The sequence below is a fragment of the Rosa rugosa genome, chromosome 2 (assembly GCF_958449725.1).
Source record: "Rosa rugosa chromosome 2, drRosRugo1.1, whole genome shotgun sequence".
NCBI classification, from domain to species: domain Eukaryota; kingdom Viridiplantae; phylum Streptophyta; class Magnoliopsida; order Rosales; family Rosaceae; genus Rosa; species Rosa rugosa.
In genome coordinates this window covers 23,281,805-23,353,511 of record NC_084821.1, presented here as the reverse complement: position 1 = coordinate 23,353,511, position 71,707 = coordinate 23,281,805, and the positions used below count along the sequence as shown (strand labels likewise).

The following is a 71,707-nucleotide window of genomic DNA, read 5'->3' as shown; positions in this document are numbered from 1 at the left end:
GAGTGGGAGTGAGAGAGAGAGAGAGTGCATGTATTTATACCAAAATCCGGAGACTTGCTGAGGAAGGTTTTGGCGTTTGAAAGACCAAGAAGAGAGAAATCGTTTTAAACTGTGACGGGTTTATATGACGATTTTGCCCTCGCCCACGATCGGACCGTACGGAAAATTCTGAGCTTTACAGACACACACCGTGCGATTAGGCAAACGCTTTGGGATTATGCCCACCGTAGTGGGTTTAGTGTGAGAGAGAGTGGGGGCTGGCGATGGGCAAATTGGTAATTACGGCAAACTGCCACGATAACGTGATTTGGAAGGGGTTCGGTAGAGGAAACGTTTGGGGTGCTTCTGGCTGTTAAATGTTAATGATTTAAATTTGCTTTGTCATTTAGTAATTTGACTACTTTTAATTGGTTGGAGATCAGACCAAAAAATAATTGGTTTAAATTTGTAATTTCTTAACTCTCTTAGTGTGCTAATTATTTGGGGGGCAGCTATGAATCAAGCTCTTGATAGGCTGATTTCGACATTTTCAAGCAACTTCAAAGGTTTATTCCGACAATTTTAAAAGAAAAAGTTTCATTTATCGTAAAATAATAATGAGAGGTTTGAATTAGAAATTACGTGTTTACCGAAACAACACTAAAATTCTATTTTAAGGTATGTGATAGACTAATTAAGAATAATATCATCATTCTGGTTTACGGTTTATGGTCAACCAATTAAGGTTTAAGATATTATCCAAAATTTAAAAGTTTAATATGGGAGTATTTTGCTGGTGAGAATTGAATTCTCTTATTGAATAACCACCGAAGATATTTACCGTTACATATGCCTTCGCACTTTAATTACAATCCAAATGTGAATTTTGCTTCTTTTTTTACCCATAATGTCTTTTAAAATGAAATCTGAGTACAAGATATTCTTAATAATTTTTTTTAACCATAATCACAATCCCACCGCATGACCTAAACATGTCAAACCGCAAGATACACTGACATGTGCAGTCTAACACAACATTTAAAAAATATTATTATTGTTTGACTGTTATTAACTATGTTATTGTTTTCTCTTCAACTATTTTATCGGTTTCTCTTTTGCTCTCCATACAATAAAACAAACAAGTAAAACTAATGAAAAGTACAGAAATCTAGATAACCTTACTAAATTTGTAATCACGCGTTTATATAAGCTATTACTTACATTTTATTACTGCCACTGTGTCATAGTTGCGGTGACACTTCAATTTCAATTCAAACATAGATTTTGCTTTTTGTAACAAAATTTGAATAGCAAATTACGTAAACAAGTCACTCCATGATCTAAACGTAACAAACCGCCAGATACACTGATGTGTGTAGTTTAACACATCATTTAAAAGACATTATTATTGTTTGACGGTCATTAATAAAAGTATTATTTTCTCGATTACTCTTTTCCTCTCCACCCAATAAAGCAAATAATAAAAATTAATAAAAAATATAAAAATCTTGATCCTTACTAAATTTGCAATGATGCATTTCTATAAACTTTTGCTTAAATTTTACTATAGCCACTGTGTCACAGTTGTGCTCACACTTTAATTTCAATTCAAATATAGGTTTTGCTTTTTCAAACAAAATTTGAGTACAAGATATCCTTAATAAATATTCTAAATGACGTGAACAATCAACTGCATAACGTGAACGTGTCAAACCGCGAGATACATTGACGTGTGCAGTCTAACACAACATTTAAAATACATTATTATGGTTTGAGGTCATTAACAAAGTTATTATTTTCTGTCAACAATTTTCTCATTTTCTCATTTCATCTCCATTCAATAAAGCAAATGAGAAAAGTTAATAAAAAGTACCAAAATCTAACTCGGTCAGAATATTGACTGGGTGTGTGTGTTACTAACTCACTAATATAATCGAGATGGCTTGCTACTTCACTCCCAATCAAAAAGAAAAAGTACCAAAATATAATCGATTAGATATCTTTTTTGCAATCTAAATGTAATTACCATAGAGTGTAGCTCTAGTAATCAAAGTAACCAAAACAATATTAGAGCTATAGACGGAAGTCCGCCCTAATTTATTCATAAAGAACCCAGGACCATCCCCACAAAGAGGGATCCCAAATACGAATTCAAAAATGAATAGGCCGCAGAACCACAGCAGCATAGGCCCGTACCCAGGCCCAAGAGAAATTGTTCTAGGCAACCACCAAGCAAGCCCATATTCTGGACATGCACCCATCGCCGCATCTAGCCACCTCTAATACAACTGCACAATCATGCACCCAAGTCGGCAACCACCTGGGAAAGCTTTGTTGTGCCATAGACCAAGACGCCCCACCACCGTACCTTTCATGAGCAAAGCCGCCCCGCCGCCGGTGAAATAGAAGAATACGCCGCCGAGCATGGAAACGGATCAGGGGCCCAACTCAAAAGATGTTCCAAAAATAATTCTGATTCAGACACTAAGGCCAATCTGAAAGCCGAATGAAACATCAACGCCATCGAAGTCAATGCATCCGTGGTGCTGCAACCAATCGACACCATGATAGAAGGATGACGGAACCTGGATCCCAGAGGCGAATAAAATCTCACCATTGCACCAAAGGTCGAAATCTATGGTCAGTTTTGTTTGGCTCCAATTTTGTTGCAGTTGGTCAATAATCTCTTTTCTGCGCAGGCGTGCCAGCACCGTTAGGGTGCGGTCGTCGGGGGTGTCCCTTGACTTGACTTCTAATCAGGCAATTGTGGGTTCGAGTCCCACTGGGCATGCCAAAATGTTTGGCTCCAGTTTTGTTGCAGCTGGTCAACAGTTTCTTTTCTGCGCGGGCATGCCAGCACCGTTCGGGTACAGTCGTCGGGGGTGTCCATTGACCTGACTTCTTTTGAGCGATTGTGGACAATGAGAGCACCAACCTCGTCGAGGGGTTCTTTGTGTCTCGTGGTGAGGACTTTTGCTAAGCTTCTTTAAAATCACACAATCGATACTCGACGTCGTAGATCGAGCAGAGCGAAAATCACTGGGAAGTGGGGAGAATTTGCTAAAGCGTGACTTTAGCTTGGTTGGTTCCGTAACCTTTGTGGTCGCGGTACTACAGTCGGCTCCTGAGGAGACTAGGACCGAAGCACGTTGACAGAGAGTTTGGTGGCACTCACAGTCGGCTCCTGAACATTATGGGACTGGAGTGTGGTCACCGGTAAGAGAAGGAGAGGGGTTGCTTTGGAAAGGCTTGGATGATCATAGAGATTAATTGATGAGTTATCTCTTGTTACTTCATCGTAGCCTCTATATATAGGCTACCAGGCCACAGTGGTTGGCCTTAAACAAATCATAATGGGTTTTTCAATTAAGCACTAATGGAATCATGATAGGTTTTCTAATTAAGCACTAATGGAATCATGATAGGTTTTCTAATTAAGCACTAATGGAATCATGATAGGTTTTCCAATTAAGCACTAATGAAATCATGATAGGTTTTCCAATTAAGCACTAATGGAATCATGATATGTAGTTGAATGCTTCCCCACGTGCATGTCATATTCCTTAATTGAATGGAGTATGAATATTCGCATGAGCGTACCTTTTCTTGCAGCTTGCATAATCTTCCATAATTCTGCAGGTAGGCTTTATTTAGCCTCTAAATAATATATTTCGAACTTGTTGACAATATATAGCTTGAGCCACTGACATTGACTCAATTTCTCCAAGACACGCCTTGTCAGGCCAAAATGCTCATTTTGGGTTCAAACAAGTTTCAACACTTACATCACTGCAAATCTTCTAAATGACATGTCGAAGCATGCCATATGCCACAACCTGTAAGTTAAACAAATGAGATATTGTGGCGCTCTTCTATTTGATTTGCGGGTTGTGGCATATGGCATGCTTCGGCATTAGGGTTTGCCGCCAGTAGGAAGGGAGAAAGAAGACAACTTTCACTCTCATTTTTTTTTATTTTTTAATTATATGGAAATATTGGACATCCTTGCTAAATTTTTAATGATGTGTTTATATAAAGTCTTAATTCATTTTATTACTGTTCACAGTTACGCTCACACTTTAATTTCAATTCAAATTCAAATGTGGATTTTGCTTTTTCTGAGTAGTAAGAGCAACTCTAACAGTTTCTCTATAATAATACGGGAAAAGTAAAAGTCAAAGCTTTAGACTCTTTTTCTTCTCCAACTCCAACATATTCCTTTTTTTTTTTTGAATCAATCCATCAATGATTGCATTACTCAAGCCAGAATGGTCATTACATACCCCTCCGCTACCATTCAAAGATAGATAAGAGGTTGTGGAGGTAACACACGGTACATAGTACTAGACCACTCATTAGACAACCAGTGCTCACTTATGAAAGCAAGCCTATTACTGCGATAACCTAGGACGTAGTAATAGACCAAGTAAAACTATACTCATTAGTGCTCGAAAGAAAACTAACAAGCATAAGTTCCGAATACAAGGAATTATTTTAATTTAGACAAAACTAAAACATAGTAAAGGCCTAGGGCAATAACCGTAGCCCAAAATAGCAGGCCCAACAGCATCCAAAAAAAAAGTCCAACTCCAGAGCCCATCAAGCTGGTCCGGCCCCAGCCCATATCCTCAACGACATGTCGTTTGCCACAATCCCAGCGTGCCTGACGCCATGCCGCGCGTCACAAACCCAGCAGCACTGCCCGACCCGCTCTGCTACGACCCGTGCCACGCCGATCTACGCCGCCGCGACTACTCACCGCTTCGGCCCAAACCCCCGCGCCTCACGCTGCCACAACTCATGCCTGAGACACGCCGCCACAGCTCATGCCGCACCGTACGCCGTTCGAAAACCCGTTGGTCTTGATCAGCACACCCCATCGCCGATTGAGATGCGGCCAGAACCCCAACCCCAAGCAGTCTGGAAACCCCGAAGCGCACCACCCATGGATGATTCGGCTAAATCGGATCGAAAGCCCGTCCGGCAGCAACCCCAAGACGATGGCAAGGCCCGGAGGCCAACACCGGTCGGGGAGCCGCCGGACGAGATCGAATATTGGTGTGGAAAAAACCCGACTTTTAGGGATTTTAGGGTTTTCTCTCTCAATGCTCTTAGACTTTTAGGGATTTTAGGGATTTCAATCGGACGGTTGACAGATAAGTGACAAGATTTGGGATGAGATTTGTCAACCCTCCGATTTCAATTGGACGGTGAGTGACCAAATCATCCCTGGTCAGCTACTGACCAGGGGAACGCGGCTGAATGAAACCATCAGTCCAAGTCATTCTGTAGTCAAGTTTGAGGTAATTAACAACTATCACTCCTAGAGTGGTGTGATCGGCTACCTGGACTCCTTATTTCCTTCATTGCTAAATTTATAATTATGCATAATTTCATAAATTGCATTAAATATTAAAAATTCTAGTTGAATAAGGAAAGTAAATCCTCAACTTTCAAAAAAGATACAATGGGTTTGTTTTCTCTCTGACCTAGCTCTACTAGGGTTTGTGAGCCGTCGTCCCTAGTGGACGTAGCTCTATACCTTCTCCTATCCATGGATAAATCTGCAGGTCTTGGCCTGATTTTTTTCTCTCTGTTTCCTCTTGTTGGGGCTGGTGTTTTGCTGTGCTCGTGGGGGGTGTGGACAGGTTTGTTTGTCGGTTCTGATCTGGTGGATGAACTGGTGTCTGTCGGCTGCTGGTGTCGATGTGAGGCTGATTGTGGTGGTGGTGTGATTGGCGGTAGCGACGTTCGTCGGGGGGCGCCAGATCTGCGGTTTTGGAAGGTTGGGAACGAGGTCCTTCCTTTGGATCTCAACTGCCTGGGTGTGCCTTGGTTGAGGCATAGTGGTCGTGGTGCAGATGGGACTGAGGCTGCTGTGGTACCGGGTTTGTCTTGCCGGCAATGGAATTGGGTGGTGCACCTCAAGTATCGGGTCTGGGACCGGGGCAAGAGAGTCCGGATTTGGGATCCGGGCGGGTCGGGGGTTGGGGTTCTGACCCATTCTCAATTTTGGGTTTGGCTTCCAACCCAATTTCGCAATTGGGCTTGGGTTCAGGCCCACCCTTTTCGTTGGGATTTTGTTCAACAGTTGGAATGACATGGGGCCCCTACTCGCTGGTACTGGATTTGGGACCCAATGCTATGGTATTTGTTCGTGAAAGATCGTCTGCCAACATGGCCATGTTCTGACACCCTTGACCGGCTTCGATCTTTAGGTGGGAGAGTGCCTTCATTCCGACGCCAAGTTGATTTTTGTCAATTTGTGCGTTGGGGTTCAATGGGTAGTCAAACCACCGACTACTCAATTCACTACACGGCTGCAATCCGTAGTGTAAAATCAGCGCTGCGTCTCGACGTTGCTGCTCTTGCATTTTTAATTCTTTGTATTTCAGATGTAATTTTTGCATCTTTTCCTTTCGCAATGTTTATTTTCTTTTTTATGCCTATTGGCATGGTATCGTTGTAACCTTTTAATTTCAATAAAGGGCTAACCTCATTTTACTAAAAAATAAATCCTCCTAAGCAACAATACGGAAGAGTTGCGAGAATTGTCCACTAAACTTGATAAAAGCATTGACAAAACAAACCGAAAAATAATTGCGAGCACTCGCTACATTTTTTCTGTCACTCAATTTGATATGGTCAACATGTTCCTAGTATTGCTTAGTTATCCAAAAATTAATAAATTTTATAAAATAAGAAAATGAAATCCTCAATATCACATTAATCATATTGGCTAATCATATTTTACAGTCGTCAATGAGGTGATTAAATATTTTCAATTCTATTTATTTTTTTTATCGTAAAAATAGTGTTTAAAACAATAATAACAAACATTTAACGCACTCCATCGTCAAATTACATTTAATCTGAAAACGAAAAATTTACAAAAGCTATTGTTCAAAAATGATTTATTTTTTATGTTATAGCTAATTCCTCAATCACAATTGATTAAATAATAATGGTCATTAGAGGGAAGAAAGTAAACCACGTTGGGTTAATTGGGACCATGTCACATGTTCAGGTCGTGACCCCATATGAGGTCTTACTACTAGTCTAGGCCTGTTGCAGAGAGCATTGATGATGAGGCCGACGTTTGAAAACCGAAGTGGTTCTATTGTCCGGTGATCGCGACCGAAACGACAACAGCTTTCAGTCCTCAGTCTTCAGTATGCAGCTGCCTTAGGCTCCGTGGTTTTGTGCCTTCCCAATAAAAAACCGAAACGACCGATCCCACAGAATTGATCATGCTGTCTCTCTCTGGACCCCACCCGCAGGGGACTATTTCATTCCTCTTCACATAGATAAGAGAAAATGCTTTTGTCCGTACACTCTGTTGTCGTTTAGTCTTCACCAGCCTCTTCGAGGAAGGAAGCTCAATGCGTGGGTCCTACGCGCTTGTGTGGGCAGGACAGTTCGTTAGGAGGGAGGGGGACTGGGTTTCAACAAAAGGATGGTGGGGAAAAGGTTTTACTATAAAAGTTGGAGGTAGAATTACCATAAAAGCCCTCAGAGATTGTGGGTGATGGGTGATGGCTGATTGGCTACGTCGGCAGGAAAGGCTCAGCATTTGCATTAAGCTTCATTCAAATTTCTTTTGTCTTTGTCCGTCGGCGATTGTAAATCGCCATAGTCGGTCACTATCATTCAATGTGTCAAACATTATTATTGTTGTTATTATTAATGTCTCAATCTATTATAGGGAGGTCATGGTCAAACTCAATTACTCATAAATTTTTTATAATACATTATTAATTAATAATGATTAGTGTTCATAAAAGAAATTACAATTAACGTATTAGCATGAATGCATTAAGTGGCAAAAAAATAGGGAATTGAGACAAAGTTACATTAATGAATTGATTTATATTCATTGGTAATTTTATTTTGCATGAATTAAAAAGTTGATGTCAAAAAAAGACAAAAGAACAAATTAATACCGTTCCACTGTAATTAAAAATTTTATAGAAAAATATGTGGGTTGGATAATACTTTAGGAAGATGGAGAAGTGATTTGATGTGAAGTTTTGGACTCTGTACTTCTGTAGTCTTAACCAAGCAGAGGCTTTTTGAACAATAGACTTACAGACTACATAGAGTCTAAGTCTAACTAACGCATCAAGGAGAAAGTTAAGAAGACGCGTAAAAAGTTGACACGATTTCAATTAGGACCCAAATGGGGGAGGGGTAGATTTGGAAATGAAATTGCAGGACAAAATGGCGGGAAGAGGGTAGACTCGTTTGAGGTGACACGTGAGAGGGAGAGGAGTTGGAAATGAAAGAGACAAAGAAGTATGGGGTATGGGGGGTGGCCCGACTGGCCGGAGTAGCAGAAGTATAGCAGAGGGCCAGAGGTGTGTCCTCGAGCCTCAAAACCCGGCTCTGCATTTCTGACCAATTGAGGCACAGATGAATGCGTCCCATTAATAGCTTGTACTGGTTCAATACTCGATTTTGATTTTAAATCCCAATTCAATTTTTCCATTTTTGCTACCTTAGCTTCCTCTACAAAATTTGAGCCACCAAAATTACGAAAAAGTAGCTGGTCCCTTCTTGGCCTGGTGGCCTTTGCTTTATTTGTGAAGACCACTAGCTCCAAGCATCGACCGGCATCACCAAACAACAAGAACCAAAACTATGAAAAAAAGTAATTATTATTATTATTATTATTATTATTTAATTTTTTTTTAAGAGCTGTGAGTGTGGAGAAGGAAGACTTCGATCATCAGGCTGAAAGCAGGTGAAAAAGTTGATATTAACCTTTTTTTTTTTTTTTTTTTATACTTTATATGTGCGACACGAGAATACGGAATCATATATAATATAGATGAATGCGTCTCATCTAATAGTTTATATTGGTTTAGAGCATTTTTAGCAATGCTAGACATTTTTGAGTCAGATTTTAGTCAAAATAGCTAAAAAGTCATTTTGGCTAACCCACTTTAGAAATATATCTGCACCAGTGTTTTTTTTTTTTTTTGACTTTGTCAAGGGGAACCCAAACGCTTCCTAGGCCCAAGATAAACCCCTTCGGCGCATGTGAAATGCTCCAACTGTGCATTGCAGCACAGTGCCTGACCACTTTGACAGCTTCGGGGTTCGAACCTAGGTTGGGGAGCACACCCAACTAGGCAAGAACCACTAGGCCACTTGTGGTGGTTTGCACCAGTGCTCTCTATTTTAACTAGTTTTGAATTTATATTATTTTCTAAATAAAAATTAAATAGTTTAAATGTACTTATATGTTACATAAAATAACTTAAAATGAATGTTTTAAATTATAAAGAATCTCATCTCGCTCGTTATATTTAAGAGCGAGATAGCTCAAAGTTATAATGGAGAGCCACTTAGGAGTCTAGTGCAGTTGCTAAAATATATAAAAAGCCAAAGACGCTCTCCAAAATGACTAAGGAGCCAAAATAGAGAGTCTGCTAAAGATGCTCTTAATTCTCGATTTTAAATCTCAATTCAATTTTTGTTTCTTTTTTGCTACCTTTCTCTACAAAATTCATCCACCAAACTATGAATAAGTGGTGTTGTTTTTTTCTTCAGCTAACAGCTGTGAGTGTGGAGGGAATGAAGACTTCGATTCATTTTGGGCTGAAAGCAGGTGAAACAGTTGATTTGATCTATATTCTTTTGCCTTACATGTGCTGACACGTGGTAAAAAATAACACCCGAAGAACAACGAATGAACAAATATATTATGTGTATATAAAATGTTAAGTTCAAATATTACACCGATAACTTTCAAATCAAATATCATTTTAAAATCTTACGTGAGTTGAGTGCCTGTCCGAGTATATTATTAAGTTATAGTCAATGATGACGTGTACATGACTTAGTGGTCCTAAAATCAGATTAATATTCCTATGAGAAGCCGCCAGAGCAAGTTATTCTCTACCTCGACCTTATAAAGTGTGGAAAGACGTATCAATACTTTATTATCTTGACTAAAACAAGGATAATGCTGTTTAACCTTACCATCCAAGTGATCCAATCCAACTTGGAAATCGATCTTCATCTTCTTTTTACTATTCCTTTTACTAACAAAATTACCAAAAACACCTTCCCGGCTTCAAGTTTACTGTAGGGGTCCAACTCGAACTACAAAAGGAGTTTCCATAAAGGGCTTATTGGGAATTTCAAAAAGCTGGGACCGAAAAGTCTGTTCAAAACAGTCCAAAAGCTGGGAGTTCAGCGCAAAGTGGCAAGAGCTTTGGCGTTTTGATGAACCAGAATGACGTGGACTCGGTGCCACGAAGCAACGAAGTGGGATGTCGATCCTTGTTTTAATCGAGACAAAAGCAAATGCCAGACCAAACCTCCCTCCCCCCATGGGCTGTTGTCCCTGCTCGCATATACTCTCAAACCGTAGAATACTTGAACGTATTGTACTCTTTCTCAGTATATTTCACCATGGACAAGGCTATGATTAGTTTCCAACGTATTTCGATCTGACGACCCAGCATTTCCGATTTATGTTTGAATTGCCGAAATCTAAGATCTACAGCCGTAAGTGAAGAGCCTTGGGTGGACCAAGGTCCACATGCACCATGAGTTAATTCTCGATACTGTTCATGGTGCATGTGGACCTTGGTCCATACTAGAATTTTCGCAGCCGTAAGTATCATTGATTGATCGAATAGATGAGGTATGTTTTTATGTTTAGTTGTGTATGTAACACTTTTTGGAGATCCATATGTGTTGACGCTAAGGCTAGTGGTCCATCATAGAAAAGTGAGAGAATGTGTCACAAGTCATAACATGATACCTTTGATTAGCTTTAATGATTCTTTGGATCAAAAAAGAAAAAGATAAAAAAAAAACATGTTCCTTATAGACGCTTAAGACCACCTCGATCACATGCATGCTGGTAAAGGAGATTTCACCTCTACTTTGCTTAGTAACAAAGTAAACAAGGAATACTGTAACCTGTGGTCCTGTACTGGCCTTGATTCTACTGCAAAAGGCAAAGAAAGATTAATTGCAGAAGTTTTTGTTTGAGCTAATTTTGTGATACTTTCATAGACAGCTTTCACATGGTGATGAGAGATTACTTCCTTTCTAAGCTTTGGCCTTGCTGTTGAATGTCTGCCTTCATGTACCTTACAATAACTAATAAGGATTATTTTTTTGTTGAAGAAAAACTCAAGGGAGTAAAGACCGATGCTCAAATCCTAAATAAGGATTATTATCATGGGTAGGGTCTAAACTTTCTTAACCCAGACAAAATAGTACCCATACTTTCAAAGTGATCAATTAAATATTTGAACTTACAGAAATGCATTACTTAGGTACTTACTTCAAATCTTCATCCACTCTCGGTTAAAATTGAGGGCAAAACAGACATTCCACATACTTTTGTTTATCTTTAAATCCTTTAAGCAAAAAAAAAAAAAAAAAAAGGAAAGAAAAAGTAAACCAAATTAGGAGCTCTCCATCAATCTCTCCTCGGCTCCGGTATTTAGGATTGGTCATGTTCCAATTCTAGAGGTTTTCAAATTTCATGATTTTTCGCTAATCATTGAGGATATAAATATCTTTTTGATATAAAAAGTGTGTTGAAATGTTGAATTCACCCCAAATTTTAACTGAGTTTGGATGGAAAGTTAACAGAAGTACCTAAATAATACGTTTTTGTAAGTTCAAGTACCTAATTGATTTTTTTGAAAGTCTGAGTACCATCTTGTCCGGTTCAAGAAAGTTTAGACCCCACCCATAATAAAAACCTGTAACTAACAAACTAGAGGCTTGAGGAAGCGTAATCAATGGGGGGTGACTTGGTATTTGGATTCCCCAATATGGAGGAATCAAATTTTTTTTCTCCCATTCCTATATGAGCAAGCATGGCCTAGATGTTCTTTTACAGAAAGAGAAGGATTTTTGTGAAACGGCCATTTTTGTGAAATGGTCAATTCTCATAATAAAGTAATTTCAACAACATCCAAAAAAAAAAAAAAAATTGCTGGAGTTTCTGTGTCTAAACGAAGAAGTAGATGCTATAATAATTTCAGCAGATAATAACAGTCCAGCATAGGAATGAATGCAGATATTACCAATAACATGTAAATGTTATACATTTGATTTTCGAGTTGAGCAAAAATGTACCAGAGAAAAGTAGAAGTTAACCTGAAAAGCCAAACCTCTGTGTATTTGTACTGAAACTAAACACAAAATACACAATGTGGCATTATGAGGTAAAATTGCTATAGTCTAGAATCCTTGAATTTGGAGCTTGTAATCCACTAAAGATATAGGTCAGGACATAAGATTCAACTGCCTTATTTCTCTTCCAAGAGTAGTGATGTGCAAGAGAGAAGGGATGACGACTCCTCTTCCGTAGCCACTCCGGAGCCTTGCCATCTTATTCTACCAAACTTATCGAGCAGGAATATGTACCTAGAGTGACAGAATTAACAAAGATGAAACTTGTCAAGAAATACTATAAGCCTATAACATAGCCCACATCATAACCATACAATTCAAAGATAAGGATAAAGCTTACATACCCTGTCAGAAGGTTCAAGATTTTAAGTTCTTTTCTGAAGTAATAATGGTCGCCGAATGAATATACGATCTGCCTTTTAACTGTATCCTTGTTTTCAACATGCTTAGGTTTCTTCATAATCCGAAGCAGAAGCTGCTTAATTGGTTTCCGACACAAGAACCACGAGTCTATAAATGACACCTGGAGAAATCTTCATTAATAAATTATGTGTGATATTTATAATGACAGATGATAAAGGAGAAAAAAAACAACAACAAAACAACAAGAGTTCATGTGCCTTAGATATTGATAAACAATTCTCCAATAACACGCAAAAAGAGGGTGCTATGTTTAAAAGCTACAATTAGTTGTCTATTAATGACACCTGGAGAAACCTTCAGTAATCAACTATATGTAATTGTTTGTGACAATGATTATAAATTCATGTGCCTTGGATTTGATCATCAATTCTCCGACAACACAAACAGTGGCAGTTGTGTGCATAAGTTACAATTAGTTGAGTCTATGAATGACATCTGGGGAAATCTTCATCAAATAAACTATGTGTAATCATGGGTGGACTTGTCTAGAGGGCACACAAAAAAGTTGAATGGCACAACAAAGTAAAAATGAACAAATGAGTGTACAATTGCAATCCTCGTAGGCGCACAGCTTTGGGATGAGGTAGGCACTGAATCTATTGATCTATGAGGTATTATGTCATATAGTTATGGCATTTCAATAATATTGAGCCCATTGACAGTAAAAAACTCAATGTTTCAATCTCTTTTTGGTAGTACTGAGGTCCGCAAGATGCATTATATTAGCCTAGGTCTGGCCTGTCTGGGAACCATATAGGAGATAGCCGATACTGGGCCTTAACTAGGTCAGCCTATGTATTTAGAAAACAATTAAACTAGAAAAAAAGAACACCATTCATGAGCCTTCTATCTCGAACACCAAGTCTCCCACACCACACGTTAAGAGGATGCTCTGTGCATAAGCTACAATTTAGTTGAGAGACCACTAGCAGAATTACCAGCCCAGACAAAGTACGCCATGGGACGTTTGCTTCTATTTGCCATCAAAAGAAGGAAAAGAACAAAAACAAATGGGATACAGACATTAATCCCTCGGGGAGTGCATGGCAGTCCCACATTTTCATCACATAACTATCAAGAAAATAAAAGCACCACAAATCTGGACAAGTTGTGAGAGACATCAAAGACATAAAACATGATCAGTAGCATTAAATGTGGCCACATATAACTACTTGAACCACAGATGGTATACATGTAATCACATACCTCAAATAATTGAATGTCTTTCGAACCACTGAAAGCATTGACAAAAGGGATGCTCCAAGAATCAATCATTCCCTGTGAAGGACAAAGAAGTTTAATTTGCAGCAACAATTACAGAAACCACAAATACCAATGCAGTAAAAGAACAAGTTTAACAAACAATCCACTGTACTAACCCCTACATAATATATCCATGGAAAAATATCTCCGCTAAAGTTACCGCCTATCTTGAATACGAACTAGATTGAAGACTAACATGCCATGGCACCCCTAAAGGCAGTTATGCCTCCCTCTAGAATATTAAGAGAAATGGTTTAATCATTTAAATGCATCTTTGGGCATATTCTATGGCTCCATGAAAGGAGTCTTGGGACTGGGTGGGCCATACTGCATTGGTGAACAAACTCCAGGTTTATTCTGCTCAGCAAGTTTTAGGATTACTCTAACTATCAATTGCATTTCACTCTCCAAACTAATCTAAAACAAACCTCCCCATCTTATCCTTCACCTTCAAGTAAACCAATGTTGCAAGCGTAACAAAGCAAAATCCAGCTTCTGAGCTTTACAGATACTAGTGTTCCATGGTATCCAACAATAGAGTGGAACTCATAATAGAAATTAATGCTTCAATTCCAGAATGCTTATTACTATCTTTATTATTATTAAAGAACTTCCTCAAAGAACATACAGATTTTCCTCATCATGTGAAAGAGCATAACTAAGTTAAACAAATTTATATCTTTCTTTTGCCCCTAAAATACATCTATCATCTTCTTTCCCTTTCCTCCCATCATAGTCATACTGGTTTTGTGTTCTATAATAGTAGATGTTATAAATTACAACTGAACACAAAGAGGGTATAACTCCTCTTTAAGAGTTCATCAAACTGAAAAACAAATCAAGACAATTAAATAACTAGTTTATAATGTAATACCTGGGAACTTGCTCGAAATGAAAGGCAGAGTAAAGATGCCTTAGGGAGAGCTGAGATGTTGGCATCAGCCACATTTTCATTTCCATTGGGTCTAAAGGGCAGCTTTAATATTTTGTCATCAGAGTAGTTTACTTCTAAGTCGGGGAACTTTACAGCTGCCATAGCAGGAAATAAGATTTTATTTGCCTCTGCAATCTGCATAAAATACTCAAACTAGTTTCAAACTTATAAAGAAGAAAAGGAATTTAAACAAAAGATGACTGACAATTGCTGTTACGAGTGGATAGTAAGATCATATACCAGTATGATCAAAGACATCATTATGATAAGAAACAACATGCATACTCCCTCTCAGAATATTAGTTAGCAGCATAAATCATCACATTCCATGCTTTTAAAAAGTCGGGAAACAATCAAAAGTTCACAACCCATTCAATAGATATGGAACTCGTCACCCGACAAAAATGTTTGACGTTCCTTGACAATTAACCAAACCATAGAATCCCAAAACTCCAATTCATCAACATTCAAAACATAATTCGAAAACAAGCACATAAAGATTAAACAAGTTCCACACAGTTGATCATAGTGCTGGCTTACCTTACCACCATGTTTCTTAAGCTCTGACAGGTCAGCAAAATAACCCCTATTCAGCTCATCTGCACTGCCCTAAATTACAGCAACAATGCATTAATATTAACACACGCCCAAACAAAGTGTTTGCCCCAAAACACACACACAAAAGAAGAACAAAAGTAAAAATAAAAGGTAGTACTTACAGCCGTGCCCGCTCTTTCTCTACCGCCGCTTTATTTCCAAGCTGCAACCAAATGGGTTTTACCCAATTTGGATTAGCAAAACTGGGTTTTGACTAATTTGGAAAAAAGATTGAAAATTTGATTCTGGGTACCTTGTAAAAGTCGAAGAAGCGATTGGAGGTTCTTTGAGCTAAGAAATGCTGGGTTGGTGGAAGAAGATAAAGCTTGTTGTTGTTCTCATTGGGCCTCAAGATTTGAGAAGCAGATATAGAAGATCGGGTAAATCGCTTCAAGCCCTGCATTCTGTCTCGCTGTGAAGAACCCTAATCAAGTTTAAGGGTTTGTAGGGTTTTAACTGGTTAAGAATTTGTGTATGCGAATTTGTTAGTTCACAAAGTGTGGATGAAGATGAAGGAGACTGGGGTTTTAGGCTTTTAGCAGTTCGAAGGACTGTGTGATGTAATGGGCTTGCTCAAAATGATGGTAACGGGTCGGGCATTCCCATGGTGATTAGGTCATTTATTTATTATGTATATCACTCGCTCGAATATTAAGACGTCATAAAACACACTTCAGACCGGATGGTTTCTTAATGTTACAATGAATAAGAATAGTCTAAGGAAAAAACAGAACGCGCTCCACCCGCTGAAAATCTAGAGAACGCCGTTATCTGCCTTTGTTCCTGTTTGGCTGCGCTACGGCGTTGGTGATGGCTTCTTTTTCGGTTGGAGGGAGTTGCAGCGTCGTGGCGGTGGGCTGGGATTAGAGTGAGATCGGATTATGAGCGGGTCAGATCGGCGTTTGGTGGCTGCTAGTGGTTGGCAGGGCGGGTTCTATGGCCGGCTGGAGTAGATCGAAGGCTGGTTGATAGGGATCGAAGGCTTGTTGGCCTGTTTGACGGTGGTGCTTGGACGCCGGATTCAGGGACAGATGGCAAGCTTCCTTTTTCCGGTTGGTGTTGGGTGGCGATCGTAATGGTTGGCGCGGCCCTCCGATGTCGGAGGACGACGGTGACCCGGCGCCAGTGGAGGGGAGGTAGGATTGGTGGCGGCATGATGCAACAGCTTTCTTGGGCCGGGAGGATTGGAAACGATCCATTTGCTGATTTGGTTTTTTGGGCTCAGATTCTGCCTTTGGGCCCGATCTGGGTTAGAGTTCTGGGTTGGGTTCACATAGTGGGTCTTATCTCAGATTTTATTTTATTTATAGTTATTTATTTTGTTTGCTTAGTTTGTTTTCGCTTGTTGCGAATAATAAGTCCCTACACTTTTTGTGTAGAACTAGTCGGGTTTTGTGCCTGTATATGCACTCAAAGTGCCTTGTCTGCTCTGGGTAGAAGGCGAGTTCCTTGCTTTATCAAGTGGTCGCTACAGCCTAGTGACAGGGAATAGATCCGGCGGCAACATAGTAGGAAAGCTGTGCTAAAGCTGGTAATTATGCTACGTTGTAATCGGGTTACACATTGAGTTATCTTTTTGTTATGTCACTGCTATGTCAAAGCAAATAGAGTCGTCAGTAGAGTGTTCTTTGCTAGTTGGTGCCTAATTGAATACAGTTATTTGGTAGAGACTCGTGATAATATTTCAGGATGTTCTCTAGATGCTTATTGTAATCAGGGGTTTAGGCTCAATGCCCCCCCTTGTATTCGACAGTTTCATTAATTAATGCTTGAGGGCAGGCGCACCAGTCCTTATTTCAAAAATATATATATATATATATATATATATATATATATATATATTCAGACTGGAGAATACATGTGATGTCGCCCTTGTTTTATGGAACAGCGATATGAGATATCGCCTAAGTAACTTTAGCAACTCTATAACACAATTTATACATAAAGGATAGACTTGAAAATCGACAATTCTATTTATCTATTTACTCTATCTATCTATCTATCTATAATGTCTCGCGTGGGGCGTTGCGGTTTAGGGCATGGCAGAGGGGACCGCTGGAACTACACCAAAGCTGTACTTGAGGCCAGTCAGTGAGGAAGATGAAGTCTTGGGCTTGAGTCATGCCATTCTCTGTTGGGTCTGAGTTTGGGCCTCTTTTTCTTGGGGCTATCCTCTTGGGCTGGAGTTTTTTCTGCCCTAGTCCTTTATTTTGTTTTGGGAAATTTTATTTGCTCATCGCTATATGTTAGATACACATATCCGCATTTTTCTTTGGCACTTCTACACATCAAATATCCTATTTTGCCCCATTCACTGTTCACCTTACTTCTACCATTCTACGGCAGCCCATTTTGGTGGTTGCACCACCTCAGGCGGTAACTCTTTGAACTACACATGCAATGGAATTGCATACTCTATAAGAAGAGGTCAGCAAACCATTTGGATATCCTATATCAGGTTCTTCTTTTTGAAGGAATGGTTTCTAATGCACACACGTATAATCCATTAGATGTAGGTGAGATCTGGTTGATGAAATGTTTGTCATTTGTGTAGGGATGGAAACAAATAAGAAAGAGAGGAGTTGAATGGATAGAAGTAAGAAAGATAGAGAGGAGGAGAAAATTAAACTAAAAGAAGAATAAATGAACGATGATTATCAACTCCTTCCAAATTCAGAAATAGAATTCCGTGCAGCTCTCTTGCTTGGGTTGCTTCACAAGATTCACTACTCCCCTTACTTCACATCAACCCAGATCGCAAGAATTCTATATTTCTTTTCTTTTCAGTTTGTTGTGAAGGGTGTTATGGGAATATATTTTTTTCAAAAACAATTAAAGAAATGGAGGTGTGTATAAAGAAAAAGGAGATGTGTTAATATAATTACTCTTTTGTTTTTAAGTTATTCTAATTACAATAAATTTCATTATATTAGGAAGCCATGCATTTCTATACACTTTATGTACCTCTAGCACCTCTGGAGTCTGGAGTAGTACTAAACGAAGATCCCCGCTATCTCTACGTATTTGATTGTATAATGGGTATGTCTATTTCTATGTACCACTGTGGCCCTGTGGGTAATACCACTATCTTCTTGTCTGTCTATGCCTTTAAATGGCAGTAAAAGGGTATGTAACAGCATATTCTGGCTTGTGATGAGTATAAATGACAATCATTGATCGATTGATTAAAAAATAATGTCATTCAAAACAAAAAATAAAAGCTCACAATTGAACCATCCGGAAATGGTGAAAACAAAAAAACATAAATACAAAAAATTTGAAGAAATTTTTTTTTGTTTTTTTTGTTTTCACCATTTCCGGATGGTTCAATTGTGAGCTTTTATTTTTATTTTTATTTTTTTTCTGATTCTGGACGACAATTTCTCCCATCCCACGGTAGGTAATTTCTCCCATCCCTACCGTGGAGATTTGAACTCATGACCTCTACGGTGTTAGTTATGCTAGATTGCCAACAGTTTACGGCACACGGAAATAATATAGTAACCCTTGCATATGATTTAGTTCAGGTAATCACATGTAGATAAAACAATATAAAGAAGTAGTAATCCCTGCAGATACTTTTTTTTTGAGTTGAATGGTGTTAGACTTTATTGATAACTAATAAACAGATTAAAGAATACATTTCTTAGATTCTATTACATCGATCTTGAATGAAGGAAGGAATATTAGACCAAAAGAAAGCTTGATCAAAATCTGCAGCATGAGCTGCCAATTTGTGCGTAGCCATGTTTGCCTCTCTTCTAGCATGAATAATTCTAACTTGGTTCACCTCTTTCAAATCTTGTCTGAGGTCCTCATATAACCTTCCAAGAATAGAATAATTTTGCAGCTCCTCCTGACACACTTGTTGCTTCAAAACCAAACAATCAGTCTCCAAAATTACTGGACATAGACCATGTTCCATCACATAACCAAATGCTTCCTTACAAGCCAAGAGCTCGACATGTTCAGCAGACTGAACTCGAGTAACTACCTTCCCCACTGCTCCCAAAAAATTCCCTTGAGAGTCACCGACTAAGAAACCAATTGCTGCTTTGCCAGAGCTCGGACTAAAAGGTCAATCAAAATTCACCTTCAACCAACCCACAGGAGGGCACTACCACTTCAAAATTTTCCTAGTTCCTTGAGAACCATGTAATTTTGTATTGTGAAAAATAAAGTTACTCAGTCTGACAGAAGACATGAGAGCTATATCACGAGCTAAAGTGATTTTGTTTTCCCATACCCTATCATTCCTTTCTTTCCAAATTCCCCAAATAAAATGCAAGAGTTGATCATAGTCTATTTTTGATAACTTCCTAACACACAAATTCAACCAATTAAGAGCATCCATCTGATCAGAATCCCCCCCAAAACAACTGCCAGCAATTTGCAAATTGGTAGACAACACTTCTCTAGTGAAAGCACAATCTCTGGTAAGATGAATAATTGTCTCCACCTCATTGCAAAAAACACAACTCTGAGATTCTAAAATAACATTCTTTGATGGCAATCTGTCTAGAGTAGGCAGAATATTATGACAAATCCTCCAAGCATTAACCTTTGCCGTGCTAGGGATCTTGGCATGCCAAATATTCTTCCACACTCTTTGATTACTCACAACAGAAAGAGAAAGAGTAGATGCATTTTTAGAGAAAGCATGACGATATGCAGATTTGACAGTAAACATACCTTGTTTCCCCAAATGCCAAGTCAATCTATCATCCGGACTTCTAGCACTCAAAGGAATTGCTAGAATAGCTTCTGCATCTGAGTGTATAAAAGTGGAACTGAGTGTATAAAAGTGGAACGAATTTTATACTCATCCCAAGAATTAGGAGGAATAATCAACTCACTCACCTTGGCCAAATTATCTTGCACCGGTCCCAACAGCTGTGGTTTATGAGTAATAGTATTAGGAATCCAAGAATCCCGCAACATGAGAACATTATTTCCATTCCCAATTTGCCAAGGAGCACCTTCAATCAATAAATTTCGAGTACAAAAAATGCTACGCCAAGAATAAGAAGGAGTAACATGTTCTTCTGCATTCCAAAAAGAACCATTAGGATAATATCTAGCTTTGTACAATTGTGCCACAAGAGTATCCGGGTTAGAGACAACCCGCCAAGCTTGCTTAGCCAACATCGAAGAATTAAATTATGATAAGCTCCGAAAACCCAAGCCACCCTCTTCCTTGGCATGACACAAATCATCCCATTTCTTCCAATGTATTTTACGTTTATCATCTGTACTCCCCCACCAAAATCTAGCACACATATGCTCAAGATCTTCACAAAAATTCTTTGTCAATTGAAACACACTCATAGCATAATTAGGGAGAGCTTGAGCCACCACCCTGATCAAAATATCCTTACCAGCACCACTCAACATCTTGCCTTGCCAATGCTTCAGTTTTTCAGCTAACCTCTCCTTTATATAAAGGAAGGTAGCTGTTTTCTTGCATCCTATGTAAGTAGGAAGACCTAAGTATCTCTCATGGGACTCCACCACTTCAACACCCAACAGATTAGCCACTCTATCTTGCTCACAATCTGCAACATTCTTACTAAACACAACAGAGCTTTTATGAAAGTTAACCACCTGACCTGAAGCCCTTCCATATGTCTGTATAACATCTTTGATCTGAAAACAAGCTTCCGGAGTAGCTTGAGCATATAGCATACTATCGTCTGCAAATAACAAATGATTGACAGATGGTGCTCCAGAGCAAATAGCAATACCAGGTAATAACCCCAACCGTTGCTTTTGTTGTAACAATGCCGAGAAGCTTTCTGCACCAATAAGAAACAGATAGGGTGATAATGGATCCCCTTGTCTCAAACCCCTAGTTGGAATAACCAGGCCTTTAGGCTTCCCTCTATCCAGAAAAGAGTACCTCACAGAGTAAACACATTGCATAACAACATCTATCCATGTAGAAGCAAAGCCAAATCTCTCCAAAACCTTGCGCAAAAATGCCCATTCCATACGATCATAGGCCTTGCTCAAATCTAACTTCAAAGCAATATACCCAACTTGACCTTCCCTTTTGTTATGGACAAAATGAGCTACTTCATTAGCCACTAGGATATTATCCGTGATCAGTCTCCCAGGCACAAATGCACTCTGAAAAGGAGAAATAATATATGGTAAGAAAACCTTCAGTCTGTTTGCAATTACTTTAGAACAAAGTTTGTAAATAACATTACAAAGTGCAATAGGTCGTAAGTCTGCCATATTCTCAGGATTCTGCACCTTTGGTATCAACAAAAATGTGAGTAAAATTTATATGTTTTAACAAAGAACTAGTGTGCAGAAAGCTTTGTACTGCCTCAGTAACATCTTTCCCAATATCCTCCCAATAATGCTGAAAAAACAATGGAGGCATACCATCAGGGCCAGGAGATTTCGTCGAGTACATCTGAAATAAAGCACACTTGACCTCTTCTTCTGAATACGGGGCACATAGCTTTTGATTCATATCACTAGTAACACACGGCTGAATTGCCGCTAAGGTCAGATTAATTGCGTCAACATCAAGATCAGTGGCAGTAAACATTTTTGAAAAATATGAAGTCACAATATTCTCCATACCTTCATCATCATCTTTCCATTGCCCCTCATGATCAAACAGTCCCAACAAAATATTTTTACGCTTCCGATTAGCTGCCTTCCTGTGAAAGAAACCCGGATTTCTATCACCCTCTTGCAACCAAGTAACCTTGGCCCATTGCTTCCAAAATGCCTATTCCTGCGACAGAATATCCTGTAAAGAAATCATTAAAACTTTCTTCTCATTGTAAACTGCCTCAGACATCAGCTCATTCTGTTATTCATAAGCACTTCCAATCTGCTCCGAATATCCACCATCTGATTTTGACGCAGTCTAAATGTATCATGCTGCCAAGATTCCAAGGCACATCTCGTGTTAATGATCTTTCTTGTTAGTACAAACATAGGAGCACCTCCATCTTCTGCTTTCCAATTAGATAACACAAGAGGATCACACTCTTGGTGCTGCAACCAAAAGGACTCGAATTTAAAACTGTGCCGCTTAGGACGCTTGGGCAGAGGTATAGAACTAGCTTGTAACAGAATGGGAACGTGGTCAGAATCACTGGGCGACAAGTGCTTCACCCTTGAATAACCAAAGATGTCACTCCATGTAGAGGTACCAACTGCTCGATCCAAACGTATTTGAGTCTCAGAATTCCACCAGGTCATCTTTGCACCCTGAAACCCTAGATCAGCAAGATCACCATATCCCAATGCATCACGAAAACCCCGCATCTGTCTTTCACTACGCAAAGGCCCTCCTAACTTCTCACTATTGTTCAGTATTTCATTAAAGTCGCCAATTATCACCCAAGGAAGAGAATCTAAATCAGCCAAATCACGGAGAAGTTGCCAATAATCCCCACGATCTCCTGTCCTTGCATGACCATAGAACCCTGTTATTCTCCACCACGGTTCACCAGGTGCACCCCTAATTTCTGCGTCGATGTGATGCGCAGAGACAATACGCACATGCATATCGACATCCTCTGTCCAGAATAACACCAGGCCTCCTGCCTGACCAACGCTCAAGACCTCCTTTGAGTGCGCAAACCCTAGATCCTTGTGCAACGCTTTGAAATCCCTCAAAGTATTGATTTTTGTTTCACAGAGAAAGACAATCTGAGGCTGATTCTATGTGATCAAATCCCTCAGCGCTCTTGTAGTAGTTGTGTTGCAGATTCCCCTGCAATTCCATCTCCATACATCCATGGAAGTGGACGGAAGATTAATCTCCCAAAGATTGAGAGTAAACCCTAGCGTGCGGCTAGGTCAGAGAGAAAAAGAAAAAGTAATTACATGGAGTTGTTTGTTTGTTTGTTTTATCCCTGCAGATACTTAGTTAAGAGATTACTTTAAAATCAATCAATTCAGAAAATAGTAATCCCTGCATATAATTTAGATCAGGTGATCACATGAAGATAAAATAATATAAAGAAGTAGTAATCCCTGCAGATACTTAGTTCAGGAAATTACTTTAAAATCAATCAATTAAGAAAATAAATTCCTGCATATAATTTAGTTCAGGAGATTACAAAAAAAAAACAATCAATTCAATACTAGAAATAAACTAGAAATCAATACACATTTGTCCATTTATAACTCTAATCACCACAACATCAAATCTCAACATTAACCACTCAACAACAATCCAATTCATTTACACAAAATCAACCACATCATTTACACAAAATCATCACACATATCATTTACACAAAATCATGACACATATCATTTCCACAAAATCAACCACATTATTTACACAAAATCATCACACAAATCACCAAACTAGTTATCACAAAATATTGTTTCCTCATCTCCAACAACCTCCAAAACAATAGCGAAACCAATTCCAAAGTAATATGTTCTCATCTCAAAACCATCATCAAAATCGTACACATTTCAATCAAAGCTCAAACCCACAAAAATTTCTTTTATTTCAAATTCTATTCATTTTCCACAATATCACATTGCACAACAAAAGTGAACAACACGCCCAATTCCACCAAATATATATTTCACGTAAATATATATGTATATACATAGTCATCCGCTCAGGGATACCATTAATACCAACTATGGTTTTACAAATTAGCTACTCGAAAATCATTTTATATCAGAACCATGTTTTAACTTACCCATGAACCGTGTCGATCATGTTCATATATTTTAAAACAAATAATTTATGTCGATAAATATGATTTTTCATGCTAACAATTAAATCTACTAAATTAAAACATAACTAATTTAATAACCAAAACATCATGAGATTGACTCACCTCAAAATCCCGTTGTGTCTTCTCTTACAGCCTAGATAAAGTATCGAATACGCTTCGTCAATCACCTAAGTAAAATAACGTCTCAACTTAGTACATGAATCAAAAATCGATTAGAGTTCGAACCCCTATTATAACTAACACGCTGAAAGTAATCCCAATCGAGGCGAAACTTCATCCGAGACCACCCGAAGTCTCCAGAACACTTTTACGATCAATACAACAAAACTACAAATCGATTGGATGGCCTGATCCTCACGGATATAAAACCGAGACGATCGAAACCGTAAGAACCCTAACATAATCATATAATCTCCAAAAATTATGTGTTGTATATCAAAATGCTCGTATCGACGTGTAGATCGTATACATAATCAGAAACTATCTCTGACATGGCCGAATCCGCTTCTAAGCACCGCCACATTGGGCAACGCCGCTGCTGGCCAACTTCAAAATTGAGCCACAATACCTGTGTCAAAATCTTCTTCACAACATGTACAACAACTTTCACAACTAACACTGGAGTCAAACTGTAAGCGAATTGGCCGGAATTTACCTTGGAAGGAAAAGGACCGGTTAAAACCCTAGAAAACAAATTTGTTTGATTCTCCTTCCACGCTGCAAATTGGTTCATGTAATACCCCGAAAATCCAAATTAAATTCCATGGATTTTTAGAAATGATTTCACGATAGTAGGAGCGAGTACGAAGCTTGGAGAAGTTGTGGAATTAGTTCGAACGATTTTATTTTCGAAAACGAACGTTTTTTAGGGGGGCCGAGAAAGTTGACTTTTTATACGTACGGAATTTGGGAAAACTTCCTTCATGAAAGTTGTAGAGTTCATCGATACGATCGCGTGCATATGTGGAACGCAATATTCGGAGTTCGTATGAATAAGTTATGAATATTTAAAAATTGGGATTTTTCTATAAATAGGTGGAAAATCTGATTTATTTCGGAAGGACGAAAGTTTCTCAAAATTGCATTTTGGTCCCTGAAACTCTCCGTTCTCTCTCCTCCCTACGCAGCCGACCCGACTGACCCGACCCGGATCCATCTCCCTCCTCCGGCGTTCTCCGGCCACGACCCGGCCATCCCTGGCTTCGCCGTGAGCCGTCCAGTCTCCTGGTGCCATCGCCTTGCATCGACGCTGCCCCCAGACGTGGATCGAAGCCCCCCAGAGCCTAGCATTCGACCCGACCGGATCTTGGCCGTGCCGGCGTTGCACGGGCCGATCCTCCCCATTTTCGTGATCTCCTCCTCCCCCTGATCATCCCCATATAAGCCTTGCATGACGATTTTGGGTGTAGAGCGCTTGATCAAGGTTTGACTTTTTCGACGGCTCTGATTCAATCTGGAATCAGATCAGACGCTCCGGATTAATCCAACTTCAAAGCTTGATCTAGGACGATCTAGGCCAAACCAGACTTAGCTCCAGGTATGGAAGTCGATCACCCTTTCATTTTGAACCAGTTTGTAGTTGGTCACTTTGCCATCGGAGGTGGTTGACCTCCGCGTTGACCGCCCACTGACCACCGCTTGTGGCGGCGTATCAGACCATATTTCGAGTTTTCATTATCTAGGCGATGATCTATGCATCCATACGAGCGTTTTGATATATAACTTGGTCATGTTAGAAAAAGTTGATAAATAGTGGATTTACGTTTTTACGTTACTATTTACGGTTTTTACGTTTTATCTTCGGTTTACGATCTGCGAAGATCAGACCATCGGTTTTACTTCAAATTTTAATATGTTGATCGTATGACTGTCCCGGTGACTTTGTGAGGTCACGGGCGAAGATCCGACCGTTGGATCTTCGTATAATTGAGAAATAGTAATTCGGAAGGCGATTCGTGAGAATCCGACCGTCGGATTTTCGTATAATTTTGTGGAGATGTTAGTAAAGGCGATTCAAGAAGATCTGACCGTTGGATCTTCGTGATAATTTTGGAGGATGATCCTAAAGGCGATCCGTGAGGATCCGACCGTTGGATCATCGTTTAATTTGAATCTGAGCGTTGGATCGTCGTTTAATTACATTTATGAGTTGTTGGCTAAGTTAAGATCATTATTGGATTAGGTTATCGACGGATTGATTTGGCGGACAATTCGGGAAAATTGTTGTTTTAGCTGTTAAGAAGACGCAGCTGGATTAGAGGTGAGTAAACCTCACGTGGTTCATATTACGAACCGAATAAATTTAATTACTTTATTTTTATCGCAATTGTGTGAAAATATTTGTGGAATAAATATTTGTTTTAAATCGTATGGACTTGATCAACTACGGTCCATAGGTAAGTAAAATGATTTTATTGTACAAATGAATTTCACGGCTTTTATGCTTGAACTATAGTTGGTATTAGTGGTCATCCCTGAACGGATGATTACGTATATATATATTTACGTGGAATATATATATTGGTTGATGTGTGATTGGTGTGATGAAATGATTGAGAATGGATTGGATATTATTCAAGCTATTAATCTCGCATTTTAATTGTTGAATAATGAAATGTTGATCATGTGGTGTGAAAGCTATTTTATATGCCCACTTGTGATTATGTGGAAATCATTTTAAGAAATAAAGATTTATCTTGAAATAATATGTCTCTTTATGTGGGTGTACATATACATATATACGATCTATAAATCATAAAGATTGTATTTTGTGAATTTGATTATGTCTGAGAAGTACAGTTGTGAAGCCGGGTGATTTCTACAACCCCGTGCTTAAATGAATTACTGATAAATATGTTTTGGTGTTATGAGACGTTAAGCCTGGGCCCTAGTCCCTACAGATAGTGCACTATTATACTCTTAGGAAGGTTGCTTACTTTGAGTATACATACTTGGGTATAGTACGTTGGACCCTAGTATGCTGCGGCTTTCCCGTACTTTGGGTATAGTACGTTGGACCCTAGTACGTGGATTTGTGATTTGTTACCAGTCAACCTGGCTTACTCGTGCTTTGGGTATAGTACGTTGGACCCTAGCACTTGTATTTATGATTTGTTACCAGTTAATCCGAAAATTCACTAAAAAGAAAAGTGTACTTATATTATTTTGATCAAATATCTATTTGTGATATATTGTTAATATGTGAAGGTGTTAGTGGAAAGAGAATCAAGCATGCTTTGCTTTAATGTTATTTCACATATTAATGTTGCAATATTTGTTGGTGGTGATCAGTCAAATGCTGAGTTTTAAAAGAAGTATCGAGAATAAATATGCTTATATATGTTTCTGTGATTTTTGGAATTACATTGTGAGTGCGTCGATTGTTTACTTGAGTTATAATAAATATAATTGAATAAATCAACAGTTCTTTCTTGTTTACTCATACGGGCTGTCAAAAGCTCACCGGGTTTTGTGTTGTTGCAACTCCCGGTACACTATTCAAATTGTGTAGCGGGTAGTCTTACAGGTCAGGAGAATCAGGGCAGTGATCGTGCGGTTTAGAGTATTAGTATTAGATTTATAGCATTTGTTTTGTGAGGAGAATTGTGCTCTCTTGAGCTTTATAATTTGTTTTGGTGAGAGTGTACTGTAATAAGTAGCTTGAGGATTTGGTTTATGTAATTATTGAGAGGTGTAATGTGCTGTTGATTTTGAGAAAAAAATTCTGAGATTATAAACAGGGTATTTGAGGTTCATGCTTCGAATATGAATTACTTAAATTCAGAATTCGGGGTGTGACAGATTGGTATCAGAGCGTGAGGTGCATACTTAATGATTTGTCAATACTTTCCGAGTGATGGCCCGTCTGCAGCGGATCCCCATCGTGTGCTCTTCAGTATTGATCAAGTCATTGGTATGTGAGAGTGTTAGAAGTCATCTAGGACGTTTGGTCGTATTAGGAGTTATGAAATACCCTTGGTGTGTTAGTATATTGGTTATTAGGTACTTGTATTGACTGATGTTATGTTTGAGTGTTATACAAGTTTTAAACAATTTTTGCTATGCTTCTGAAGTAATGGACAAATTGGGAAGCATAACTAAGGATTGAAGTAGACCCTTTGGTAGAGGCCTAGTCTGGTGTAGGAACGTGATCTTTCTATGGAGACAATTGAGGATGAGGTGTAGGCATTAGAGGTTGAGCTGCCTGTTCCATTAGTGGTTGATGTGATGAATTCTATTCTTAGGTTGAAATGGTGAAAAATGTTGAGGATTTAGGAGTTAGGAGTAGTTGGAAAGGGAATTGATCTTACAACTCAATATGATAGGAGTGTGAGAGATTATGAGACAAATGGATGCTAATTTTAGCAAGGTGTGAGGAATAAAGGTGCCTTATTAGCCTTAAGACTTTTCTTACTAAAGAGAAGTGTGATACGGGAGAACCTAATTCCTTGGTGTGTTGTGACAGGCTGTGCTTGATGTCTATAGTAGACTTTTGCGTGTGACTTCTTTTGAAAAAGTGTTGTTCTATGTAGTACGTTGCATGATGCATCTTTTATTGTTTCACAAATGAATCTTTTATAACTTTGTTTGTGTGTGCAATACTACCTTGTTGTGTTCGAAATTATTTGAGTGTTTGTTGTGATTTTGGAAAAGTATCAACATACATTCAATCTTATTAATTTTAGGATGAGTCTTTTACCACTTTAATTAGTGCTGGGGCAATAGAGTTAATACTCTAAGCTCTTCATAGGAGGATGCCAATTATGAAAGATGTGTGCAGCATAATTGGCTAATGTTTTGAAAGAGCAATGGGTGACCAAGGTCCGATCCATGGTGTCGTTGTTGGTCTGTTTTTAAAGAAAAGACTACCACATTCAATCAGTCTTATTACAAACCAGAAGCAAAATAAAGTTATTGTCCAACGAAAGTTAAAATGCAGACAAAGAAATACAATAACTAGAAGATGAATTGTTTTTACTTCTTCCCCTTTGATTGGGAAAGCTCAGCAATCTCCTCCATGAGTTTGGTGATCTGATCATTGACCTCTTCACTGTCCTGCGAGTCACTACTGGTTGAGTCAAGAGCTTCCCAAGGAACATGAGGAGCGGTGCGCGAGCAAGTAGTAGCCCTCTTGCTGGTTTCAGCCTCAGGAGTAGTGTCCTTGTGGAGTGACGCAGCAACGTCCTTGCAAGGAAACCCAGGAGGATGACACTGCATGTTGTTGACTTCCTGAGCAAGCTTGTCCATTGCGGTGTGACAGCGAATCAAAGAGATGTTCATGTCAGAGATGTAATCGATCATGCATGTGACTCGCCAATCCGTCACCATAATATCATCACGGAGAGAGGAGCGCAGAGCATCAATCGAGTCAGACAAGCTCTCCAGGGTGGCCACAGGCCGAGGAGCACGAGCAGCTCGGGAGGAAGAGGACTCGCTAGGATGCAGTCTAGGAGAGCGTCGAGGTAGAGGAGGGGGACTGCGGCTACGCTCACGTGTAGGACGATGGTCCCCAGGACGAGTGAGGCCAGCGCGAGTGGCCGCTTGACGACCTTCTTCTTCCAGAGAGAGAATGCGGCGTTGATTGACGCCCATGCGAGCGGTAACCTTGGTTCGAACCATGATGAAGGAGAAGAAATTTGAAACTACACGCTTAGACAAAACCGAGTAAAATCTGAAGGAGACAAAATGAGGTTTATATAAAGCACAAGATAGGGTTGAGAGAATGTGACAATTGAAGAACGATGATGATGAGTGTTTGAAAGAGATTGTTGTTTGATGGATTGAAGTTGATGAATTGGTGTTGGGGATTTGAGTTTATCAGATGGAAGAAGAGATTTGAGTTTATCGGATAGAAGAAGAGAATTGAGAGAGAATGGCTAAAACTCTGAAGAAAATTTCTTTTCCTTTGGAGTGAACAGTCGCGTCTCCAGAATGCACCTATTTATAGAACAAGGTGAGCAGATCTCCACCGTTGGATGAACGATCTCAGAATTTGAATCCACGCGTTGGATTAAAGTCGCCCCGAAACCCGGAAAAGCTGTTGGCGCGTGTTGAGCGTGTAAGGGGACATGCCGAATTTCGAGGCGCTGTGGCAGACAGATTTAGCCGAAAGTGATTCTGATTGCCTTAAATCACGGAAGGGATAAGCCGTGGCAGGTGGGCCGTACGTGGGCTTGTCTCGGATCAAGGCCCTCACTGTAGTTGTGGGTGGAGGCCCAATGGGCTGAACTTCTGAAATAGTTTTGGGTGAAATCCATGGGCCAAATTTCTGAATAGTTTTGGGATGAAATTCATGGGCCGGATTTCTGCAACAGTTTTGGATGTTTTGGGCCGGATTGTTGAAACAATTTGAAACAGCTTGGTTTAAATAAAAGGAATGGTATAGTTATCATCGAGAGCAGCTTGTGCTCCAGTGGTTGGGGGGCAAAGCCTTTGTGCAGCAGGTTAAGGTTTCGAACCTTGCCACCCCTTTTATTTTATTTATGTCGCTTATGACATAATAAATATAACACGTGAGCATATATTATTGGAATCTGCTCTTGCTTCAGTGGTTGGGAGCAAAACTTTTGTGTTCGAGGTCGGGAGTTCGACCCTTGCCTCTTACATTTATTTTTGGATCTTGTATACGCTCAGTATACGGACGTATTTTTATACGTAGAACCGTAGCTTTGTATATTTCTACGGTATGGTATCTGTAGATTTCTACAGTATTGGTAAAGTTGGAGATAGTATAGTCAAGCGTGGTAGTTGAAGTAAGAATTGTGGTGATCAAGTTGATGCTTGGTTAGTGTTCTGAAAACTTTAATCGGGAGAAATGGACTCACGATTAAATTTCGGGACGAAATTCCTTTAAGGAGGGTAGACTGTAATACCCCGAAAATCCAAATTAAATTCCATGGATTTTTAGAAATGATTTCACGATAGTAGGAGCGAGTACGAAGCTTGGAGAAGTTGTGGAATTAGTTCGAACGATTTTATTTTCGAAAACGAACGTTTTTTAGGGGGGCCGAGAAAGTTGACTTTTTATACGTACGGAATTTGGGAAAACTTCCTTCATGAAAGTTGTAGAGCTCATCGATACGATCGCGTGCATATGTGGAACGCAATATTCGGAGTTCGTATGAATAAGTTATGAATATTTAAAAATTGGGATTTTTCTATAAATAGGTGGAAAATCTGATTTATTTCGGAAGGACGAAAGTTTCTCAAAATTGCATTTTGGTCCCTGAAACTCTCCGTTCTCTCTCCTCCCTACGCAGCCGACCCGACTGACCCGACCCGGACCCATCTCCCTCCTCCGGCGTTCTCCGGCCACGACCCGGCCATCCCTGGCTTCGCCGTGAGCCGTCCAGTCTCCTGGTGCCATCGCCTTGCATCGACGCTGCCCCCAGACGTGGATCGAAGCCCCCCAGAGCCTAGCATTCGACCCGACCGGATCTTGGCCGTGCCGGCGTTGCACGGGCCGATCCTCCCCATTTTCGTGATCTCCTCCTCCCCCTGATCATCCCCATATAAGCCTTGCATGACGATTTTGGGTGTAGAGCGCTTGATCAAGGTTTGACTTTTTCGACGGCTCTGATTCAATCTGGAATCAGATCAGACGCTCCGGATTAATCCAACTTCAAAGCTTGATCTAGGACGATCTAGGCCAAACCAGACTTAGCTCCAGGTATGGAAGTCGATCACCCTTTCATTTTGAACCAGTTTGTAGTTGGTCACTTTGCCATCGGAGGTGGTTGACCTCCGCGTTGACCGCCCACTGACCACCGCTTGTGGCGGCGTATCAGACCATATTTCGAGTTTTCATTATCTAGGCGATGATCTATGCATCCATACGAGCGTTTTGATATATAACTTGGTCATGTTAGAAAAAGTTGATAAATAGTGGATTTACGTTTTTACGTTACTATTTACGGTTTTTACGTTTTATCTTCGGTTTACGATCTGCGAAGATCAGACCATCGGTTTTACTTCAAATTTTAATATGTTGATCGTATGACTGTCCCGGTGACTTTGTGAGGTCACGGGCGAAGATCCGACCGTTGGATCTTCGTATAATTGAGAAATAGTAATTCGGAAGGCGATTCGTGAGAATCCGACCGTCGGATTTTCGTATAATTTTGTGGAGATGTTAGTAAAGGCGATTCAAGAAGATCTGACCGTTGGATCTTCGTGATAATTTTGGAGGATGATCCTAAAGGCGATCCGTGAGGATCCGACCGTTGGATCATCGTTTAATTTGAATCTGAGCGTTGGATCGTCGTTTAATTACATTTATGAGTTGTTGGCTAAGTTAAGATCATTATTGGATTAGGTTATCGACGGATTGATTTGGCGGACAATTCGGGAAAATTGTTGTTTTAGCTGTTAAGAAGACGCAGCTGGATTAGAGGTGAGTAAACCTCACGTGGTTCATATTACGAACCGAATAAATTTAATTACTTTATTTTTATCGCAATTGTGTGAAAATATTTGTGGAATAAATATTTGTTTTAAATCGTATGGACTTGATCAACTACGGTCCATAGGTAAGTAAAATGATTTTATTGTACAAATGAATTTCACGGCTTTTATGCTTGAACTATAGTTGGTATTAGTGGTCATCCCTGAACGGATGATTACGTATATATATATTTACGTGGAATATATATATTGGTTGATGTGTGATTGGTGTGATGAAATGATTGAGAATGGATTGGATATTATTCAAGCTATTAATCTCGCATTTTAATTGTTGAATAATGAAATGTTGATCATGTGGTGTGAAAGCTATTTTATATGCCCACTTGTGATTATGTGGAAATCATTTTAAGAAATAAAGATTTATCTTGAAATAATATGTCTCTTTATGTGGGTGTACATATACATATATACGATCTATAAATCATAAAGATTGTATTTTGTGAATTTGATTATGTCTGAGAAGTACAGTTGTGAAGCCGGGTGATTTCTACAACCCCGTGCTTAAATGAATTACTGATAAATATGTTTTGGTGTTATGAGACGTTAAGCCTGGGCCCTAGTCCCTACAGATAGTGCACTATTATACTCTTAGGAAGGTTGCTTACTTTGAGTATACATACTTGGGTATAGTACGTTGGACCCTAGTATGCTGCGGCTTTCCCGTACTTTGGGTATAGTACGTTGGACCCTAGTACGTGGATTTGTGATTTGTTACCAGTCAACCTGGCTTACTCGTGCTTTGGGTATAGTACGTTGGACCCTAGCACTTGTATTTATGATTTGTTACCAGTTAATCCGAAAATTCACTAAAAAGAAAAGTGTACTTATATTATTTTGATCAAATATCTATTTGTGATATATTGTTAATATGTGAAGGTGTTAGTGGAAAGAGAATCAAGCATGCTTTGCTTTAATGTTATTTCACATATTAATGTTGCAATATTTGTTGGTGGTGATCAGTCAAATGCTGAGTTTTAAAAGAAGTATCGAGAATAAATATGCTTATATATGTTTCTGTGATTTTTGGAATTACATTGTGAGTGCGTCGATTGTTTACTTGAGTTATAATAAATATAATTGAATAAATCAACAGTTCTTTCTTGTTTACTCATACGGGCTGTCAAAAGCTCACCGGGTTTTGTGTTGTTGCAACTCCCGGTACACTATTCAAATTGTGTAGCGGGTAGTCTTACAGGTCAGGAGAATCAGGGCAGTGATCGTGCGGTTTAGAGTATTAGTATTAGATTTATAGCATTTGTTTTGTGAGGAGAATTGTGCTCTCTTGAGCTTTATAATTTGTTTTGGTGAGAGTGTACTGTAATAAGTAGCTTGAGGATTTGGTTTATGTAATTATCGAGAGGTGTAATGTGCTGTTGATTTTGAGAAAAAAATTCTGAGATTATAAACAGGGTATTTGAGGTTCATGCTTCGAATATGAATTACTTAAATTCAGAATTCGGGGTGTGACAGTTCAAGAGGCTTGGGGAGACATGAACGGCTTCTCATGGGCTTGAAAATCCCTCAAGAAATTGCATTGGAGGTGGCCGGAAAAGGAAGAAATCGGGAAGCCCAAAATCGCGTCTCCGCCACCACTATTTGAGTTGCAGCGTCGTCCCACTGGCAAATCACCGTGTACCACCACCATAGAAAGACGGAGGAGGAAGAGGCGAAGCTATTGAGACAAGTGGCCCAGAGAACGGTGGCCAGACGACTGAGAATCGAAGGAAAAACGAAAGTCGGTGATTTCCGACGTCGGGAGGAAGAGAGAGAAAATCGGGTCTGGGTTTCCAAAAACGGAAATCTGTCCTTTTTTGCAATTTTCACAATATTTCGTCCTTTATACAAAAAAGAAAACTTTTTCCGAAATCTATAACTTCTTCATACAAACTCCAATTTTCACGTTCCACATATCCACGAGCTCGTATCGATGCGCTCTACGATTTCTGTGAAGAAAGTTTTCACAGAATCCTAACATATAAAAATCAATTCTTGAATCGAAGCGTTTCAAGCAAATAATTATCCGAAATACTTTCACATCAACCTCGAACTACGTATTCGTACCAACGATCATCAAATAAATTCTGAGAAATCTGTGGAAAATAATAATTAATTTCTGGAGTATTACAGTAGCTTTCTCCTTCCAACAGTCAATCTTGTAATGTCAATTTTAATGTCTTCAGTAAAATCCTCCAATTCAGCACGCTTTTTTTCTAAAATGTATAAAAATAAAGGATTAAATTCAGTTTTGTCCCTCAAACTTTAGGCCAAACATCAGTTTGGTCCCTCATCTTTTTTTTTAATCAAACTCATCCCTGATCTCTCAAATTGCATCAATCTCGTCCAAAATTTGAATTTGGCTCGAAAGATGACGTCATGTGCTGAGTTGGAACCGACACAGGGACCCACTTTTCAGATTTTAGAAGGGCAAAATGGACATTTCCAAATTAATCTAATTTCTACTTTTTTTTCTCTAATTTTCTTTATTTTCCTCTCTCTCTCTCTCTCTCTCTCTCTCTCTCTCTCTTCTTCCTCTCTAGATCGACGACCACGAAACCTTGGAAACCCTAAGAGCCTTCTTCAGCTCCCTCACTTGCTCAGCCGCAAATCTCAGCCGCCCATTCCTCACCGCCTCTCTAGCAGCCTTTATTTTTTCGCTCATTTCCAGAATTGCCCTCACCAGCTCCAACAGCTCCCGCTTCTCCCTCGCCTCCTTCGTGGCGGCGCTCATCTGCTTCGTAATCTGGCCGATCACCGGGCGGTCGGAGAGTGAGGAGGTGAGAAGCTGAACGACGTCGTTGGAGATTTTACGGGAGTGGGAAACGGCGTCGTTGCAGAGGGAGAAGAGGTCGGCGAAGTCGTGGCGGTGAGAGAGGAGGTAGGATTGGATTTTGAACATGATTCTGAGGGAGTGGGCGTCGAGGCGTTGGATGAGGAGGCGGAGATCCAGTGTGGTGGGGTCGCTGAGGTCCTGGGCCACCGAGAGGAGGACGGCCGGGAATGGCCTGTCGGAGAGTCTCGGAGGAGCGGTTCTAAAACTCCGCAGCGAGTAATGGCAAAATTTCACCGAAGAGAGAGGGTTTGGGGTATGATGGAGGTGGTGGTATTCTGTGGGCGAGGACCGAATCGGAGCTGGAGGCCGACGGGCCAGCGAGCCCTAGCAGCAGCGGTTATGCCTGCAGGTGGGGTACCCCTGACCTCCGATCGCCGCTGCAGATCTCTGGTCCATCCTCAGGTAAACAATCACAGATACGTGCTGGGTTGGTTTTGTTATCTATTGGGAACTCTATTGTTTTGGGAGGCCTGTGATTTGGATGTGCCCAGAAAGAAGAGGTTTTGGGTGTAGAGAGAAGATTTGGGGGCCGGCCATTTCGGTTTGGGAGTGCTGCTGGTGAAGCTCCAGTCGAGATGTTCGACGATAGAGGATGTAGCGAACGAAATCGTTGCAGGCGGTGCGATTCCAGCTTTGGTGAAACATCTGCAAGCGCCGCCATCGACCGGAGTTTGATGGAGAATTTCAGTGGATAGTGGGAGCGTGTGAGGTGTGAACCCGAGAGAGAGAGAGAGAGAGAGAGAGAGAGAGACAGAGAAGAAAATAGAGAAAATTAGAGAAAAAAAATTAGAAATTAGATTAATTTGGAAATGTCCATTTTGCCCTTCTAAAATCTGAAAAGTGGGTCCCTGTGTCGGCTCCAACTTAGCACATGATGTCATCTTTCGAGCCAAATTCAAATTTTGGACGAGATTGATGCAATTTGAGAGATCAAGGATGAGTTTGATTAAAAAAAAAGATGAGGGACCAAACTGATGTTTGGCCTAAAGTTTGAGGGACTAAACTGAATTTAATCCAAAAATAAATAAAAAGACAAAAGTTACAATGACATCAAGATTGATGATATGATGAGAATGAAACCAATTCTTTTTAGTTTACCTTTATTGCCAAAAAATACAATGTCGAGTGCATTGCAAAGCTTGAATTGTGTTGGATAATAATGAACTGCGAAAATATGTAAGTGTAGGAAAAATATAGAAAAGTACATCTATACTCTATAATTCCCTCATACTCAACAAAAGCTGAAAAACAAATCATGTCTAACAATTGCTTCAATCAACAACTCACAAAATATTTCTTATTTAAACTTAGAAAGAGCGTGTGAAAGATTTAGTGAGACAACACTACTATCAGGCGAAATGTAACCAGAATTATGGTGACGTAACATATAACTTGTTCATATTACCAAATAGCAATTAAGCACGACTTCACATCTTTTGCATTTGACACGTTCTATCAAATCGTCACCTAAACAAATTTTCTCAAATGATAGCTAGCATTTTAAACTCTTGTTGCGGGGGCGGGGGCGGGGTATCCCCATTTGAAAATATCCCCAGATGGGGAATGGGGAAGAGGGGGAAACTTGAGGCGGGGGCGGGGGAATCCCCCGTTTGCTCATTCTTACATGCTGGTATGGATCCAAGTTTTCTCTCAATCCGTAAGGCTATTACTACAAAGGAGTTGACTTAAACTAATAAAATTTGCTTCTAAAATTGTAGAGTCACACGTACCTAAACTTTAAGGCACGTTTGATGTATCTAGATCCAGATCCGCATGTTGCGTAATGAACACGCTTGTACTTAATGGGGCCCTTCTCGTGAGCATTAACGAGAAATATCTTGTGTCCCTGGACCACAATAAAGTCATGCTATTAAATTTGGGTTAATTATTGTTCAATATAATTCAACAATATAATTTCAATCAAGCAAAGTTAACCATTTGTACTTAAAAAAATTTCTTTATGATTGCAACGTTCCTGTTTTTTATTATCAAATCACATGATTGAAGTTACAAGCATGATCGATATACATAATAGACCAAGAAACAATCAATTCCAGGTGAATTTGTCATGCTTAAGTTAAATCTAGCTCTATTTGCATGTCAATAGGTCCAACAAGCTGGGTAATAAATGAGTTAGCTAGTTGATTTTCATGTCTTAATTATTACTCATACTATTTCTCTCAAATATCAAAGTAACTTATGAAACCTATTTAATCAAATTGGATACCTCTTTGTCAATAGTGGCTAGGATAGTTGATGCTCTTAAGAATTTTTCCTTTGTATCTTTGTCAGCCTTTGCATCATTCGCTTTTGCCTTTAAAAAGTCAAACGCGAATTCTGCTACAGCTTCAATTGATGCACTTCCAGTACCGTCAAACTTCTCATGAATTGCTGTCTCCAAATCTTGAGATGCCCCGACATTCCCACACCTAGTCCCAACTATGTTGGGCAAAATGCCCCCAAAGTCCATATACTTGAAGGCTAGCTCTGTCGCGATCTGAAACATGAAATCATAATATTTCATGGTAAATGAACCCCATGGTTAGGATATAACAAACAATGAGAAACTTACATTGTACAGGATCTTTCTCGGATGTCCGCCTAGAATCAACATAAACAAATGTGCAAACACCATTGCTATACGCCAGGTTGGTAGTACCACGTATTCATCGTCTAAATCCTGCAATGATAAGGGAAAAAAAAAATGACTTAAAAATTATTAAATTATAGAGCTGTAAAACACACTCTTCGACTAAGTAACGTCTTTCTAAATGCCATAAGGGATCACTATCGACATAGGCAAGAGTAATATAAAGTAAAAGGCCAAAGCTGATGCTTGAAAACGAAAATACAAAAACCAACGTTGGGCTATTGGCATCATCATTTGTACTAAAGACATATTTTAGAGGCAACACAAACAGTAGAAGACTTAAACTTCAGTTCAATCATTTCATTGTAACCACAAAATAAAACGACTACAAATTAGTAATAATCTGAATAACGTACACCCAATGGCGGAGCTAGGATTTTAGAATGGGGTGGGCTAAAAATTGTTTTTTTTAAAAGTTTACTAATTCTTTTTACTTTTTTAAGTTTTACAAACCACATCTTATATTAAAGACATCAAACGATCAAATAGCTAACTGATTAAAAAAATGAACATTATAACGACGTTTGATAGAAAATTGATAACGGAAGTCTAAGACAAAAGAACGTACCTACTCATTTGCAAAAAAAATCAATATGAAATTGAATTCATTCTTCTTGGTTACTGTCTGGATCTTCCTCGTCTGAATCTTCCTCATTTGAATCTTCCTTGTCTGAATCTTTGTCTGAGTCTTGCATATTCTTATTCCCTAAACACACAATTAATTAAGATGAAAGTATTAGAAACTATGATCAGTGCTATGTGGCAGGATAATTATGGGACATTGCTATTCCTACTCCAGTTGCAATAACGTAGCAAATAGGTCATAGAATCATATAATATAATTTGGATTAGTTATGAACATCAATGCCAAGTAGTTTGAGCACTATGCCAAAAATGTCATCAGACGACAGAGGAGATCTGTCGTCTGATAAAAAAAAATTCTGTTGTCTAGTACGGTGCCGTCTCTTGGGCTATCAGACGACAGACTTCCTCTGTCGTCTAATTTATCATCAGACGACAGAAGGTTTTCAAGTCGTCTGTTGTCTGATTAAACCCAAGACATGTGTTCGATGAGTTCAGATGACAGTTATCTGTTGTTTGTAATGACTTACAATAACAGTTTTCTGTTGTTTGTTTTGTATTATAATAACAGTTAACTGTTATTTAAACTATCAACACAAGGCAATTATTTGTCGTTGTACATTCATTTAAGATACAATTATATGTTGTTGTTTTTGTTTTGAGTCAACAAAAGTTTATATATTTTTGTCTTTGTTTTTATTGTAAGGCCACAATTTTCTGTTGTTTGAGGGGAAAATAACTAATAGTTAACTGTTAGTTAAACTGCTAACACAAGACAATTATTTGTTGTTGTACATTCATTTAAGATACAATTATATGTCCTTGTTTTCGTTTCGAGTCAACAAAAGTTTATATATTTTTGTCTTTGTTTTTATTTTAAGGCCACAATTTTCTGTTGTTTGAGTGAGAAAATAACAACAGATTTTTTCTGAATTTGTTGTTCTTAAGTAGCTCCAACAACATATTTTGGCTTTAATTTAGTGTTTGCATGGTATTTCAGATGTCACATTTGTATTCCTATAATGATGTAAGCTGAAAACTACACAAATGGCATATATCATTGAATTATTCAATCTGTCATTACAGCCAACAGATACATCCACAATTGTTTCATACATAGACCTAATGAGCATCAGCTCAATAAACTCATAAGGCAAAAAACCACCATCGATCTAGAGCAACTATACTAATCTAGAGTGACCAAGTTGCAGAAGCTTTAATTTAGCCAATTATGTAACAGCTCTAATTCTTCAAGCAGATAATCCTCTAGAGATATCAGCTAATTGAGGCATCAAAGTTTTGAAGAGAAGAAAGCCATTGTTCCATATAATTCTTGCAATCTGCAGACAACACAAACACAGAAATTTAGCAAAGATGATATATTTCAAGAGCGAAACTTAGTACAGACACAATCGACCAGCTTCCTTTTTCCTTTTCCCTGCTCTTAATTCAAGAAGCAAGACACTTTCCTTACATCTGGCATTCTTTAAAAGACAATTACTTACTCCGGCAATGAAAGTTGGAAAATTAAACTAGACTTCAAGTACCATAACTTCCATACATAATTTTAATACAAAAAGAAGACCTAGAGGGCGACCCTACACAAGAGTAAGGATATATAGAAAGAACAAAGGAATTGAAGAGAAAGCACAATGGGGGTTTATACAAAATGCAACTTCAAAAACAAGTAACGTAAAAGCAAGACCCACATATAAGCATCAAACACAAAGCATAATCCAAATAGATGTTAAACAGAGATATACCCAATTTAATCAACCACACCTTAAATTCAAACTGAATTTACATTAAGAGTTAAATTGCACCACAAAAACAGCTCAGAATAATTTAAAAGATAATAAAACAGCAGCAAAAAATAAAAAAAGAGAGATAGATAAGATTACAAAGCTACTCAACCAATAATAAGTCAAGTTTTCATTCACTATCTTTTTATCCCTACTTATCCCTCTACCTCTCACTTCTCAGATTTTTGTCCCTAGACCCAGAGCATGAGAACTAGATTAGAAGAAATGTTTGTGTCCAGGTCGTGCTTCAAACCTTCAAGTACGTACATGTTTAAGTTCATTGCAGTAGGTTAGCATATAAGCCATTAGTCAGGAGGTACGTAATAAAGCGAAACCTCTCTACATCTACCATCCACAATATCATGCACTGAGGAACTACCTATAGTCCATTAGAGAAGTATGAACATCCTATTGGACATCTCCAATACTCCTCAGCAATGAAAATCAGCGTACGAGAGAGAGAGAGAGACAGCGAGAGAATGCTCATGAAGGTTACCTCCAGCAATGTTTCTTCCAATAGGCATATTCACAATAGCAGCAAGCAGAAGCAAAGACTGGTAATTCCGTTATTTCTGTATCAAGTGACCAACCACCAACTACTTACATAGAGATATAAAACAATAAAAGAACATCATTAAATCCAGAACACTAACATAGTGACTAAAACCAGAACTTTTTGTTTTTCATATCACTAACACATCAACTTGACATTAACATATATTGAAAGCTATCATTTGGGCAAGCAAAGAACTAAGTTGACAATAAACTACTAATCTGCACGCACACAACACAAACCAGCCAGGTACACATGCATTACATAACTGTGCTCTAATCAACCATTTCATCTATATGTATTGGCTTAAAGGAAGAGAGCCTTACCAAAAGTAGATGGGGACTTGGGTTTCGAGTTTAGACATGAAAGTGGACTGTTGGATGTAGATGATCAAGTAACCAACAAAATTAATAAAAATCAAATCTACATCACAAGAAACGAAAAAAGAGTCAATCAGCTTCATAAAGGACAATATAACAAAAACCACTATTTGGTACTTGTATAGATCACAAGGCAATAACAATATTTACCAAGTAGAGAATCTTTATTGGTCAAGATCACTGCTTCCCTATTATCAATCATGCATTATTATCAAAACCAAAATAAAAAGCACCCATAATCATTTGTATGATAATAAAAACTACCTAAAAACATTTAGCTTGCTTTTGTTTTCTAACAGCAGATGCTAATACTAAAGAAGAACTCATCAGCAGTCCTTTATCACGAAGAATGCCCACAATATGTGGACGAAATGGCTAGCCAAAACCACCTGAAACATATACCACTCAAAGAGTCAAAAAAATTACATGATTAAAATGAGTACACAGGGTATTCACAGTTTCTCAACCATGTCAATACTACAGTTTTCCAATTTGTTGCCTTTTGGATATTGCAATCTTGAATCATGAACCATAAACAATTGCAGCACAATAGAACCAACAAATTCACAATTCATATACCTACTAATTTTACAACTAACAGAAACTTGAAACCCTCACCCTTGACTCAGTACCTGAGCTTCTTAATACCCAATCTAGAATCAAACTTAGTTTGCACCCTCTTTCACAACCCATATGTCTAAATTCTTCTCCTTGTTCTCTCTTCAATCTCTGGTCTCAAAGAAAAGAAATAAAGCTATGTACCATTCCTAGATAAGTTTCTCGATGGGAAATAATAAAAAAAGTGAAAGGCAAAATGGTGGAAGAGATACTACATATATGTACTGAAGTAAACACATGGTCTCTAAAGAAAAACTAAATTCAAAACCATACTACATATATGAAAGTTTCCAGAAACATTTCTGTTAAAAAAACAATGACAAAAGACATGTCCAGAAGCTTGAAAGCAAAGGCAATGACTGAATGTTCTCAAAGTTTCAATATACACAATGATCTCCAAAATATGCCTCCCTTGTACCTTCTTAAAGATTAAGAATTACAATGCATGCATATGTATTTTAACAAAACAAATAACTCATACTATCATAAAAAGGGGTTTCCTACAACAGTAATGTAAAGAATTTCTGTTGAGTTGTTTTCAAATCTTTCCTCTTAAACATTATAAATTCCTTTATGTTTCCCTCTGATTGATGCAAATGAGCTTCAGCAAATGCAAAGAGAAGATTGTCATGGTGAAGTAAAAAAGGCAGTGTTCTTTATTAAAGGTCCAAAAGCCCCAGGCGCAGACAGTTTTCCACCTATTTATAGCATAAGCACTGAAACCTGCTTACTCTAGAGTTGATAACAATTTGGAAGAATGCACTACACCATCAAAAACTTGGTACCCAAAACTGCTATCCTGAGAGAATGTCCTTTCTAGACCCATCAGCTTATGTGAGACTTACTACAAGGTGATTTGGAATTGTTGGTGGCTAGATTTAAGACTACGTCAGGAAATTCATCAGCCCAATCAAGGGAGCTTTGTCCCTGGAAAAAATATTGCTGACAATATCATGGTTGCTCAAGAGTTGTGGCACAAGTGCAGGAATTCCAGTGGCTTCAAAGGTTTCTTTGCATGAGAATTGATCTCTCTAAGTCCTAAGATATGCTCTGCTGTTCTTTTGTTAAAATAGTAGTCAAGCTAATCATGCATTGTGTCACTTTAACTAGTTTTCAAAATTACAGAAATGGGGAGTTAACTAAATCTTTCAGAGCTGGTACAGGGACAGACCACGTGACCAGATATCACCTTATATGTTTGTCATTTGTATAGAAGATCTGTCTCACCTAATTACTTCTGCAGAGGAGAGTAGTCAATAGAAGACCAATGACCCTTACAAAAGACAGAACAATCAGAAAACTAAAGTTAAAAGGCATACAATCCACTCCAACCAAGACATAATCCTTACAAGAGACCACATTCAAAACCATACTCCCTCCTATAAGCTTGAATCCATTAAACAAAAAACAACTTAGATTCTTACAATTTAGAAACTTCTGAGATTATGAACAATTGGCGCAAAAGATGCCTAAAAAAAAATTGAATCACAAACCGAGCAGTTGAAGATCAATGCAAGGCAAAAGCTTGCATCCAATATGAATAAACTTGATACAAGGCATATAAACAATGACAACATTCAAATTCAGCTTATAGACATTTCACCAAGCAAGAACCACACATTAGATACACATTCCAAGAAATTTTGATACCTTATAAAAGTTCATAGATTGACTCGTTAGTCCCAAAAATCATGTACATTCACATCTCTAACCAAACTGATCAAAACTCGATCAATAAAATTCGGGTTTGCGAAAAAGCTAAAAAGAGCTAGAGGTCATGTACCTGCTCTTCTGCTTGTTGTTGAGTAGTCGTGTCATCAATGTCACCAACACCATCACCATCAACAAAATTCGTAAACTCCCTCTGCCAAAACACGTCAGAAAGTCTTGATATGAAGTCTCCATTCAACTGTCTTTCCTTGAAGAACGTCTGCAGCACGTCCTCTTCTGCAAGCTCACTCACTGGAACAGTGGAGTAGAACCCAGAAATGCAAAATGTTAAACAAAATAAACACAAGAAGCGTTTGAAGAGGTTTTATCTATGGAATCAAGGGGTCTTACCAGGAGATGGGCCTGTTTTGAGGGCCGAGAGAGATGGGTTTCTAGTGGAAAGTGAGCGATGAGGGATTGGAGGAGTTGCTGGGAATGAGGAGCACACAACCCTGAAAAGGGTCTCCATATTTCAGTGGCGAATGAACTATGAACAACAGCTTGGGAAACCAAACTCTCAATACCAGATAGGTTCTCCAGTGATAGAGAAAATCCAACGAAATATTGAACGAATCGGAATCCATCCAAGATTCTTCAATATAAGCTTTGTAATCTGCAGATGAAGAAATTTTCCACAAAATTTAACTTTACGGCTTTCGTTGATTGAGATCTTCCAGAAAAACCCCAAAACCAGAAGAACCCTAAAAGCCCAAATTAAAAAAAAACATTGTCTTTGAGAGAAAAGCCTTCCGGGGACTAGATCTGAACGGAGGGTTAAGCAGGAAGAGGAAGAGGTGGAGGCGATGTAGAGGTAAGGCCGTCCATGGCCTGGACGGTGTTCTCTTTCATGGCGTCACCATGGTACTTGACTACACTGGTCTTGGCCCTAAACTTCTGGATGAAGGGTAGGGATTCTGAGAGAATCTGGGGAGGCTGCAGGGTTTTGAGAAAGAAATTTATGGGAGAGATGGAGACAAAGAGAAAGGGGATTTTGTTGGTAAAGGAGAGAAAGAGAATGGGAGAGCGAACGAGCAGAGATGGGAAAAGAGAAAGAGAAGAGCCGTGGAAAAAACGCGAAGTCTTTCGCAACTAAGCCAAAAAGAAAAGGAAAAAAAATATAACTTACCTTATTCAGACAACACAATTTCTTAACTGTGTTGTTTGAATATCACTCTATTGACTATTCAGCTATAGGGTTTGGGCATTTGAGAGGGAAAAGCCTAAAATTTGTTGGAGGGAAGTCTGAAATTTCTGCTAGGGTTCAATATAGAAAATTTTCATCTTTTCAGACGACATTTAAGTGTCGTCTGAGTCTGACCATATCTTCAAAATGAAACAAGCATGGTTTCTCATTGTATTCAGACAACACATTTAATTTATGTGTCGTCTGAGCTTAGTCTGAAACACTCAGACGATAGAAAATGACCATTCTGTCGTCTGAACTCTGTTGTCTGATAGCTTTTTTGGCATAGTGGAGTAATGTCTCTGCATCTTTTAAACATTGATCACCAATGCCAAAACCAGGCCTTGTAAAAGTTAAATTAGCCCCTTGTTGGGAAGCAAATAGTTTTCTATATCAGAAAGTTTAGAGTTATAAGTTCCTTTTCCTTTTTTTTTTTTTACAAGGGATGAATTCATTAAAAATCAAGAAACGTACATAACAAACTGAAAAGCAAAGATACAAAAGCAAGAAATCTGCTTAAGAAACAAAGTTATAACTAATCTAAGTAGGAGCAGGAATAACGTCATAAAGGAGAATATGAGACAAAGTTTGGAATGCTTCAAAATTTTCAACCCTGAGGTAGAAGATTTGCCAAAAGAAAGAAAGAAAGAAAAAAAGCTATGAAAAGAATGCCAGATGCAAGTTTGGTTAGCAAGACTAGTATAGGTAATTGAATACCATAAACCTCACAACCAATTCTAGGTCTAAACCCCAAATTTAGTTGTTTTTATGTCAACAAACGAACAAGATAAATACGTACCTGTGTTCTTGTTGTAAGTATTGTTTAATTCCAATTAGCAAAGTAATTGGGAGGATGAAGATGAGAAGACGATGTTCTTTTTGGCTTTTGGTGTTTCACGTTTGGCGTGTTCTTGTGCTATTTTTTTTTTTAAATCTTTTGATCGTGTACGGTACTCCTTATTCTGCTATTCTTCTTCCTCTTTTATTTCTTTTTAGTAATTTTATTTTTTCTTTTAATGAAGAAAAGTTTAATCTTAGATTTGAAAATATAATGTCATGTCATTTGCCACGTCACTTTGTTGTTGTTGACATCATTCAAACAATAAATCTGAACCATTGAACATTTTAAAATCTAGTGGCTCACAAGGTATGTCAAAATTTGTGTAAAAAAATGTGTCCCTTGATCCGGACCCAATATATATATATATATATATATATTTATGTGTGTGTGTGTCCTTCTATTAGATGACATGTTGTATAAATTGTACATCTCACTCTCACTATTTGATTAGCAATCTTAAACAATATAGAAATATCTATACGAAGCCTAGTGCCGCAAGACCATTAGTCACAAAACTCACCTAAAGTACCCTTCCCGAGGTTCCCAGATAACATCTCACTTTTACAAAAATAGGAAAACCCATCGTTTGTATTTATGTAAGGCAGAGTCTTCTTATCATTGCTGACTATGTTGCTTCCACTGTAAAGTTACTTATTTTCGGTGACTGTCCATTCTTATCATTGCTTACTATGTTGCTTCCATTGTAAAGTAAACTTATTTTCAGTGACTGTCCATGCGGAATATCCTACCTCCACCACAATGGCTGGCACCTTTATTCTTTATAGAAAACACGGGTGTACGTTATTCAGATTATTACTAACTTGTAATCGTTTTATTTTGTAGTTACAATGAAATGATTGAACTGAAGTTTAAGTCTTCTACTGTTTGTGTTGCCTCTAAAATATGTCTTTAGTACAAATGATGATGCTTATAGCCCAACGTTGGTTTTTGTATTTTCGTTTTCAAGCATCAACTTTGGCCTTTTACTTTATATTACTCTTTCCTATGTCGATAGTGATCCCTTATGGCATTTAGAAAGACGTTACTTAGTCGAAGAGTGTGTTTTACAGCTCTATAATTTAATAACTTTCAAGTCATTTTCCCCCCTTATTATCGCAGGATTTAGACGATGAATATGTGGTACTACCAACCTGGCGTATAGCAATGGTGTTTGCACATTTGTTTATGTTGATTCTAGGCGGACATCCGAGAAAGATTCTATACAATGTAAGTTTCTCATTGTTTGTTATATCCTAACCATGGGGTTCATTTACCATGAAATATTATGATTTCATGTTTCAGATCGCGACAGAGCTAGCCTTCAAGTATATGGACTTTGGGGGCATTTTGCCCAACATAGTTGGGACTAGGTGTGGGAATGTCGGGGCATCTCGAGATTTGGAGACAGTAATTCATGAGAAGTTTGACGGTACTGGAAGTGCTTCAATTGAAGCTGTAGCAGAATTCGCGTTTGACTTTTTAAAGGCAAAAGCGAATGATGCAAAGGCTGACAAAGATACAAAGGAAAAATTCTTAAGAGCATTAACTATGCTAGCCATTATTGACAAAGAGGTATCCAATTTGATTAAATAGGTTTCATAAGTTACTTTGATATTTGAGAGAAATAGTATGAGTAATAATTAAGACATGAAAATCAACTAGCTAACTCATTTATTACCCAGCTTGTTGGACCTATCACTACTACACAAAGTGAATCACACGACATGTAACAGACGACATACGACATTTTGGTGTTGTCTGAGTTAGTCAGACGACATATTTGTTATATATGTCGTTTCTTCTCAAACTCAGCCAACACATTGTAATCAATTGGAGTTTGGTAAAATTGATAACTTTAAGACAATAGTTATTAGGACATGTGTTGTCTGAGAAATCAGAAAAAACAAAAAAGTTTAATTTATATTTATTTTTGTAGCCAAAACACAAATCCCTATCTAGCTCAATTCCCTCCCTTGGTCGTATCGAAACCAAACACTTCCCTCCCTTTCTTGAAAAAAATTAGGTCATTCTCCCTCCCTTTCGCTCTCACCATCTCACCATCTCAGCAGCCTATCGAAACCAGAAATCGATACACTCTCGCTCTCACTCTCACTCTCAGTCTTACTCTCTCTCGCTCTCGCTCTCGCCTCACTCTCTCTCTCCGCCTCTCACTCTCACTCTCTCTCCGCTCGAAGTCGCTACCTAGTCAGGTGGTTTACTCTCTCCGCTGCCTCAGCTCGAAGTCGCCGAAGCTTAAGGCCGCATCAACTCTGGTCGAGCTAGAGAATTGATTAGTCTACAGGTACTATATCCCTCTTTAATAGGGCCTTTGTTTGATTAGGGTTTGGAAATTTTCAATCTGGGTTTGTTGGGTATGATTGGGTTTGGGTTCTGACTCTCTCCAATATTGCTTCGTCCTCTCTCTCAATCATCACCCTCCATCTCTGTCTCTTTGATTTGATTTATTGACTGGGTTTTCTGATATTATTCAGTTCTCAATCATATTGACAGATTTAGTTCTTCAGCTTTTGATTTGATTTATTGACTGGGTTTTCTGAAATTTGTTTTTTTTTTTTTCTGGGTATATGAATGTTTGGGTTTATTGATTGGATGGTTGCTGCAAATCTGCAATTGCAAATGAAACTGGGTTTTATGTTTTCTGTGTTGTATTGGTTTGAGTTCAGATAGTGGAAAATCAACCTCTTGAGGTATTTAGAAAGCTCAATTTTAGTGGGTACCAAATGATGGAAATTGAAAACATTGGATGGTCTGATGCTGATACCGCTACCACATATTCTTAGCTGACTATGTAAAAGTGATGGGTTTTATTGCATTGTTGGTTTTGTTCTTTGTGTTTTCAATTGACGACTTATAAATTGGTCAAATTTCTAATGCGAAAATGAGTGATGGGAATGGCGTTGATGCTGCTATGTACTTATGCAGCTTTTCATGATTGTGCAGATATTGTATCTGATTGGATCATAATAATCACTTGCTACAAGTAAATGAGAGTGATGGTTGTTTAATGTTTAATCAAACAATTGCTGATTGTTCGTTTGATTTTTTGGAACATTGGATTATACCTGCGAGTTTGGGAAAAAAAAGAAGAGCAGCTGCAGCTTTGTTTTTAGATGAAAAGCAAGCAACTTTGTTTTATGTCAAGTCACTATTAGTGTTGTACTCGTGTAAAAAATAATAAAGAATGCTCTTTTAGTAGACTACTAGACTAGCAGTATGCCTTCTATAATTGTCATGAACTACATGATAGCAGTATAAATCATGAATATTCAAGATTCAATTATATTACTCTTTATATATTCTATAATTGTCATGAACTACATGATGGGAAACTGCCACTTGTAGACCTTGTAGTGTGAAGAGAGTAACATGCTTGGTTTGTCTTATCTTCTAATAGGTCGGGCTTCCCTTTGTATTTTTTGCTATGCTTGTCCTTCATCTTGTCAAGACTATTTGCCACACGTTTTGTTGAGTTGTGAGCATGGTCTGAAATAAAATAACTTGTATACCAAAGGACCTCTCCTTGTTATCTAACTTAAAAAAATGCAACTAATATAAACATGATACTTTATCAAAATAGAGATATACAGTGAATTCAATGGTTGCTTAATACTTTGCAGTAAGTGAATTGTGTGATTACTAGCATTAATTTGTTGCGCTGGAGCAAAGATGTGGTTATGATATTGATCTTGAAATTTGTTACCATGTTAGGTAGATTTGCCTAAAGTTCAAAGGGTTGAAGAAGGTCAGCTGGTGTTGGTTGGACTAAATTAAGCTTGCCATCCTTAAGGTATATCACTTATTTTCTTCTTTGGACATGAATGTATAAAAGGCCTCATGACTGTGGTTTGCTGCTTGTGGTTGTCAGTTATGTAATGTATATATATGCTTTATAATATGGCTTAATTATCCTTAGTCTATAAATATGGTAATGGCCGGTTTGGAAATTAAAAGAGAATATGTAGCAGTCTTCTAATATGCGACGTTTTATGTTTTGGTGGAATATGGAAACATTTGAATTGAATTGGCTTCTTCTGTTTTTTGGTTTTCTTCTTCTTTTAAAGTAGCTGCATTATGTTGATACATATATAAGATAATGCTTTTCGAACTTGGCAGATGTGAAGTTTTTTTTTTCTTTTTAATATGGATAAGTACTCGTGTATATATTGTGTTGATACATTAGAGAATGCTTTTTTAAGTTGTCTGAACTTAAGTTTGTTTTCTTTTTAAGATGGATAAGTCTTGGATGCATGCTGATAGGAGATCACATACATATAAGCTAGGTGTTCAGGAATTCCTTAAGTTTGCTGTAGAGAATGCAAGCGATATAGATCATATCTGCTGTCCCTGCGCTAAATGTGGGGGTACAGATGGGTTCTTATCAGCTAGGATGATAAAAGATCATCTATATTGGAATGGTATAGATGAGAGTTACAAAGATTGGGTATGGCACGGAGAACCTTCTAGGGCAACGATGAATGTCATTGAAGGGATATCTGAAGCTACTGTTGATATGGTAGAAGATGGAGATGGGGCAGATAATATAGGGCTGGAAAATCAGGGAGAAAATAGGGCTGGTGAGGATGAGCAGTTTATCGATAATGGTGAGGAAGAGCAGTTTGTTGATAATGGTGAGGATGAGCAGTTTTCAGCAGAATCGAATGACTTCATGAAGCTAGTTGAGGATGGAGATAAAGCTTTGTACCCTGGTTGTACGAAGCACACAAAATTAAATGCACTTATACAGACCTATAACCTTAAAGCAAAACATGGCATGTCTAATGTGTGCTATTCTGACATGTTGATCATGATCGCCATGTTTCTTCCTGAAGGTAATGAGATACCAAGTTCACATTATGAGGCCAAAAAGACTTTGGTTTCATTAGGAATGGACTACAAAAAGATACATGCATGTCCTAATGACTGCATTTTGTATAGAGGACAGCATACTGATGCAACTAGTTGTCCTACATGTGGGGAGTCAAGGTGGAAATTAGGGAAAGATAATATTGTGAAGCAAGGGGTACCCGGGAAGGTATTGTGGTACTTTCCCCCAATCCCAAGGTTTAAGCGCATGTTTCAGTCCACAAAAACTTCCAAAAGCCTAACTTGGCATGAGTATGAGAGGAGTAAGGATGAGTTTATGCGTCATCCGGCAGATTCCCCCACTTGGAAGTTAGTGGACCAAAAATGGCCAGACTTTGGCAATGACCCTAGGAACCTCAGACTCGCACTTTCATCCGATGGTTTCAATCCCCACAGCTCTTTGAGCAGTAGATATTCTTGCTGGCCAGTTATACTAGTTACGTATAACCTCCCACCATGGCTGTGCATGAAAAGGAAGTTCATGATGCTAACTATGCTGATTTCCGGACCTAAACAACCCGGAAATGACATTGATGTGTACTTGCAGCCCTTAGTTGATGATTTAAAAGCTTTGTGGGATGGGATAGATGGAGTGTATGATGCATTTAGAGGAGAATACTTCAAACTGAAAGCTGTTCTCTTTTGGACAATTAATGACTTTCCCGCTTATGGGAACTTGTCGGGTAGTGTCACTAAGGGATACAATGGCTGCCCTATATGTTGTGAGAACACAAAACCTCATCGGTTGTCTCATGGACAAAAGATGAGCCATATTGTTCACCGGAGATGGTTACCGCGCCATCATCCTTATAGAAGGCAAACTAAGGAGTTCAATAACCTACCGGAATATGAAACTGCCCCTGAACCTTTAAGTGGAGAAGAGGTCTTGCAAAGGGTTGAGGGGATGAACCGGCCATTCGGTAAAAAGAACCCTTCTCCAACATATAAGGGTCTAGAAGATGGAAGCAGACCTTGTTGGAAGAAGAAGTCCATATTCTTTGATCTTGAGTATTGGAAATTTCTTCCGGTTCGACATAATCTCGATGTCATGCACATTGAGAAGAATGTATGTGATAGCATTATCGGTACATTATTCAACATTCCTGGAAAAACAAAGGATGGAGTCGCTGCTAGGTTGGATATGGTAGATATGGGCATAAGGACTGGTTTGGCACCAGAACCTGGGAAAAAAAAAGACAAGCTGCCTTTGGCAACTTGGAATCTGCTGGTAGAAGAGAAAAGAGCAATGTGCATGTCTTTTTTCAGCATGAAGGGTCCTTACAGAATTTCCTCAAATATAAGGAATCTTGTTTCCTTGGATGACCTAAGGCTGGTGGGGCTCAAATCACATGATTGTCATATGGTCATGCAACATCTACTTCCTATTGCTATATGTTCAAGTTTAGAGAAGCCAGTCCGGTATGCAATCATTCGGTTTTGTTTGTTCTTTAAGGCTATATGCAGTAAAGTAATAGATGTTAGAGAGCTAAAAAAAATGCAAGAAGACCTAGTTCTGACAGTTTGTGAGCTTGAAAAGTATTTTCCACCTTCGTTTTTCGACATCATGATTCATCTCACAGTTCATCTTGTCAGAGAAGTTGAGCTTTGTGGACCAGTATTCTTTAGGTGGATGTACCCTTTTGAAAGGTACATGAAAACCCTCAAAGGCTATGTTAGAAATCGAAACCATCCAGAGGGTTGCATTGCTGAGTCCTATATTGCTGAAGAAGCCGTGGAATTTTGCTCAGAACGTGCACTTTCTGAGGATACAGTTGGCATCCCATCAGTAGGCATATTCGATGTAACTTGCAACAAACCCTTATCTGGTGCTACTATTGTATCTGTCTATGGAAGGGAGTTGGAGCTAGCACATCTATGTGTGTTACAGAATACAGAGGAAGCAAGACCATACTTCGAGTAAGTATACATTACACTTTCAATCTGTTGTTTACATTTGTACAGCTTTCCGCAGTTAAAAATGTTAGTTTTGATCACATTTATAATTTTGCAGAGAACATATGGAGATTTTGAAGCATACCTATCCAAGGTTCAAAAAAAATGAAAATTGGCTGACCAATAAGCAAAATTTAACTTTTGTTAGCTGGATAAAGGAGAGGGTACGTGTCGTTAACAAAAGTATCAATTTCATTATAGTAGTCTTCATTACTGGTTAATTTTTGAATAAGTGGCTGTGCATTAATATGTTTATATGTTTTCATAGGTTCTTGAAGAATTGGGCAATCCTAATCATGGTATCTCTGAAACTTTGAGGTGGATTGCAGATGGACCGAATCCGGATGTACCTACATTTTGTAGTTACATGGTCAATGGGGTTCATTTCAATACCAAGGAACGTGATAATGTTAGGAAAGTGCAAAATAGTGGTGTTTTCCTAAATGCTCGTGCTTTACAAGTATCTAGTGCGAAGGACAAAAACCCCAAACTGGATGATATGCAATTTTATGGGGTGATTACATCAATTTGGGAGATAGACTATCAACAGTTTAGAATCCCTGTGTTTAAGTGTGATTGGGTTGAAAATGCCAAGGGCATTATAGTAGATGAGTTTGGGTTTACGTTGGTAAACTTGAATAGGATAGGTCATGTGGCCGATCCATTTGTTTTAGGTAAGGATGTGAAACAAGTATGGTATGCATCTGACCCTCTTGATGATGATTGGTCAGTAGTTATTCAATGTCCTGATAGAGATTATGCCCACGATGGGGATGAAGAAGAAGAGCTTGACAATCTGGAACTTGAGCAGCAGCCCTTTGTAGCAAGAATGCCAGCAATTGAGTCGTATGACAATGCAGTTGGTGATGATGAGAACCGCTACTTGCGAGAAGGGAATGAAGGGATATGGGTTGATAAATGATAACTCTCGAAGTTATCTGTTTAAGTTAGGGATTTAACAAATCTCCCCTAAACCCATTTGTAGTATAGGCAGTTAATGTTGAGGCACTTTTAGCATGTGTAATGATCATTTTTTGATGATGTCTGATAATGTAAAATGGTTTAATTCTCATTTACTTATCTGATGTTATAAATATTAGGAACTTGATTGTATTTGCTTTTGTGTTTATTTTTGTATCGCAACACTTAATTATTATAAATAAAAAGCTTACTGTATTTGGTTTTCTGTTTTCAGATTATGGCACCTTCAACGCGAAGACCTTCATCTCAAGCACTAGCAATGGCTAAGAGAATGAGAGAAATTCAGTTGGGGACAAGGTGTACTACCAAGAGATCAAAGGGAACCAGTAAGGCTTCAGTACACGGTGCATCAAAGGCCTTGTCATTGAAGCGACGACGTCATTCGAAGGGTTCAAAAGCTGTCAGAAAAGAAGGACTGAAGTTGCTTAAACGAGGGTGTGTAACTATGTGTCGCATTGTGAGGCGAAAAATTATTGGAAAGAAGATGACAGTTAGCTTTAACGATAAAGGGGAACCTATAGGGAAAGCTGGTAAAGAAATGCAGTCATATATTGGGGTGTTAGCTCGCAAGAAGGTTGCAATCTCGAATCCTACATGGAACGATGTTTTAATGGAACATAAAAACAAAATCTGGGAAGGTGTAAAGGTATGATCCATATTTCCTAATTTTTGATCTTTTGGTATTTCTGATGTGTTGCAGATAATTCATGCTTACTTGTTCAGTTACTTATGCGTTGTTGGTTGCTATTTTCATGTATGTAGTTGGCGTTTCTGTTGCGTCCAGAACACAAAAGAATGGTTTTAATCTCAGCAGGACGGAAATGGAGAGAATTCAAAAGTCATTTGACTACCCGCTACATTCTCCCTTATAGGGATAACCTTGAAATGATCGAGTCTCGTCCAGAGGACTATCTTTTCATTAATCAACGGGATTGGGAGATTTTTGTAAAGGATAGGTTGTCTGACACATTCCTGGTAAGTAAGAACTATTTGGCAGTTACTGTTTTGTACATATTGATTGAGTGTTTACAAGTTAAGCATGTAATGAGTGGACCTTGTTATGTAGGAATTGCATGAGAAACAGAAAAAAAAAAAAGGGCCTTAAATAAGTATCCTCATCGGATGTCACGTAAAGGATACGCTGGATTGGAGGAAGAACTGGTTAGTAATCAGTTGCATGTTTCATGGTTTGTACATACTGATTTATTATACAATGGTATAAATATTGACTTGATCAATTTATATAGTCTGGATGTATGAGTGACTCTGAACTTGATCGTGCAACGATGTGGATTAAGGCACGTCAGGACAAGAATGGTGGGTTTAAAGATCCTTTGGTAGAGGAGAAGGCCAAAAAAATTGTAAGTAATTTCAATTTGGTTTGAGATCAGCCATTTGAATGTAATGTTACACCATCAATACTTATATATATATATATATATATATCTCACCCTCAAACACTTGTATTTTCAGGCTGCTTTGAAGAAAAAGGAGGTTGAGGGAGAGTTAAGCACTTCGGGTGCAGATGATGTGTTAACCTTAGCATTAGGAAATCCTGAAAATACTGGAGTAGTAAGAGGAGTGGGAGGTTGTGTGAGGAAATCTACATATTTTAACCTCCCAAAACGTCAAAAGCAAAGTGTTGAACAGACTGTTAGGTTAAGTGTTCAGAAGATAATGGAACAAGAGAGGGAGAAGATATTAGCAGAAGAACGAGCAATTTGGGAGGAGAGATTTAGGAGGTTACTAGAGAAGGTTGGTGCGAGTGCTTTGCAAACTGAGTCCCCCAAAGTTTCCACCCTTGACAAGCAAGTGGGTTCTGGACAAGGAAGTTGTTCAAATATATTGGAGAAAAATGTTGTGGGAACTGAAAAACTGATTTCTGCCACTGTTAAGAAGTCTTTGGATTTAGAACATCTTCAGGAGCCATCAAAAGAATCTTTGGAATTAAAACTTCCTCTTCAGGAGCCAGTAAAAGATGTGAATCCCATTAGTGGAGTGGAGTTGAATGCTACTGTGAAAGATGTCAAAAATAGTCAGGTGGTTGTTGATCTGGAAATCCAGAAGGGTTCAATTCAGGTAATTGTAAATGTGTTCTACATTAAACCATTACATCGTTAAGTTAGATGATGTGTTATGTTGCCATGTTACATTATTTGATCAACTATCTTATATAGTGCCTCATTATAACATTTTATCATTTTTAGGCACAAACAATTGGGGAAGAGTGCCGATTGGCTACAGGTTCAATCGATAATGTTGTAGCAATTGCAACAATTACAGAAGTCAATGGTGAAAACAATAGCCAGCTTATCCATGGTGTTCCATTGGGCAAGGGAAACAGGCGTGTGTCAATTGTCACTTCTCTAGTGGATGAAGCTAAGCTTCCATTTCCGATTAAAGATGAAATAGTGACTGTTCGAGATGCTATCGGGACTTATGTGGCCTGGCCTGAAAACCTTATAATTTTTCAATGCGAGTCTAAGGTAACAAATACTACTTATAACTTCATTTAAATGTACCTTAAAGTTAATTCTTGCTTTGATGACTTGTCCCTACTGATTTGTACCATTTTCTGTTACACAAGCAGACGACAGCAAAGAGTAAAGGATTGAAGAAGAGAAAAAGGGCAGATGAAGAGGAAGATATAGACACTGCATCACTGCCACCAACTACTCCTGCATCTCTTATTGCGGTATGCAATTGGGCCAAAGAAAGAATGAGAAATGCGCAAACAATTATCTGCGAGTTCGATGAAAAGATTTTCGGACATCCATCCAAAACTTTTATCTGCAAACATGATATTAATAATTTTGTTACCATGAAGGAAGTATCGGGCAGCTGCATAGGCATCTATATTCGGTAACCTACTCACATTAGTTGGAATTTACATATACGTGTCCTAAAACTTATGGTTTAATGTTTCATTCTTTCATTTGTAGCTACCTATATTGTGTGTTGAAAAAAACAAAAATGGTAGATATGGTTGGATTTCTGGACAATACAGATGTTGGTGCCATTGGGTGTGGCAGTCCAATTGAGCGTTCCCGTGCTATCGCCGATAGGCTAAAACGAGCAAAGCGTGGTCAGATTATTTTGGTGCCATATAACTCTGGGTATGTAATCTTCATACATTGGATACATGCATTCTGAAATTGATACGGTCCTGAATATATTGTGATTTGATGTCCATTGTCTTGAAATGTGAATTTTTTTTTTTTTCTGCTTTGAAGATGTCATTGGATGCTGACTGTACTCAGTCCTGAAGAAGACATTGTCTACTTCATGGATCCATTAAAGAGGAGACTCTGCACAGGAGAGTGGAAGAATATTGTTGATAAGTAAGTGGATGTTTTTAGTAGTAATGGACTTAATTTAAACTGATGTTTCAGCTGCATATTAACACAAATTTTCTGCTAATTTTAAAGTGGCATCAAAATACATAATGCTCAACTCAAGAGGCAAGGCAGAAAGGCAACTACTTGGAAAAACTGTGCGGTACGATTATGAAACCTTTTATGAAACAGTTTTTATAATTTTTGTTCCGAGAAGTTGGTTATTCCCGAATGAGTTTTGCCCATTGTTGGTATTTAATATACTTTTTTTAGGGTATTCCGGAGCAAAAGACGGACAAAGACTGTGGATATTATGTAATGAGATATATGAAGGAAATAGTGGAAGATAAGAGCTTAGATTTTTTCACCAAGGTAACTACAACTAGTTGAGGTTGCTTGGAATATAGTTACTGAAATTTTGGTTTCTGTTGTGTTTCATGTGTTTGGGTGAATATGACTTTTGGTTGGTGTTGGTTGCTTGGATTATGTCAAGGTTGTCCAGAATGCTTGAAATTTTGGTTGCTGTTGTTTTACATGTCTTCTGTTGAACAATGACATGTATATGTAATTTTTTGGTTAATGTCGATTGCTTGGAATGTCAGGAAAGTCCAAAATCCCTTAAATTTTGGTTGCTGTTGTTTTGAATGTGTTTTGGTGAATATGTCATATATATATATAATAACTGCATTTGCTGTTGGTTGCTTCGATTATGGTTATTGAAATTTTGATGTCAATTACTAAGTGGCAAGGTTGTCCAGAATACATAATGCTCAATGACAACTATATATAGATTCTTTTTGTAATTTTGTCCATTACTAACTACGTACAAACCAATTTATTTCAGTGGGAGAGAAGAGGCAAAGCAGCATATACCCAGGAAGATATTGATGTGGTCAGAAATGAGTGGGCAAAGTTTATTGTGAAGACATATATGTAAGCATTGTGCTTGGTACTTATGGAGCTATATCTTCTTTTTTAGTTGAGTTGAAACTTTGTTCTATGGATTTGGTTGGACATGAGTTGATGCTTGTACTTTGAATTGATCGATAATGTAAGATTTGCGAGAATGATGTATGAGAATGATGAAGTAAATGACAACTTTGAATTTCATATCTGCCTATTTCCAGATCAATTATGCAAACTCAATTCCAACAACATATATATGAATGTAACTGTTGTAGTGCAAACTATCACACAACACAAAAGAAAGGACCAAATAAAGCTTATTGTCTGAGGAGAATTCAGACAACACCTTTATATACCAACTTGTCATCTCAAAGATATTCAGACAACATTGGCATCTACCAACTTGTCATCTTAAGCTAGTGTAGACAACAATGGCATCCAGCAATTTGTCATCTTAAAGGAGCACTGACAACAAGAAGGAAAAAATATTGTGGTCTGAGGTTCATTCAAGACAACAAATTCATCAACATTAATGTTATCTTAAATTACATTTAGACAACATCAGTATCATCAAACTTGTTATATAACTGTTATTTCAGACAACAAGAAAAAAACAATCTGTGGTCTGAAATTCATCCGGTACAACACATGCTTAATTAATATTGTCATATTAATTGAATTTCAGACAACATTGGAATCTAGATAATTGTTATCTTAGGGATATTCAGACAACATACGGTAATTGAAGATGTAGTCTAAGGTTCAACCGAGACAACACCATATCGAGCAAATTGATATTTGTAATGCATTTCACACAACATTTGGTAATCAAAAATGCTTGTGTGATGTTTACTTCACACATCAGGTCTCATACAATATTGCCGTTGAAGATATTTAGTAGACAACAAAGGCTTCGAAAGATTGTTGTGCTTGGTGAATTTCACTCAACACCCCGACAATAAGCTGTTGTCTGAGTTCATACCCGACAACAGACTACCGTCATGAATCGAAATTTGGTAAATTTAGACAACACATATTTAGGTACACATGTTGTGTGAATGACCAGAGAGACAATTAAAAAAGAATGTTGTCTGATAGGGGAGATCAGACGTCATGCCAGTTTACAACATCTCCATTTTCATTCAGACAACAGGCTTTTGACTGTTGTCTGATTCACTTGGTGTAGTAGTGTATTGACATGCAAATAGAGCTAGATTTAACTTAAGCATGACAAATTCGCCTGGAATTGATTGTTTCTTGGTCTATTATGTATATCATGCTTGTAACTTCAATCATGTGATTTGATAATAAAAAACAGGAATATTGCAATCATAAAGAAATTTTTTTAAGTACAAATGGTTAACTTTGCTTGATTGAAATTATCTTGTTGAATTATATTGAACAATAATTAACCCAAATTTAATAGCATGATGACTTTATTGTGGTCCAGGGACACAAAATATTTCTCGTTAATGCTCATGAGAAGGGCCCCATTAAGTACAAGCCTGGTCAGTACGCAACATGCGGATCTGGATCTAGATACATCAAACGTGCCTTAAAGTTTAGGTACGTGCGACTCTACAATTTTAGAAGCAAATTTTATTAGTTTAAGTAAACTCCTTTGCAGTAATAGCCTTACGTATTGAGAGAAAACTTGGATCCATACCAGCATGTAAGAATGAGCAAACGAGGGATTCCCCCGCCCCCGCCTCAAGTTTCCCCAGCTCCCCCATTCCCCATATGGGGATATTTTCAAATGGGGATACCCCGCCCCCGCAACAAGAGTTTAAAATGCTAGCTATCTTTTGAGAAAATTTGTTTAGGTGACGATTTGATAGAACGTGTCAAATGCAAAAGATGTGAAGTAGTGCTTAAATGCGATTTGGTAATATGAACAAGTAATATGTTACGTCACCATAATTCTTGTTACATTTCGCCTGATAGTAGTGTTGTCTCACTAAATCTTTCACACACTCTTTCTAAGTTTCAATATGAAATATTTTGTGAGTTGTTGATTGAAGCAATTGTTAGACATGATTTGTTTTTCAGCTTTGTTGAGTATGAGGGAATTATAGAGTATAGATGTACTTTTCTATATTTTTCCTACACTTACATATTTTCGCAGTTCATTATTATCCAACACAATTCAAGCTTTGCAATGCACTCGACATTGTATTTTTTGGCAATAAAGGTAAACTAAAAAGAATTGGTTTCATTCTCATCATATCATCACATTTTAGAAAAAAAGCGTGCTGAATTGGAGGATTTTACTGAAGACATTAAAATTGACATTACAAGAGTGACTGTTGGAAGGAGAAAGCTACTGTAATACCCCATAAATTCATTATTATTTTCCACAGATTTCTCGGAATTTATTTGATGATCGTTGGTACGAATATGTAGTTCGAGGTTGATGTGAAAGTATTTCGGATAATTATTTGCTTGAAACGCTTCGATTCAAGAAATGATTTTTATATGTTAGGATTTTGTGAAAACTTTCTTCACAGAAATCGTATAGCGCATTGATACGAGCTCGTGGATATGTGGAACGTGAAAATCGGAGTTTGTATGAAGAAGTTATAGATTTCGGAAAAAGTTTTCTTTTTTGTATAAAGGACGAAATATTGTGAAAATTGCAAAAAAGGACAGATTTCCGTTTTTGGAAACCCAGACCTGATTTTCTCTCTCTTTCTATTGACACAAGAAATGTGAGCGTCCCAAAGATGTTAATGATCTGCTCTAGCTTAGATAGTTTAGTTCGGATTTTCTTGCCGAGTTTTGCTTATGTAAGTTATGGTAGACTCTAGCCTATTGACTGTTGATCTAATGCAATCAACTTCTATTTCAAAAAAAAAAAAAAGTAGATAAAGATGAATGGAAGATGTAGAGATGAAATTTACGTATGAATTAGCAATACATCAAGTATGTATACAGAAAGTGATAATAAATATGGATATCATACTCCAAATGTTAATGCACGTATATCTTATAGTTTTTCATCTCGTCACAGTTGATATGCAAGTGAAAAGTGTCAATCTTTTTTGTTTTTAGAGAATTTGATATTTTATATATGTCATTAATTAAAAAGAAACTTAGATACTTTTGACAAGTTAGAGTTTCCGTTATATATATATATATATATATATATATATATATATATATATATATATATATATATATATATAAATGATACACTTTCCTTAAATGAGAAGGTCCGAGGAACATTCAGCAGGACAAATTGAAGTGAAAATATAACAGCGACTAGTAAAAATGCATTCGACGGCGACTAGTAAAAATGCATTAATTTTTATTACTCTTTTGTACACATTTGAGTACGTCTATACAGAAATGGTTTGTGTAAGAGGTCATCGTCAGTCACTATTCAATTTATTTTTAAAAAGTAAATTGAAATGTTTTGGTCTCTAGAATGGTTGAAAATCACTTGCTTATGGTAGGACCCGGTTGCTATTTATGCACACGTGGGACTTTTGTATTATTCAGTACCGTAGTATGAAATATACATATGAAACTTAAGAGTTTCCTTATGACCCTAGTTTCTGTTCTAATAAGATGAGACGCTAAATTGCTTCCCTTTATCTATCATTAGCTTCCACGGGGCAATTCAAAGTTTCACATTTTGGGGTTTAACTCTAGGAGTTTTGAAGTGTTTTCTTCATTCGAACCGCAACAGTCAGCGGTTTTTTGTTCTACCGATCAAGGGAAACGGTATAGGTGTGTGTCTATAGATAAACAAAATGTACATAATGATTAGTTAATCACCTGCCAACTCCATCCTTCGATTGTTTCAGAAGAATCATCATCATTAGTACTGCTGGGTGCATTAACGTAGCTATAGCATGAGTAGTTTCCTACAAGCGCAACAAGACCAGCAAAGACTTTGGCAAGAGTATCGATCACTTGTAGAAGAAGCTCCATCGATACCACTACAAATTAATCACATTAACTGGATATCTTGGTGGCTTATCGTACTGATCGAGCTGCGTACATATACACCGACTTCAAGTAGGTCTTGAGATCCGACGACGAGTTCAAGGGACTAATACCAGAAAAAGAAAAAGAGTAGTGACAGCTAGATCAGAGATGTAAGCTATTATTAACTAATTAATTGTAAATCCCAATACGAAATTGATGAAAACAAGTGAAAAAATAATCAGAATATACTCGATCCTTGTTTAATCGTAAAGTCAAACATGAAAAACATACTGGCAAAGCACCTGCATGTATGGAATATATTGCTAAGAATTGAGAGACCACCAGGCTTAGAAGCAATTTCATCATCAATTTCAGACCACGACTTTTTAATGGTTTGGTAGCAAGTCTCACTAGCTTCCTGCATACATATGCATACCGGCAAATATAATTAACAGATATAATTAATGCCCATTTTTATATTAGTAATATGTAGGAGAATATTCCGTTTAACTTAAAAAGAATTGAGTATATGGTACTCGAAAATCTTTGGTAACGATGGAGAAGTATCCTTTTTCTGGTGGGATGATGTCATCAAAGTAAAGAATTGGAGCGGATGATGCTAGAGCACCAAGAGTGATATGCGGGTATTTTAGCCGAAACCATGAAGCAAGCACTGCATGTCAAAGACATAAAAAGTTATCGAACAGGCCATCAATGTCATAAATATCGTGAATTGAAGAGGGGGGTGCCGTGAGTAGTCACTGACTTCCACCATAGGATGCACCAATAACGATGACTGGAGAATGTTCAGCATGTAGTTGCTTTTTTACATGTGTGAGGATTTCTGCATAATCTGCTAGAGCTTGGCTCGAGCTGAAGTACCCAAGAGTGCTTGCATTTTTAAATGCTTCTTCTCTTGATCCAAATGGGATCGATTTCCCATAGTATCAATGCTGAAGAGGAAAAACCAAAAAAGTCTCAGATTCGAACAGCTTGATCAATATTTCAATTTGAGAATCGAGGTACATAACATGAAGTAATTGTTTGGCAAGAAAACATCTCGAACATAACTTAATTAGTTTTTACAACGTCTATATATATGAGGAGTGCTCGAAACTGTCTCGCGTTCTCCGGGAGAAAGCCAATATAGGGTATAATACTATCCAAGGATGATTCTGCACCAAGGTAAGCAAATATAGGTGCACTAACATTAATTTTGGAGCCACCCCAATACTTGGAATTGATCACATATTTCTGTTGAAAAGTAGAGAAGCTATCAGGCCTGAAGTTGAAATGATCAAGTGTTTGCTTGTAATAGAATGTTTGAAATTCACTTGGATCAAATGCTGACAGAGCTTCCGATTGGTGTCGAAATGTTCCTGATCTCATTGAACTCAGCCTTGGAACGTTTAAAGAAACAGCGGTTGTGAGAAATAGATAAGTTAGTAGAAGCCATTTAAGTGAACCTATAACCGAGTTCATGGCAAGGTATCGTAGCAGATGAGCTGGGTTTCAGTTTTCTATATTCCAAAATTGGTACCAACCAGAGGCTTATATAGATGACATGCATTATGGCGAGAATTGATTTCCAATGGCCGGCACATAGTAGGCGGGCGGACTTTACTGGGAAACAAGAGTATTTAAGCATCAAAATCACTCTGTAAATGACCAATCAATATGCTGATTCAATAAAAAACAAAAAATAAAAACAGAACAATTTAAACAAAAAATATGCTGTCTCATATTCTGTCTACTTGATTTACGTGGGGGGAGAATGAACATTACCCACAACATCAGTTCAGTAATAAATTTGATAAATAAAAAATTGATTAGCCCGTGTTCATTCAGCAAAATGCTCCAAGCAAGAGTAATGAGATGTGAAAATTACAGCACACGAGCTACTGAGTGAATGCCTCACAGTTTCAGAGAAGAAAAATCAAGGCAACAAGCATATCGATCCAGAGTTGAGAGAAAGAAGCACCATCATAGGCTGCCCATTCGGCGGTGGTGGTGCTACTGTAGATCCACCTGCTGCTCCAGGCTGCTACGGAGGAAGGCAAAGGCGGCTGAATCACATCACTCTGTATCAGGCACTTACTGGCATACTTGAAGATATAGCCCTAACTAATAAGGTACCTGATACATTCACATCATGTCCACACTTTTGTATCTAGCAGCTGTTTTGGGAAGTCTGATAACACCATCAACACGGGCCCCTCACACAAATGAATTAATCTCCAATTCTCCACACTGTTGGAGCTGATAAGAAGGCCCATGCTTGAGATAAAAACTCATCGCTGAAGAGTTCAACATTGCACATACTAATGAGTTAACCCCCGCTAGTAACTGTTTATACTTTTGTAGATGGTTGATTCGTCAGTTTATAACTTTATCTTACCGGCAAAAGGTAATAGTGATTAATATTTTTTTTCCGTTTTTGTGCAGCTGTCTAAGAATTTAAATAAAACGAGTAAGGAATTTGATTGAGTTGAGATCTGAAGGTGTGCACATAGAACAGGAACCTGGAAAAGGGCATAAGTAAATCGTTTGCAAAATACTAAAGCATACAAGCTCTATACTAGAAGGAACTTTTTCTTTAAGGTACTTCATGGCATGAGCTCTTGCTTTTGCTTCCCTCTCGACTTATAGGGCTCTCCTACCCGTCTTAGGGGTCGATAATTGGTTCAGTAGAAGAACCAGTGTATAAATTTAACCTCAGCTTTCTCCTTTATTAGGAATTTAATAAAATTTGCTTTCACTGTCACTATTTATATATGCAATGAATGGTGAAAGTATCACACGCTTAAAGTTTTAGATCAATGTACGTATAAATGTAATTAGGACTAATTACAAGTGTATTGCACTAGCGTACAGATTTTTTTTTATTTTTATACTTTTATTTTTATTTTTTAACCCCACCCCACTTTTATGCATGCAAAGAGTATATATAATAATAATCCTTATTGCAGGTGGCAGTAACAAAATTGGAGCCCAACTCTGGCCTTGTATATTATCTGAAATGGTTTTTAATTAATCGTCTTATATTTTTTCTGTAGTACATGATATTTAAGATTTCTTGTCGGAAAAAAAAAAACATGATATTTAAGATTTGAATGTCTGAAGGTCAGCATAGTACGCGGTCATCCATTTTTTGATAATCTCGACCTCCATTTTCCGCTGATTGACCAACCAGTCTGGATCGGTACTAGGGTTTGATGGAACTATATCCAGGCAATGAGACCCTGAAAATAAATTTAGTTTGTATCAATATAAAAAACTAGTATTGAACATGCCTTTTACTTATCTGAAAACTGCTTAAGCTTAAGCCAAAAAATTATGAGGCGAGTGCCGACACCTTGAAGGTCAAGTGTTTAAATTTTACTAGCATCACGAATAGGTGGGATGGAGATTTAAAAAAAAAAAAATGCCTTTATCTCATACAACCCTAGGATGATATTTTCTTCTCTTTTCTTTTTCCATCTCTAACTGGTTTCTATTGCATTACTTTCAGTTCGACTTATTTCCGAAAATATAAATAAGAAAGGTTATACGTACCATTGTTTGTATAGACTGCGACAAGACTGTCTGATATATTTTGCAATACCCTGTGACGGGAGAGTGCATGAAAAACAATGTTAGAAATGATTAAGTTTTGTTGACTCAGATTTGTTGTTTCACCAAATGGATATATTGTTATAAACTGTATGGATGATTCCTTTTCTATATTATTTACCCGCCACTGCTGTAAGGATCTCTGAGCCCATTAGAGAAAATGATGTTACTAGCGAATCTAAAGAGAGTCAGTTTTATATCCTGCATGCGTTTTAACAAAATAGGTCGCATCAATTAACATCCATGTATTAAACTTATATTGATTACGTTCCGATTTTACATACATGGCCTCCGTAATATGTAGTGACACAATTAGGGCGAGAAGGGACGCCATACTGTGCCTTGCAGTTGTTACTGTAGCTTGTGGATCAAAAGAAGAAGGTTGGAACATGGTGTTGTTGCCGATAGCAAAAACCGGGATCACCATTTCACTACATGCCTACATAAACACACCACAATTCCTTTTATACAAATGCATTAATTCTTCCTAGTTTACCAATTAAATTAGTGACAATTCTATATTTCTATAATGATAATTAATTAATAATTACCTGCCATCTCCATCCCACAGATGTTTCATCATCGTTAGTACTGCTTGGTAATGCATTAGTACTACTGGGTGCATCATTAAGGTAGCATGAGTTGTTTCCTGCAATTGCAACAAGGCCAGCAAATATTTTCGCAAGAGTATCATTAGTTGAAGAAGCTCCATCAATACCATTGCAGATCATATTAACTGGATTTGTTGATGGATCATCGAACTGAGCTGCCTTCATGTACATTGACTGCAAGGAGTATTTGAGATAGGATGCCGCGCTCAAGGGACTATAACGAGAAAAAACGAAAGGGTAGTGGTGACAAGAGATCAGAAGAGTGTGATCAAGCGCTTAAGTCCTAATAACTAGTTAATTGTGTATATACATGCTGATATATAGATGACGAGAAAACAATTAATTTTAATTAATCTCAACATGGAAACCATACTTGAAACTCACCTGCAAGTGTGGAACATTTTGCTAAGATCTGAGAGACCATCAGGCATAGAAGCAAGTGCATCAATTTCAGACCAAGACTGTTTTATGGTTTGGTAGCAAGTCTCACTAGCTTCCTGCATATGCGTGCCAGTGAATATAATTAAATTAAACATCCATTATTAATTTGTTTGTGTGTGTGTGTGTGTGTTTTTTCTTTTCTTTCTTTTCTTACTATAATATAGAACTAAAGTTTAAATAAGAGGATCAAAATATGTAATACTCGAAAATCCTTCGTGACAATGGAGAAGTATCCATTTTCTGGCGGAATAATGTCATCAAAGTAAAGAATCGGAGCCGATGAAGCTAGAGCTCCAAGAGCGATATGGGGGTATTTTAGCCGAAACCATGAAGCAAGCACTGCATGTCAAAAACATATACCTTATGAATAAGTTTAGTAGCTAACAATATTGTGTTAATAGTTTGTCGTAAGTAGTCACTCACTTCCACCATATGATGCACCAATAACAATGACCGGAGAATGTTCAGCATTCAGTTGCGTCTTTACATGTATGAGGATCTCAGCATAATCTGCTAGAGCTTGGGCTGAGTTGAAGTAGCCAAGAGTGCTTGCATTTTGAAATGCTACTGTTCTAGAGCCGAATGGGATTGATTCTCCGTAATACCGGTGCTGATGACAAAAATAGAAGTCTCAAATTTAAGTTGAGTATATAACATGTGAAATAATTTTTTGGCAAGAAAAGTTTCCAACGGTTAGTTCTTTAGTATATACCTCTATATATATGAGGAGAGCTTGAAACTGATTGGCGTTTTCAGGGAGAAAGCCAGTATAAGATATAACACTATCCAATGATGTTTCTGCGCCAAGGTAAGCAAATATTGGTGCACTAATATTGGAACCACCCCAGTACTTGGAATTGATCACATATTTTTGTTGAAAAGTAGAGAAGCTATCAGGTCTGAAGTTGAAATGATCAAGTGTTTGGTTGTAATAGAATGTTTCGTATTCAGTTGCATCAAATGCAGACAAAGCTTTCGATCGGTGTGATCGAAACATCCCTGGTCTAATTGGACTCAACCTTGGAATGTGTAGAGAACCAGAGGTTAGGGCGAATCGAGAGATAATTAGGACAAGGCATTGAAGAACTGAACCTATAAGTGGATTCATGGCAAGATTTTGTGTAGCAGACCGAGAGGTTCTGCTTGCTTGGAGGGTTTGAGACGTACTTAATCAGTTGTGCGCTTTTCTTTTCAAATTGAAATCAAAGCAGAACTGCACAACCATATACATACTTGGCTTCTATAGCTGGTTTGATTCTGAACAATGTACGAGGAAGACAAATATTGACTTTTAATGGCCGGTGTTGTAAATCATTATGGCTATATCATGTAAATAGATATAGGGTAAATCATTATGTTGTTATAGGCTTACCATTTCCATGTTTTATGGATGACTTTAGGAATCCTTGTTTTATGGAGGACTTTAGGGGTCCTTGTTTTATGGAGGACTTTAGGCTACATGTTCCCTATCTTCCACTATATGTAGTCCATTTCTCATCCATGTTATGTGGAGAAAAACAGAACATACTACACTCCTTCTCTGCATCTAAACTCTCTCTCTCTCTCTCAAGTTCGATCTTTGAAGCAAAGCTCTCTCCATTTTCTGAAACACTTTTATGTTAGTTTTACAACACGTTATCAGCACGACTAGCTCTAGGATTCGGATTGCCGATCGACAAGAGAAGAGGTGAATAACTCTTGGGTTGCAGAAAAGAAGAGGTTCATCATTCAATCAACATCAATCTACCAGCTCTACAACCAAGTATGTTTTTCCAAGCAAAAACAGATTTTACTGTTTCAGTTTACCTTCTGTCCTCTGTGTTCCCGTATTTATTTAAAATAGTAATTCAACTCCAAAATTCACCAAATTTTGTATGCTAGAGCCTCTGTGTGTTTACTGCATCTCTATAATTTTTCATATTTTTCTGGGTTGTTTTGGTTGGGATTTTGGTTTGTTTTTCGACTGCTATTCAGTAGAAGCTGCAATCACGATTTATGACTTTTATTGAAGCATCTAGTTTAACTTAATCATCTATGAGAGACACTTATTTCTCTTGCACTATAATTGGCATAATGGAATGAGTAAAAGGAAAATCAATAGCTTTTTAATTTAGCTATTAATTCATGTATATTGTGACAAATATCTATAAATACTTGTTTGGACTTTGTGATAATGATACATCTTTCCTTCATTATTTATTATGATAATGTTTTGTGGTGTTACCTGCTCATATTAAATTTAAATATTTTACCCGCTTAAATTCTTTGCATTAGAATATATATGTGCGGAATGCAGGTACTTAATGAACCGGAAGTTCACACACATAAACATTGAACCAAAATTTCATACATAAATATTGAACCAGAAGTTCACATATAGTATCGAACCTGTAGTTTTGACAACACTGAAATATTATGAATCTTTCCAAGTAGGCTCACCCAATTCGATGTGATGTCTAGGCAAGATACAATGAGGCTGTGTACTTAAGAGAGCCTCGCTCCACCCAAACCTCATACTCTTACCTGGTCGTATTTAATTGGAGTTATCAAAAGGGTTGAGTAATAACTTTTCATTCCTTGGCAGACCAGCTTGAGCCCAGCAGGCCCACTCTCCCTCTGCGGGACCTAGCAGCCCAGCAGGCCTCACACACCATTTAAATTACGCATGAAAGGCCGGGTCACAAGCCCGCAGACTAAGCCCGATAGGCTTCACTATCAAGCCCATTCCTTTGGTCCAGCAGAATCAAATAAAAGGAAAAATGATTTGATTCTACTGAGATTTGAACCCAGACAATGTACATGTCATTATGGCTATTGCAAATAAATTCACCATATTTCATATGTGTAATTAATTGCCAGAAGCATTTATTCACATAATTGTGTGACAATTAATATGTTATATTACTAGCATGCAATTAATATCTCAATTGATTTGTGATTTCCATTTATTCAATTTGTGAGATATTATTTCAATTTGCTCTATTCAATATTATTGTGTTACTTGTCTAAATTTTCGCACTAGAATATATGTGTAGAAAATGCAGGTACCTAATGAACTAGAAGTTCTAAATGAACCAGTAGTTCATACACATATCGAACTTGTAGTTTCGATAATGCCATTTAAGAAACTTGAAGTTTCCTTCATAAATTCACCACACATGATAAAACCAGTAGATTTTACATGTTTAATCCGATTTTTCATACCATGTTATAGAACCTGAAGTTCCTATTAGTTGCTTATGGACGATATTACCCAAAGCACTAAGATTATTTGTTCCTTTCCTGTAAGAAATACCAAATCTCAACAAACTTGACTTTGTTTCTTTGGAGGTTTCTGGAAGAAACTATCTAAAGTGGTTCAAGATGTGATAATTCATCTAACTGCAAAGAAGATGAGATCAACAATCAATGCTAACAATGTCGTCATTGAGGCTTTTAATATGAGTGCCATAATTTTCAAAGGAAACATATGGAGAAAACACTCCAAGTTGAGTATCCGATGAAGAGGATACACAGATTCTTTGGGTCGCTCTAGAAGAGCACTTTCACCATCAAATGACCATTTTCTTGCTTGAAGCAAGACATGATTGGCAGAACGAAATTAGCCCATATGACCGTCTGCCACTTGGCCAAAGCCCAAGAGGCCATGTAATCAGGCTCCACGTGGCCAAGGCCCACGTGGTAGGAACCATGATGCCATAACTCAGCAAGCCCGAGTTGAAAGGAACACTGGTCCGGCCCGCTGCCACCAGAATCGATCAGCATGATCTTTGTTATCAATGTGGAGGAATTGACTGCTGGTCCCGCACCTGTTGTGCGATAGCCTAAGCAGTAGATGAGTATTACGCCAGTCGCAGAACTCGAAATACCAACTTTATTAAAGGGTCATTTTCTATCGATTCCACACTAGAGATCATGGATTTTCAGGCAGTTACTGAACATACCGAGGATTAGAACTCGAAGACATGGGTATAATTGGCCCCTTGTGCCATATCTATTTCATCTTAATGAATGAAACATCTTCGGATTTTGGTGATTTATGTTTTCAATTATTTTGGATTATAGAAATGTGGTTATGTTCGAATATATTTAATTCAATAAACTTATTCATACATGTGATCCATTGAATTAAATAAATGAATAGGCATATTCTGTGGGGAAGTTTGTTGTCCGGTTAAAAGTGCTATTACGCACACCATACTCCGAGATCGGAGATATGTTTCAAACTTATTGCCCATGCATACCTCTGTGACAACCATATCAGGCCAATCCAACCTGATAGAGGGCTATGGCAAAGCCCACTTTATGTTGTCCAATGGTACTGAATTTACCATTAATGAGGCCTTATATTCTCCACGTTCCAGAAGAACGTTATTGAGTATTAAGGATATTCGAACCAACATTTATCACGTTGAAACCCCTAAGAAAAATGAGTGTAATATCTTTGCATAACCTCTGAATGTGCGGCCAGAAGCGTATATTGGAGAAATTGAAATTTGTTAGCCAGAAGCTAACCAATTCGAGCAACTACTTGCTATGGCATGACCATTTGGGACACCCAGGTCAAAGTATGATGCACCGTATCCTCAACTTATCACACGGGCATCCCCTTCTGAATAAGGGTCCTGTGTTTAGTAACACATTACGCCAAACTTGCTCGTTAGGAATGTTAAACTCTAGACCATCATGTGCAAAGACTAGTATATACACACACCATTTTTCTGCACAGAATGCAAGGAAAATTTGTGGACCTTTCCAACCACCATGCGGACAATTTAAATATTTCATGGTTGTGGTTGATGTATCGACAAAGTGATCACATGTTACACTATTGTCCACAAGAAAATGCTGCTTTTGCTAAACTCTCGCCCAGATCATGAAATTGTGGATCACCACTCGGATTATCCCATAAAGTCCATAAGACCTGATAATGCCGGAGAGTTTACAGATTGTCACTTTGATGAGACAGTCTTCCCGCCGTTAGGGGGAGATAAGAACGTTACCGTTCCTGATGAACGACGTGAATTGACGTGGAATGTCCCCACTATGTCTCATCTCGATCCCCGAACCGCACAATGCGATAGTGAAGTGCGGAGAATTCTAGATCTACAAAGTGTAGCCCAAAATATGCCAGACGCTTTCTCTGATCTAGCTAAAGTGACGAGATCACATATACCTGCTGCAAATGTGCCTGCAAGAATAGATGTCCCTGTAGGACGCGTTGTCCCGGATGGACGAGGTACGACCATGGCGGCTAACCAGTCACATGTCCCTGCCCAGAAGCGAGGTAGACCACTAGGTTCGAAGGATTCCTATCCCCGGAAGAGGGTAAAACCA

At 38.1% G+C, this 71,707-nt stretch overlaps 5 protein-coding genes, 3 long non-coding RNA genes and 2 pseudogenes across 8 annotated transcripts in view; 3 read left to right on the top strand and 7 right to left on the bottom strand.

Moving 5' to 3' along the window:
* The window catches only part of LOC133731616 (protein argonaute 5-like), a 6,021-nt gene extending 5,961 nt beyond the window's left edge, over positions 1-60 (bottom strand). Inside the window, exon 1 of the mRNA XM_062158991.1 lies at positions 1-60. This exon is cut by the window's left edge and continues 575 nt beyond it. The gene's annotated coding sequence lies outside the window, so the exon portion shown is untranslated.
* An 11,961-nt stretch (positions 61-12,021) lies between these two features.
* LOC133733629 (uncharacterized) lies at positions 12,022-17,155 on the bottom strand. The gene is made up of 7 exons (XM_062161275.1): positions 15,621-17,155; positions 15,490-15,530; positions 15,311-15,374; positions 14,711-14,905; positions 13,780-13,851; positions 12,495-12,673; positions 12,022-12,384 (listed from the first exon to the last, which is right to left on the bottom strand). The coding sequence occupies exons 1-7, from the start codon at positions 15,768-15,770 to the stop codon at positions 12,267-12,269; spliced, it is 819 nt and encodes a 272-aa protein (XP_062017259.1). The 5' UTR covers positions 15,771-17,155; the 3' UTR covers positions 12,022-12,266.
* A 1,858-nt stretch (positions 17,156-19,013) lies between these two features.
* On the bottom strand, positions 19,014-22,903 carry LOC133730559 (uncharacterized). The gene is made up of 6 exons (XM_062158125.1): positions 22,214-22,903; positions 21,699-22,115; positions 20,548-21,625; positions 20,224-20,412; positions 19,570-20,137; positions 19,014-19,437 (listed from the first exon to the last, which is right to left on the bottom strand). The coding sequence occupies exons 1-6, from the start codon at positions 22,901-22,903 to the stop codon at positions 19,014-19,016; spliced, it is 3,366 nt and encodes a 1,121-aa protein (XP_062014109.1).
* Positions 22,904-40,976: 18,073 nt separating this feature from the next.
* On the bottom strand, positions 40,977-42,083 carry LOC133731599 (uncharacterized). The gene is made up of 3 exons (XR_009856728.1): positions 41,981-42,083; positions 41,513-41,545; positions 40,977-41,405 (listed from the first exon to the last, which is right to left on the bottom strand). It is a non-coding gene; the product is annotated as an uncharacterized LOC133731599 (long non-coding RNA).
* Positions 42,084-43,678: 1,595 nt separating this feature from the next.
* On the bottom strand, positions 43,679-44,240 carry LOC133728869 (uncharacterized). The gene is made up of 2 exons (XM_062156298.1): positions 44,042-44,240; positions 43,679-43,942 (listed from the first exon to the last, which is right to left on the bottom strand). Exons 1-2 carry the CDS (start codon positions 44,157-44,159, stop codon positions 43,749-43,751), a joined length of 312 nt encoding a protein of 103 aa, XP_062012282.1. The 5' UTR covers positions 44,160-44,240; the 3' UTR covers positions 43,679-43,748.
* A 3,552-nt stretch (positions 44,241-47,792) lies between these two features.
* On the top strand, positions 47,793-54,066 carry LOC133731558 (uncharacterized). The gene is made up of 3 exons (XR_009856714.1): positions 47,793-48,016; positions 49,444-49,522; positions 53,747-54,066. It is a non-coding gene; the product is annotated as an uncharacterized LOC133731558 (long non-coding RNA).
* A 2,320-nt stretch (positions 54,067-56,386) lies between these two features.
* On the top strand, positions 56,387-57,874 carry LOC133731526 (uncharacterized). Its single transcript, XM_062158890.1, has 5 exons — positions 56,387-56,648; positions 56,766-56,873; positions 56,961-57,030; positions 57,141-57,239; positions 57,712-57,874. The coding sequence occupies exons 1-5, from the start codon at positions 56,452-56,454 to the stop codon at positions 57,802-57,804; spliced, it is 567 nt and encodes a 188-aa protein (XP_062014874.1). The 5' UTR covers positions 56,387-56,451; the 3' UTR covers positions 57,805-57,874.
* A 3,125-nt stretch (positions 57,875-60,999) lies between these two features.
* LOC133733843 (uncharacterized) lies at positions 61,000-63,374 on the bottom strand (annotated as a pseudogene).
* A 1,316-nt stretch (positions 63,375-64,690) lies between these two features.
* On the bottom strand, positions 64,691-67,631 carry LOC133733360 (uncharacterized; annotated as a pseudogene).
* Positions 67,632-67,682: 51 nt separating this feature from the next.
* On the top strand, positions 67,683-69,318 carry LOC133728628 (uncharacterized). Its single transcript, XR_009855932.1, has 2 exons — positions 67,683-68,132; positions 68,955-69,318. It is a non-coding gene; the product is annotated as an uncharacterized LOC133728628 (long non-coding RNA).
* The last annotated feature ends 2,389 nt before the right edge of the window (positions 69,319-71,707 follow it).

Coding starts and splice junctions, on each gene's coding strand:
- LOC133733629 (XM_062161275.1), bottom strand. CDS start 15,770: ATGCAGGGCTTGAAGCGATTTACCCGATCTTCTATATCTGCTTCTCAA. Junction 15,531..15,620: donor GCTTCTTCGACTTTTACAAG/GTACCCAGAATC, acceptor ATTTGGTTGCAG/CTTGGAAATAAAGCGGCGGT. Junction 14,906..15,310: donor TTAAGAAACATGGTGGTAAG/GTAAGCCAGCAC, acceptor TATTTTATGCAG/ATTGCAGAGGCAAATAAAAT.
- LOC133730559 (XM_062158125.1), bottom strand. CDS start 22,903: ATGCATGTGCGTATTGTCTCTGCGCATCACATCGACGCAGAAATTAGG. Junction 21,626..21,698: donor GGAAAGATGTTACTGAGGCA/GTACAAAGCTTT, acceptor TTGATACCAAAG/GTGCAGAATCCTGAGAATAT. Junction 20,138..20,223: donor AGATAATTTGGCCAAGGTGA/GTGAGTTGATTA, acceptor TTATACACTCAG/ATGCAGAAGCTATTCTAGCA.
- LOC133728869 (XM_062156298.1), bottom strand. CDS start 44,159: ATGGAGACCCTTTTCAGGGTTGTGTGCTCCTCATTCCCAGCAACTCCT. Junction 43,943..44,041: donor CAAAACAGGCCCATCTCCTG/GTAAGACCCCTT, acceptor CCACTGTTCCAG/TGAGTGAGCTTGCAGAAGAG.
- LOC133731526 (XM_062158890.1), top strand. CDS start 56,452: ATGTTTCATTCTTTCATTTGTAGCTACCTATATTGTGTGTTGAAAAAA. Junction 56,649..56,765: donor TTGGTGCCATATAACTCTGG/GTATGTAATCTT, acceptor TCTGCTTTGAAG/ATGTCATTGGATGCTGACTG. Junction 57,031..57,140: donor CTACTTGGAAAAACTGTGCG/GTACGATTATGA, acceptor TACTTTTTTTAG/GGTATTCCGGAGCAAAAGAC.